The following is a 69361-nucleotide window of genomic DNA, read 5'->3' as shown; positions in this document are numbered from 1 at the left end:
GTAGCTCTGTGTGTGAAACATCACATTCCTTCTGTGAAGCCCATCGTAAATCAATCTTGACAACTAATGCTTTAGACTCAAACTACGTCTTAGTCATTAGGAAATGTTGTTTTAAATTACCATATTGTATTACATATTCATGTTATACTGAAAATTCCATTGATTATTATCATGCATGTTACTTATATTATTATCATTTGAATATAAAAATAAATATCTATTTTTTTTAACAAATTTGTAATTTTAATTACCGGTATATGGTTATACATTTCACTTATAACGATAAACGTTCTTAGGGATCTGAGAATTGAAATCGTGGGCAATTCTCTCTGTTTACAATTATTATCCCATAAATATCCCCACAGTTTGCACATAACAATCTCATTTGTGATTCTACGCATTCTAGCCCTTTTTTCTTGAATTATGGCTTTCATTCTTCCATCCTTCCTTCGGAGTCTTCTTCTCAAGGGATACCGTCGGTGGATGTTCATGTTGCCAATTTAAGAGAGTTGTGGGATCAAACTTGACAAATCCTTCTGCACAATTCTACGCTGGTTAAAAAACACGCTGACAAACGTAGAAGGGCAGCACCGGTGTTTGTTCCAGGCGATAGAGTATGGTTAAGTACTAGAAACATTCGGTTAAAAGTGCCGTCCATGAAGTTTGCTCCTCGATATATTGGACCTTACAGGGTACTGTCTCAAATTAACCCAGTTGCGTATCGTTTAGCGTTGCCTAGTGCCTTACGCATTCCTAATTCATTTCATTTTTCCTTGCTAAAACCATTAATATGTAACAGGTTCTCCTCCACGATCGCCCCTCCCCGCTCAGTTCAGGTGGAGGGTCAGGAGGAGTATGAGGTCAATTCCATCGTTGATTCTCGAATCTCCCGGGGGAAACTGCAATATCTGGTCGATTGGAAGGGTTATGGTCCTGAGGAGAGAAGTTGGGTACCTCAGGAGGAGGTGCATGCTCCCCGTCTCCGCAGGGCGTTTCACTCTCGATTCCCTTCTCGCCCTGGTGTATTCCGCCCGGTGGGCGTATCTGAGAGGGGGGGTACTGTCAGGGTACCGAAAGAGGTAGAGACTTAGCTGTTCCTCCATCCAGACGGCCTGATGGCTCCCTTCCCCACGGTCTATCCGGTCATGCAAGGCCGGCCGCGAGGGAGTGACTGCCTTTTACAGCATCTAGGCAGGAAGTTGTCATCAGGAATCTCCTCTGGAACGACCTGTCACTCAATTGCTGCAGGACCAATCAGGAAGCCTCGGAGGCGTGGTTACTGCTCTGAACAGGGTATTTACCAGAGCTTCGTTCATTAGCTCATTGCCCTGTCGTGGTTCTAGCTTGTTCTAGTCACTCAGTGCTTGTGTATTCTATTATCCCTTTTGGTTTTGACCCGGCTTGTTTACCTTACTCTGCTTATCTCTGTTACCCTTGATTCGGCTTGTCTCTCGCTTACCTGTCTTCTGTTACCCTCGACCTCGGCTTGTCTTTGACCATTCTATACTGTACTACTTACGTTAGTCCGGCCATTCTAAGGTCCGGTATACGTATCTGGCTACTGTTTGTACTCTGCGTGTTGGATCCCTGTCCCGATCCTGACACAGAATCAGCGGAGGAGAGTTCTTTCATTTGTTAGGCAAGTTAACATCATAAAACCCTTCCAAAGTCGGAGCTGGAATGTAAGTTAAGGTACGACCAACAGTAGGTTTGTTTTTACATAGAGAGGTTAGTAGACATGAAAAAATCTAAAGGTTAGAAAAATTGCCATTATGACAAATACAGCTAATAGCAAAAAGTACAAAATCTTCTTAATTAGTAAAGTTAACCATGTTCCTAGCCCAAATGTCCAATCCCAATCCCCAAAGAAGCCAGTATCCTGTTTGATATCCTGTACTAAGTCATGTTAATCTTTTATATGTTTATGGATCATAGTGCCATGGTCCGATAGGTTAAAACAGCACATACCTTCAATAGCTTCACAGCCTAAGTCATGTTTCATTAGTAAGTAGTCAATGGCTGCTCTATTCTCAAGGATTGCCTTATTTTTTGCCTGGTTGTCCATAAGTAGCTCTTCTAGGGCCTGTGAAGTGACATTTAAAGCCTTTGCAAGGGAACAGGCTACAGCATCAATAACTTGGGTAGATATTTATGGGGTCTATGGGTATGTAGGTACTTCCTCAAGAGTAAGGTGGGGGTAGGGACAGCTATAAGACAAGATTCTATGGCGTTTTCAGTACTGAGGAGAGGGTTGAGGCAAAAGGAGGTTAAATTAAAAGCCTTTGCTATCTGCAATTATATATTTCCCTGCTATGCGTTATTATCTTCTGGTCTCAAGTCAGAGTAGCATATCTGAACAGAGCATACAATGGTAAAGGATAAGAACAGCTTCATGTTGGTGGATCAGTCGGAGTGACTTGTTTACAGTGACTGGCATGTATCCACGTTGCTTTTCCTTCTAGTTTCACTGCAGTAGCCATAGTCAGGAGCACTTGGAATGGACCGTCAAAGCGTGGTTCAAGTCCTTTCCTCACGTGCCTCTTTATCACCACCCAATCACCAGGCTGCAGTTTGTGAGTTGCAGAATCAGAGTCTGGATCTGGAATAGAATCAAAGACTTGTTTATGCACCCTGCCTAATCTTTGGTGTAGGGCCTGTACATAGGCAGTCATACTACCATGCTGCATCTGGAGGGTCTGGGGAAAATAGAGGCCTGTCTTTGGGGCACATTCAAACAGTATCTCAAAAGGGGATAGGCCATGTCTAGAATTGGGTCTGAATCTCATAGAAAAGAGTGCTAGGGGAAGGCATTCAGTCCAGCCCTTTACTGTGTCTTGCATTATTTCCCCTGTGAAATGGCTACCTCTGTCACTTTCAATCACTTCAGGTACTCCATATCTACATATAGAAAAATATGTAATAGGTGCTCACTCCAATATTAAATGCAAAGTATTTATGGGAAGTGGTAACCAGTAAAAGGGTTCCCAGCCTTGTGAGAGAAGAGTCAGACAGAAAAAGAAAAGGAACCGCACCCCAAATAGTAATTCAAGGATTTTACAATTATCATGACGGAAAGTCATGATTTTATTAAAGACACGGAGGCGAGTATTATGCTGCACTCTTTCTTTATTTCCCTCAGCAGCAAAGAAACATTATTGAAAAAAAACATTAAAACAGGTCTGCCTTCCAACAGGCAATGTCCGCCTAGCAACATGATCATCCAATCAGCGCCATCCTTTCCCTATAGCTGGCTGAGTGTTGATGACCATTTCCTCTTTCTTTCTTGCGACTCCCGAAGAAACTCAAACTCGGAACAGGAAACCAGAGTAAACCAAACGATTCGTAACAAAGCACGTGATTCCAAGAGGTCTTTTAGCCAGGTCACGCTAAAGAAACAAGAGAAATATGGTAATTTCTTGAAAATTATGGGTTGTCCGCATATATATAGGTCTAAATGTCTGCAAGAACAGTGATAACTTTTCATATCAGTAGTAAGAGGCAACTACCAACCTGAGGACAACAATGGCAATAAAGTCCCATCATTATATAGTGCTCTAGAGTGATGTAGATATGTGATATCATCCCTACCGTCAAGTTGAACTTACCTTGGAAATCTTTTCTCTGAAAACTTACCTCGACCCACCACTGAGCCGTCCGAGGGTGGGTGGGTGGGATAATACTCGCCTCTGTGTCTTTAATAAAATCATGACTTTCCGTCATGATAATTGTAAAATCCTTGAATTTTATTAAAGACCCGGAGGCTCCTATTATGCTATTTCAAAGCTGTGATATCACGGCTTCTGCGAAATGCTGGATTGGTTTGAAATAGAAATTACGGAAAGTAGATTCTGCGGACCAATCAGCCGCCTTTAGTATATCTTCCAAGCGACAACCCGCCATGGAGGCTTTGGAGGCCATGGCACCGCGAACTGAATGAGGAGAGAATATGGAGGTATCAATACCTGCCAAGGACATGAGCCATTTGACCCAGCGGGCCAAGGTAGGAGAGGATACCGGAGCATGCGGTTTACGGAAGGAGATGAAGAGTTGGGGGTTCGACTCAATCCGGAGGGATGCAGTACGAGCTTCGTACGCCCTAAGACATGCTACTGGGCAGAGGAGTGGTGTCGCGGGGAACGCTGGATACAGGACCGATCTGGAGGACGATTTCGTCCTTCGTGAGATGTCAAAGACGACTCCTTCTGGGGTGAAGGATCGGGCATTGACATCCAGAGCTCGAACGTCTGACACTCTTTTGCATGAGACTAGACATAACAGCATAACTAGTTTAGCTGAGATTTGTTTTAAGGATAGAGACTCGTTGTCTGGCCACCTAGTCAGGAAAGTTAGTACCAGGGAGACGTCCCATAGGGAGGAATAGCGAGGTAAGGGTGGCCTTGCGAAGCGGATGCCTCTTAGGAGGCGACATACTAAGGGATGTCGTCCTATTGGAACCCCGTCAATGCCGGTATGGCCGGCTGAGATAGCTGATCGGTAGAGGTTTACCATTCTGTATGCTTTCCCGTTATCATAGAGGGAGGTCAAGAATTGCAGGACAGTTGTCACAGGAGTTGATAGGGGATCCACACCCCGTGCCACGCACCAACCATCCCATGTGCGCCAAGCAGACTTGTAAGACTGTCTCGTGCCGGGTGCCCATGCGCCCTCGAGATGTCGTAGAGTCGATTGCGAAACTCCCTCGATTGACCAGGGTCCCCGGAAATCAGCCATGCCATGAGGCGGAGGCGGCCCTGAAGTATCAGGGGGTGGGGATTCCCTTCGGGGTCCCGGAGGAGAGATTGGGTGTCCGGGAGGAGACGTGGAGGGTCTATGGCCATCTCCAGCAGAGGAGGAAACCAAGGTTGTGCCGGCCATAGGGGGGTTATTAGAACCATGTCGCCCAAGTGGCGCCGTAGGTGGAGGAGGCAACGAGGGATAAGGGCAAATGGAGGGAATGCATAGTTCCTGGTTGTTGACCAGTCTTGTGAGAATGCATTCGTAGCCGCTGCCGTGGGGTCTGGCCTCCAACTGAAGAAGGTCGGAAGTTGGGCGTTCAAGCGAGAGGCAAATAAGTCTATTGCCAGAGGACCCCACAGATCCCAAATGCGTTGGAAGATTTGGGGATCGAGGTGCCAGTCGCTGGAGTCCCGCAGGTGACGGGAGTACCAATCTGCCGTAGTGTTGCATGACCCTGGCAAATATTCCGCCTTGACCGTCATGTTGTGTTGCAGACAGAACTGCCAAAAATCTCGAGCCAAATTCGCTAGAACTTTGGATCTTGTGCCACCGAGGTGGTTGATATAACGGACAGCCGATATGTTGTCCATCTTCAGTAGGATTGAACACTGGGACAGTGTCGGGGAGAGGCTGCGAATCGCAAAGGATCCTGCTAGGAGTTCCAAGCAATTTATGTGGAGCCTGGATTCCGCTTCTGACCAGCGTCCGCCTGTGGAGGTATCTCCGCAGCGTGCGCCCCAACCGTAAGAACTCGCGTCCGATTCGATGACTATATCTGGGGCTGAGCCGAAGATGGCTATGCCGTTCCACGCCTCCATGTGTAGGAGCCACCATTGGAGTTCTTTCTTCGCTTCCGCGTCTAGAGTCAGAGTATCCTCGTATGAGGCACCGCCTCTGAGGTGTGACGCTTGTAAGCGTTGTAGGGCTCTGTAATGAAGGGGGCCCGGAAATATGGCCTGTATGGAGGCCGCTAGAAGCCCAATCACTCTGGCCAGGTGTTTGAGCGATATTTGAGGAAAGGTAAGCACACGTCTTATCTCTTTCTTGATATTTCTCATCTTGGAGGTTGGTAAATGCAATGTTTGCGTTTCTGAGTCCACCAAGAGTCCTAGGAACTCTATTTGTTGAGTGGGGGCCAGGATGGACTTTTCCCAATTGATTATGAAGCCCAAATTCTGTAGCAAGGTTGTGGTCCAACCGAGGTGAGTATGGAGTAATGGTATTGACTGGGATAGCAGCAGGATGTCGTCTAAGTATATGATTAGACGAATCCCCCGACTGCGTAGGAGCGCGATAACGGGCTTCATGAGCTTGGTGAAACACCAAGGTGCGGAAGAGAGACCGAAGGGAAGGCAGCGGAACCGCCATTTTCTTCCCTGCCATATGAATTGCAGGAAGTTTTGGTGTGCTTGCGCAATGGGTACTGTAAGATAAGCGTCTCTTAGGTCGAGTTTGACCATCCAGTCCGCTGGTTGGAGCAAATCCCGTAGGCAATGGATGCCTTCCATCTTGAAGTGATGGTAGGCTACGTAGGTGTTTAAATGTTTGAGGTTGATAACTGGGCGGGATCCGCCCCCTTTTTTGGGGACAATGAATAAATTGCTCACAAATCCCAGGTTATGCATGGGGATTTCTTGGATAGCACCCTTGAGTGCCAAGTCTTGAATTTCCTCGGAAACGAGGGTCGTGTCTATTTGGGAAAAAGCAATCTCCCTGGGTGGGGAGAGCTGAGTGGGCAGGGATACAAAATCTATGAGATATCCTTGGACTGCCCTGAGAATCCAAACATCTGATGTAATTAGGGCCCATACATGGGAAAAATGTGTGAGTCTGCCCCCTATCAATAGATGTGAAGAAAATTGAGAAGGGTAGCTTACCGTAAGGACGTCTTCCGGAAGGAGCGCCTCGTGCACCTCTGGACAACCAAGGTCTACCTCGTTGGGGGAAGAAGGTTGGAGCGGGCCTCTGGTCGTGGAAGGGGGTTCTCCCCATATAGGAGCCTCGGTTCGGGCGCGAACCTCTACTGAGTCTGCCGGCCCCACCAAAAACCTTTGGGTGGAACACCCTTTTTTAGATTAGTTTGTGCCTTGTCCAAGGCTGTGAATGTCTGGACATAAGAGCCCAGGTCTTTTACAAAAGATTCTCCAAAAAGATACCCTTTTGCTTGGGCTCCTGGCTCAGTAATGGCCATATTTACCAGTTTGGGTTCTATTTTAATTAGGATAGATTTCCTGCGCTCAGTAGCCAGGGCCGTATTGGCATTGCCTATAAGGCATATCACTCTTTGAATCCAACCTCTAATAGTGAGGCGATCTAAGGCTTCGTCGTGCGCCAAGGATTCCTCTACGGCTTCGAAAATTTTGGTTGCCGGACCCAAAATATCCAAGACTTTATCTTGACAATTATAGAGGGAGAAGTCTAGACCTTTCTTAGGTTTCCAATTGGTTTTACTTAGAAATTGTATGATTTTAGGGTCCACCTGGGGTGTCTTACAGACTTCGTCTGGTACGGTGGGACGTGGGCATTCGGCCCTTAGTTTGTTACGTGTTGCCTTGTCTAAAGGCTTACGGGCTCGAGATGCGATGTATTGCGCCACATGCTCAGCCGGTGACCATTCCGCAGAGCGGGGGTGCCGTAAATCGTCGGGTTCGAATAACGGTTCACCCTGTGGGTCAAGTATTCTACCCTCTTTGTGTATCTCAGAACTGGGCATGCCAGTGGTAGCCATTTTAGTGGAGGGATCATGCTCCTTATCCATATCGTACTCCGACTCTAAGTCGGATAAGTCATTAGACTGATCTGAGTCTAGGGTGGGTGCACTCTCCTCATCTGAACTGAGCTCTGACTCAGTATTATCAGGCTGGGTTTTAGCCCACTTCCAGTGTCTAGCCGTTTTTGCCCGGCTAGAGGCTCTCTTGCGCGGTGGTTCAATATTCGCGCCATCCATGACAGGTGTTATACTGTCCATCATTAGTTTGGAGGAGTGCTTAACTTTTGCCAGGGCTTTGCGGCCGAGGCGTGGGGGTTGAGAAACAGGTGGTATCGCGACTGACATAGCAGGCGGAGGGACCATGAGTTGGGCCTGTAGTAATGCTTGGGTAAAAGATTTGGAGATAGAAGAGGACATAATGTCCATGGCAGATGCCAAGGCTTTGGATACAGAATTGGAAACAGTAGTATCCATGATGGCCTGGATTTCCTCAGATGCTGGGAAATCCACCTCATCCCCAGGAGTTACAGGGGGAATACCCAAGACAGTGTGAGGGTTAGTTTGTGCCCCTGAGGGGCCAGGCAAGTCATTAGAGGACTGCATATTGCTAGCAAAGAACAGGCAAATAGATATAGCAGAGTATTAGAAGTGGTATTGGCAGGTTAAGTAACCCAGCAAAGGACTTAGAACAATATATCTAGCAATAGGTAGATGAATAGTACTCACTGAGATTAATAATGAATTTTTTTTGGGAGCAGGTAGAAAGGGGGGACCGTCCGCCACAACTCTGGACACCAACTCCGATTCAGGGGACGGAGTGGGCGTGTCACAGACGAAAAGAGCGCGAAAGCGCCGTTTAAAATGGCCGCCGGTGAAAATTCCGGCTGAATTGAGGGTTAAATAGTGCTAAACGTTAGCCGCGAGGCGGCAGAAGAATATGTGCTCAGTTAGTGCCCGGCACATGCTGTACATAGTGGGTGAGTTTTGTGTGCCCTGTGGCAATACTGTCCAAGTGTACTGCTTGTGTTTATGTGTAAATGCAAATAAATACTGACTGTCGGGATCCAGGGGGACACTGAAAAATGTATTTGCCAAGTCAATAACAGTAAATACCTTCTAGGAAGGTGGTGTCTGTGCCAACAAGGTGTGTGGGTTGGGAACATTAGAGGCAATGAGTTCAGTTACTGCATTATTGCTCTCAAATCATGTATCATACGGTAGACCACAGGTTTTTGCTTTTTCTTAATTCTTAATTTTTCTTAATTTGGTACAATGGTGTGTTACAAGGGGAGGTGGTCTGGACACTTACCCCTGCCTGCAGAAACTCTTGCACCGATTGGGAAATAGCATCTTCCTGTGCTGGGCTTAGGGGGTATAGTTTTTGATAGGGAGGTTTGGCTCCGGGCAGGAGATTAACTTTGACTGTGGGCACAGAGAGTCTGCCTGTATCTGTCTTCCCTGTAGCCCATAAGGAATCAGGGATTGAGGACAAGTCAATGGTAGATGCTGGCACATGGCTGGGCATAGTGAGAGTTGCCAGAACATTTGAAAGAGATATCATTTGTTTGTCCTCCAAAGGCACAGACAATGTTACTTTTCCAGTGGGGCTATACTGGATATCACTGCCTAGTAGATTAGCAGGGGCATCAGTATATTTAGCAATTATTCTAGCCCAAATGGGGCCAGCTTTTAGGGCAACAATCTGTTTTAAATCCATCCAAGTACACTGGTAGGTAGCTTGAATGGTGGATAGAGACTGGACTAGGCCCTGGGGAGATAGCGCAGCTAAGCGGGCAAGGGCACATGTAGGAGTGTGGGGATAGATGCATGGGATTGGTTGGGAAAGAGTGTGTGGGTGGGATTATGTTCTGTGTAAGTTAGTGTGGGGGAGGTCTCACCTCAGTGCCACTTGGGATTCGGGCCAGCAAACAGCTTCCTGTCCTCCTGCTCCTGTATGCATGGGCCTGTAGTTTTACACAGCATGAGGGATGGAGTTTGAGGCGATCCTGGCTTCCCTCAGGGCTGCTGCAGTGCTGCAGTGCTGGATGGTGGCCGGCACCTGTGGAGGCAATTTGCACACATTACTGGAGGTATGGCTACCGGTGTGGGCCCCCCCACGGCGTGCCTCCCCCGGGGGCACCCCCTGTGGTCTCCCCTGCTGACTCCCATGCGGTCCCTGCCCCTGGGGGCCGCACCAGCACTGGCAGGCGTTCCCGTCCACCTGGCCCGAGGCATCACCAGGACTGCGTGTCTGGGGCTCCAGACACGTGGCCTGGGTCCAGTGACCGTGATTTGCGGCCTTCCACGGCTGCGCGCGTGGCACAGCCTGCTCCCTCAAGGCCTGAGGTGAGGCCTTCCTCTGCTGCGTGCCCTGCGGCCCGGAGGCCTGGTGCGCAGCCTACCCGGCGGGCTCCACATGCCCGGCCGGTTCCCCTGACTCCCGCCCCGGCCGCCAGCGTTGGAACGCGGTCCGGGGGCGGTGGGAGGCCCTTGAATACTTGCCACGTGCCAGGTCCCCCCTGCGGCCGGCGGGAGTGTGGGGCTGCCGCTGGGGCCCCTGTGGTGAGTGGGCCGCAAGGGCCACACGGGGTACTGTGGTACCGCCGTTGGGTGTGCATGGGGGGTCCCCTTGTGGGTCGGGAGCCTCCTCTGCCAGTATGCTCTTTGCCCTGTCCACTCCCCCTCCCATGCGGTTTCCATGAGTGGGTCCCCTGGGGGGCCCAGCTTCCCACTGACAGGGCCCCCGGGACCCTCTCATCCCTTACTGTCCTCCTCTTGCCCCCTACCCCCTTTTCAGCTCTGTGGGTCCCCTCTCCTTTTCTCCCCCCCTTTCAGCTCTGTAGGGTCCTCCCCTCCTTTCACCTCTGTGGGTCGTCCCCCTCTCCTTTTCTCCCCCCCCCTTCAGCTCTGTGGGTCCCACCCCTCCTCCTTTTCTCCCCCCCTTTCAGCTCTGTGGGTCCCCTCACCCTCTTCCTCCTTTCCTCCCCCCTTCCTCCTTCCTCCCCCCCCCTTTTTCTGCCCTTCCCTCCCCTGGTGCCTATCCTGCTCTATCTGGGCCCCCTCTGTTCTCCCCTGCCCCCTATACCTGGCCTGGCCCCCTTCCACCCCCCCTGCAGGTCACTTACCTTGGCCCAAATAGAAATTAGACGGAGTATCTTACATGCACATAACAGTAACAATTCTTACTGTTTAAATGGTATTCCTATAACAGGGGGAAAAAAAACAAAGGAAACAAATAATGGTGCAATATCGTTGGTACTGATGGGGAAAATTCCGATATTCTCAATAAATTCCCAATGAATTTGAACTCACAAGCAAAGAGCCAATCAATATCCGGCTCAGATCGTCAGCTTTGTGGGATATATGAGGTCCCACTCCCTCCTCTGTATGTGAGAGATCCTCCTTTTGTTGTAATCACAGGCATACAGTTGAGGTAATCAAAGTGCTTTATTCCATAAAGTGCACAAAATTATAAAAAGTTTTAAAATAAGTTAAAAACCTTACAGTTAGTACTGGTGAGTCTTTAAAAGATAGCAAAACGCGTTTCGCCTCTCTGGGAGGCTTCCTCAGTTGCTGGCTTACTGTCCTGTGGATGGTGGTCCTTTTAAGTCCGTTTTTTTCTCCACATTGGGTGTTACTTCCGCGTCCCGATCGTTTCATACGTATTTCCGGTTTGCATTCCATCGTTGGAACGCATAAGGGAGGAGATCGCGGGCTTCCTGTATTTCTCTCTGTTGGAACGCATCCTTGCGTTCCACGTCTCATCTGTCTTCATTCCGACCTTTCTGTGTTCTTTTGGAATGCATACATGCGTTCCCCATGTCATGTCATAGTCCCAGTGTTTTTTTATTCACAATTGTTCTCACATATACAGTAGGGGGGGGGAAAAAGGGGAAAATATAGAAATAATAAGGAACTGAAGGTTGTAAAGATTTAGTGGTTTAAACTTTAATATAACACTTATGTGTGTATCCATCTAATTGCATGCATAAAATATATTATTTAAAGGTAAAATTCATATGATTTTTAAAAATATGTACCATTTTATACACATATGGAGATCCACCTTGTTAAAAATAAAAATATAAATAAAAATATAATTATAAGGTTCTAGTGCCGAATGTATTTATCAGTATGTGCTAAATGTGTATATATGAGAGTACGTAGGAAAGGAGACCATAAACTTAAAGTGCGTAAAATGCTTACTGGATATAGTCCATCATGGTAATATATAGAGATCTTCAATTATTATTTATAAAGTAGGTATAAAATGGTAATACTAAAGATGCATAAAATTACATACTGTGCAAGGTGTTTCACCATAATAAAGGAAAGTCGTATGTGTACAAATGTGCGTTCATATCCCAGGTTTAAAAAAGGGTGAATACTTGATACGGAGGAGAACGGATGTGGGCTACTGAAGATGGGCATATAGTAAAATCTTAGTTTGAAAGAAATAGGAGTTTACAAAAAATATACAGTAAAAAATATCTATATATTAAATATGTATATATTATAGAACAAGTAAAAAGGAGTTTATGTAAAATGGCAAACTTCAAAATCTGAATTAAGACCGTGGGGAGCTAATGTTTTGAAGTTGTAGATGAATTTCATTTCTTCTTTTCCTAATTTTCTTATATAGTCTCCTCCTCTCCAGTCTCTCTTAACTTCTTTTATAGCACAAAATAACAGGCCTTCTGGATTTTGATTATGTATTTGTTTAAAATGTAGCGGAACACTATGGGTTTCCATTCCATTTCTATTTCTTATGTCTTCCGCTATTCTAATTTTTAGGGGTCTAATTGTTCTCCCTACATACAATAAATTGCAAGGGCATTTAAGAATGTATATAATGCCTTTCGTGTGACACGTCAGATGGTCTGTTATTGTATATGGTTGTTTTACTATATTTCCTATATCCGTTAGGTGTCTCTTGTTGCTATTAGTAGTTCTGCATGGGAGGCACATCCCACATCCATAAAAACCCTTAAGATTCTGTATAAAAGGATTTGTTTTTCTGGGGCTTAAATAGCTTTTAACTAAAAAACTCTTAAAATTGCTTGCGCCCCTATATGTGATCCTTGGTTGTGGGGGTAAAATCTTATTTAAAATAGGATCATTTCTAAGAAGGTTCCAGTGTTTTTAATAGCTCTTTGGATTTTTTTATTTTGTCCATTATAGTTACAAATAAATGGTATTTCGTTTTTATTTAATGTTTCTTTTTTGGGTTTATATTTTATGAGTTCGCTTCTTGATTTTCCTTTTACTTCTTCTATATCTCTTTCTAGGGCTAGTATATCGTAGCTTTTTTCCAGAAATTGTTGTTTTATATGGTTTACTAAGTCGTCTAATTGATCTTTATTTCCTTTCCAAATAAAGAAAATGTTGTCTATGAAACGGCAATAGGACACCAAGCTTGCTACCCATCCATGGCCCTGTGTCACATATGATTCTTCCCAGAAGGCCATGAACAAATTTGCGTAGCTGAGAGCAAACTTGGTGCCCATCGTCGTCCCACAGACGTGCAGATACATATCTCCTTCGAACCAAAAAAAATTAGGATACCTTTAAATATAAAATCTATTTGTTCTATTTTAAAATTCTATTTTAATAAAAAATGATTAACTGCTGCTATTCCTTTTTCATGCGGAATTCTACTATAGAGGGAGGTAACATCGCAGGTTACTAGCAGGTTACCTTCTTGCCACTCTGTTTTCTCTAAAATCTGCAAGACATGCATTGTGTCTTTAAGATAAAATGGATTTTTAATGACCAGTGGTTGAAGGAGAACATCTATATATTCTGATATCCTTGTGGATATAGAATCTATACCCGATATAATGGGTCTGCCTGGGGGGTTCGTAATGTTTTTATGTATTTTAGGTAAGTGGTAGAAAACTGGAATCTTAGGGTTTTTAATCCAAAGATATTCTGCTTCCTTTTCATTTAATATTAGTGCTTCTTTTCCTTTATTTACATATTCCTTAAAGGTAATTGTAACATCTTTTAGAGGATTATTTATTAACTTTTTGTACGTTAAAGGGTCTGACAGTATTCTTACCGCTTCCTCTATGTACTGGGTTTTATTAAAAAATACAATACCTCCTCCTTTATCTGCTGGTTTCACTACCAAATCTTGTTTTTAATACTTTTTAGTGTTCTTTTTTCTCTTACTGATAAATTATGTTGGTACTTATTAATCTTTTTTAATTTCCCTACCTCTTCCATGACCATGGTCTCAAAGGTGTTTATCTCGTTAGAAATCAAATGTCTTGGGAAGAAGTCAGATTTTTCTTTTAATGATGTATGGTAATACTCATCAATTGCTTCTTTTGGTTGTTGGTTGGGAATTTATTGGGAATATCGGAATTTTCCCCATCAGTACCAACGATATTGCACCATTATTTGTTTCCTTTGTTTTTTTTCCCCTGTTATAGGAATACCATTTAAACAGTCAGAATTGTTACTGTTATGTGCATGTAAGATACTCCGTCTAATTTCTATTTGGGCCAAGGTAAGTGACCTGCGGGGGGGGGGGGGGGGGGAGGGGGGGCAGGCCAGGTATAGGGGGCAGGGGAGAACAAAGGGGACCCAGATATAGCAGGATAGGCACCAGGGGAGGGAAGGGCAGAAAAAGGGGGGGAGGAGGAAGGGGGGGAGGAAAGGAGGAATGGGGGGGGGACCCACAGAGCTGAAAGGGGGGGAGAAAAGGAGGAGGGGTGGGAGGATGTATCTCCTGTGGGGTGGGACCCACAGAGCTGAAAGGCGGGGGGAGAAAAGGAGAGGGGGACAACCCACAGAGCTGAAAGGGGGGGAGGGAAGGAGGGGGGACCCACAGAGCTGAAAGGGGGGGAGAAAAGGAGGGGGGACCCACAGATCTGAAAGGGGGGGTAGGGGGCAAGAGGAGGACAGTAAGGGATGAGAGGGTACCGGGGGCACTGTCAGTGGGAAGCTGGGCCCCCCAGGGGACCCACTCACGGAAACCACATGGGAGGGGCAGGGGACAGGGGAAAGAGCATACTGGGAGCCTTCCTCACTGGCAGAGGAGGCTCCCGACCCACAAGGGGACCCCCCATGCACCCCCAACGGCGGTACCACGGTACCCTCGCGCGGCCCTTGTGGCCAACTCACCACCGGGGCCCCAGCGGCAGCCCCACACCCCGCCGGCCGTGGGGGGACCTGGCACGTTGCTGGGCGGCCACCCGCCGCCCGGAAGTAATCACGGGCCTCCCACCGCCCCCGGACCGCGTTCCAACGCTGGCGGCCGGGGCGGGAGTCAGGGGAACCGGCCGGGCATGTGGAGCCCGCCAGGTAGGCTGCGCACTAGGCCTCCGGGCCGCAGGGCGCACAGCAGAGGAAGGCCTCACCTCAGGCCTTGAGGGAGCAGGCTGTGCCACGCGCGCAGCCGCGGAAGGCCGCAAATCACGGCCACTGGACCCAAGCCGCGTGTCTGGAGCCCCAGACACGCGGTCCTGGTGATGCCTCAGGCCCAGGCTCCTGCTCCTACAACGGGCCCGAGCAGTGTTGTCAGGAGAGAGCCTGGCAGGCGGACGGGAACACCTGCCAGTGCTGGTGCGGCCCCCAGGAGCAGGGACCGCATGGGAGGCAGCAGGGGAGACCACAGGGGGTGCCCCAGGGGGAGGCAGGCCACGGGGGGGGGCCCACACCGGTAGCCATACCTCCAGTAATGTGTGCAAATTGCCTCCACAGGTGCCGGCCACCATCCAGCTCTGCTGCAGCCCTGAGGGAAGCCAGGATCGCCTCAAACTCCATCCCTCAAGCTGTGTAAAACTGCAGGCCCAGGCAAACAGGAGCAGGAGGACAGGAAGCTCTTTGCTGGCCTGAATCCCAAGTGGCACTGAGGTTAGACCTCCCCCACACTAACTTACACAGAACATAATCCCACCCACACACTCTTTCCCAACCAATCCCATGCATCTATCCCCACACTCCTACATGTGCCCTTGTCCGCTTAGCTGCGCTATCTCCCCAGGGCCTAGTCCAGTCTCTATACACCATTCAAGCTACTTACCAGTTTTCCTTTATGTTTTTTATATTGCTGCTCATTGAAATTGGAATATTGGAGACACTCGCTTCCACATAGATCCTTAAACGGGGATTGTTCCGTCCATGCGAATTATGGTAGAGCTCCTAGTCAGCTCTATCAAATGTGAGTGTATATTGCTTTAATCCATTCCAAAACGTCACCACTTTACCAAATCATATTGCACTATTGTGTTTCATCTCTGTTTTTATCTTTGAGGTTATATGCGAATTATTTGAAAAGTTTTTGTGTACGTACATTATTTTATAATTACTATTTGGGGCGCGGTTCCTTTTCTTTTTCTGTCTGACTCTTCTCTCACAATCCTGGGAACCCTTTTACTGGTTACCACTTCCCATAAATACTTTGCATTTAATATTGGAGTGAGCACGTATTACATATTTTTCTATATGTACATATGGAGTACCTGAAGTGATTGAAAGTGACAGAGGTAGCCATTTCACAGGGGAAATAATGCAAGACATAGTGAAGCGCTGGACTGAATGCCTTCCCCTAGCACTCTTTTCTTTGAGATTCAGACCCAATTCTAGACATGGCCTATCCCCTTTTGAGATACTGTTTGGATGTGCCCCAAAGACAGGCCTCTATTTTCCCCAGACCCTCCAGATGCAGCATGGTAGTATGACTGCCTATGTACAGGCCCTACACCAAAGATTAGGCAGGGTGCATAAACAAGTCTTTGATTCTATTCCAGATCCAGACTCTGATTCTGCAACTCACAAACTGCAGCCTGGTGATTGGGTGGTGATAAAGAGGCACGTGAGGAAAGGACTTGAACCACGCTTTGACGGTCCATTCCAAGTGCTCCTGACTATGACTACTTCAGTGAAACTAGAAGGAAAAGCAACGTGGATACATGCCAGTCACTGTAAACAAGTCACTCCGACTGATCCACCAACATGAAGATGTTCTTATCCTTTACCATTGTATGCTCTGTTCAGATATGCTACTCTGACTTGAGACCAGAAGATAATAATGCATAGCAGGGAAATATATAATTGCAGATAGCAAAGGCTTTTAATTTAACCTCCTTTTGCCTCAACCATCTCCTCAGTACTGAAAACGCCATAGAATCTTGTCTTATAGCTGTCCCTACCCCCATCTCACTCTTGAGAAAGTACCTACATACCCATAGACCCCATAAATATCTACCCAAGTAATTGATGCTGTAGCTTGTTCCCTTGCAAAGGCTTTAAATGTCACTTCACAGGCCCTAGAAGAGCTACTTATGGACAACCAGGCAAAAAATAAGGCAATCCTTGAGAATAGAGCAGCCATTGACTACTTACTAATGAAACATGACTTAGGCTGTGAAGCTATTGAAGGTATGTGCTGTTTTAACCTATCGGACCATGGCACTATGATCCATAAACATATAAAAGATTAAGAAAAAGGTATTATATGTCACATATGGACTTTTGTGTATGAAATTAAGGTATTATCCTATTTTTATACTTCACATTGTTTAAAATATATAGCGCTTCACCTTGTATCCACTATATAAAAGATTAACATGACTTAGTACAGGATATCAAACAGGATATTGGCTTCTTTGAGGATTGGGATTGGACATTTGGGCTAGGAACATTGCTAACTTTACTAATTAAGAAAAAATTGTACTTTTTGCTATTAGCTGTATTTGTCATTATGGCAATTTTTCTAACCTTTAGATTTTTTTCATGTCTACTAACCTCTCTATGTAAAAACAAACCTACTGTTGGTCATACCTTAACTTACATTCCAGCTCCGACTTTGGAAGGGTTTTATGATGTTAACTTGCCTAACAAATGAAAGAACTCTCCTCCGCTGATTCTGGTGGTCTCTCAGTCCAAGGGAACCGTGGTGAAGCAATAAATGAAAGTCCCACAGGCTTTGGCTAGCAGGCCTGGAAATATCTTGGACATTTGGGTGACCCTTGGATCAAAAGAGGGGATTGTGATAGAATTTATCTTGATTCCAGGGCTCAAGTTTATAGGTGTCATATAATGATATCCTATATTAAAATTGGCTAACTTGGACTCAGGAAATGCTTGATGCCTAACACGACACTTAAGACCATTTATGTCTAGTTCCGGGAGCAGGTAGCCCCCACCTGAGATGTCTCTTCTCTAATCTTTGTGTTCTTTTTCTAAACTTATTTGTTATGTGTACATGACGTTCATCCCTATGTCTTATCTGTACACCCTTCCTACAACTGCTCTTGAGTATTTGCACGTAAGCACTTACTTTCTAATGTATAAAACCCAGCTGATGAATAAAACGGCAGAGGCTTATTTTGAATACCAACTGGTGTCTGGTGTCTAATTCTCGCTTCTCCAAGTGCACTTGTAATAATTATTTGGGCTTCCTCTGAATATAACAAAGATCAACATTTGCATCCACAACACTTACAAAAACATAATATTCAGGAATATAATTTTTAATATGTGGGGTAATCGCGTATTGGTCTAAGGATATTATGGCACTAGAAAAAGTGCCGAGGCAGGCTGCAAAATTATTAAAAGGAGTGGAGCATTTAAGTTATGAACAAGGGTTAAAGGACCACTCTAGTGCCAGGAAAACATAGTTGTTTTCCTGGCACTAGAGTACCCTGAGGGTGCCCCCACCCTCAGGGTCCCCCTCGTGCCCGGCTCTGGAAAGGGGATAAGGGGTAAAACTTACCTTTTTCCAGCGCTGGGCAGAGAGATCTCTGCCTCCGATCCTCCTCCGTTCCGCCCCGTCGGCTAAATGCGCACGCGCGGCAAGAGCTGTGCGCGCATTCAGCCGGTCGCATAGGAAAGCATTTACAATGCTTTCCTATGGACGCTTGCGTGCTCTCACTGTGATTTTCACAGTGAGAATCACGCAAGCGCCTCTAGCGGCTGTCAATGAGACAGCCACTAGAGGATTTGGGGGAAGGCTTAACCCATTAATAAACATAGCAATTTCTCTGAAACTGCTATGTTTATAAAAAAAATGGGTTAACCCAAGCTGGACCTGGCACCCAGACCACTTCATTAAGCTGAAGTGGTCTGGGTGCCTAGAGTGGTCCTTTAACAAATTTAAATCTCTTTAGTTTGGAAAAATGGTGGCTCAGAGGGGATATGATAGCATTATACAAATATATTTGGGGCCAATGCAAACCATTATCTTAAAATCTATTCATAAACAGGACTGTACAAAGGACATGAGGTCACACATTTAAATGGAAAGGGAAGAGATGTAGTCTAAGGCAAAGCAAAGGGTTTTTTATAGTAAGAACAATAAGAATGTTGAGTTCTCTACATGAAGAGGTGGTTTTATCAGAGTCTGTAAAAAAGTTTAAACAGCAACTGGATGAGTACTTGCAAAAACATAATATTCAGGGATAAAAAATCTTATATGTGCGGTAATCGTGTATTGATCTAAGTAGTGATCTGACTGCCATTCTGGGGTCAAGAAGGATTTTTTCCCTAGTTAGTTGCAAAATTGGAAAGCACTTTTGCCTTCTTTTGGATATACAGATGAAACAGATCTGAGAATGGCTGAATCTGATGGATGCGTGTCTCTTTTCAACCTATGTACCTATGTAAACTTTATTGCACACTAAATCCTGGCTAACTCACCTTGAAATAGAGAATAGAGTACTGCAGTTTTGCTCCTACAGCATTAAACAATGGCCTTGAACTACCTACCTACCTTGTAAGCTATGCAAAACTGTTTCCATTCTTTTCTTGACCTGGGATCCAAAGGGAACATATGCAGATGGACATGAATCATAAGGTGCTACATCTCCAAATAAGGATCCTAGCAACCTCTATAATAACATAATCATTAGATTTAATTTTCGATAAATGAAGAAACTGAGGCTCCATAAAGGCCCACAAACCTTTTTAACTTACAAATGTTCTTCCATTTGCCTGTACCAGTGTACATGTGTCCAATAGTCCTTTGTTTTTGTATTTCTGTTTCCCCCTACATTATAAGGTGTAAGGACTGTTTTCAATTGTGTATTTTGTATTTTCCATTTACCAGGACTTTTTAAAGCCTCTTATTTATGCTTTCTTCAATAAATCATCACCTTTCATAGAGTTGCCACATGGATTTGTAAGTAACAACGGTAAATATGGTTTGAAAGCTTTTAGTTAGGTTACCATACTCTGATCCTTACCACTCTGTTGTTCCAGAGCAAATGGCACTTAATTAATTCCGTTTCATATCAGACTTGTTGGGGATTACACTTGTGGTACCTCTTTAAATTGATGTTCTTTTCTAGGGTAAATGTTTTACCTTGCTTACTGCTTTAGATCTGGTATGATTTTAAAGTAATATTATGCCCTTTTGTTGATCAGCCATTGACCTCAATGCTTCCATGAGGTAACGTCCCTGTGGTGGCTTCCTCTGCCGCATTGTGAGAGGACAAGATTTGCATCAGGTGGGGGCTGAAATCCAAGGTCCGTGCCCACACATTGCCCCCACAAATGGCCAGTGGAGGGGTTTTATTGAAGGTCGACATGTTATTTCTTTCCCCTGTGTTCACCCATAGTCATCAGGTTGGGGCTATTAATATTACATCCCACTGCCCCCCCCCCAGTCCCAACCAGGGGGCTATTTAATAATGAACCCCACCACCCATGGGCTTTGGATGGAGGTGTATTTAAAGAAGGGGGAGACATGATATTGTCCAACACCCCAGCGCCTCACTCAATGTGGTTACTAATTCAATATCCGTGGAGGTGAACACTGCAACAACAAAAAAATCCATGTTTGCCCTTCAAGGGCTCCACTCTGACTGATATTTTTACTCTGAAAGGCAAGTCTCATCACTTACAGGCATGGCTGGTAGGGGCATAAAACATGGCAGGTGGTGGTGGTTTTAAACCTTCATTTTAGTAAAGTGGGGGTCATATTAACCGCATAGGCTTTTAAAAAAAAAAATTACTGATTAGTTGCCAGCAGAAAAATAGTCAACTGTCAGGCAACTTTCGGGTTGGTTGAAATCTAGGTAAAGTTCAGGCTCATTCAGAGGCTGCTCTGTGAAATCTGGACATTATTAAATACAATGTCCTGCAGTCAGAAAGGTCCCGTACTGCACAAAATGTTTTTGCTCCATTCAGTACGGAGCCTGTCATACTTTAGTAAATAAACGTCTGTGCTGGGAGGTTACGACTGTTGCTGATCTTGAAACCAGATAATGATAAAGTATTGAAGAACACACAGTCGGTACGATTTAATGGAGACCTGGTTTGTTTGTCTTTGTTACAGATACAGATTTGGTGAAAATGAGAGGAGGTGTTAGATGAGGTACAGACATACAAGTGAGAAGCTTTTCTTCCAGAACCAAAATCATTTAAAGGGTGCGAATTTCCATGAGTACACACATCTACTTATTGACAATTCTGAAATATATATATTTTTTTAAATCCATCCTTATACAGTTCACAGCTTCCCTCAACATAATTCTACAAATTGATGAAGATCAGTGTTGTGAACCAATTATTGTTATACAGAGAATTGTGGAACACAACTGCAGAATTAAATGTTGGAGCTTTAATAAAAACAAGGAGTACTTCCAATACTATTTCAAAAAAGGTTTTATTATCTCTTATAGAATCAGTTGAAAACAAATAGTCTCTTTCTTCCAGAATTGCATTAAGGAAAAAAAAAAGCTGAATGCAAATAACTTGTTTGCATGAAACCGTTTTTTCAATAATAAAGTCCTCTTATATATTATCAGTTTCTAGTATCAATTGATCTTCAGGGAAAAATGAATGGCAGTTGGAATTGATTTTCCTTACATGATGTTTGTAGTAATATATATACTTGATTAGTAAATAGCAGTAGTGGTTAAACCAGGGGTGGGGAACCTTCGGCCCTCCAGATGTTTTGGACTACATCTCCCTTGATGCTTTGCCAGCATTATGGCTGTAAGAGCATTATGGGAGATGTAGTCTAAAACATCTGGAGGGCCGAAGGTCCCCCACCCCTGGGTTAAACGTATATGCTGGTTAACAATATTTATATCATTTTTTAGTTAAACTTCCTTAATTAGGAATTATTAACAATAAGGAAGGGAGACAGGAGAAGGGACAGGATAAATGTTGAAGTAAAACTTCCTTAATTGCAGGTTAAAGTAATACTTATACTTGATAAGTGAAATATCCTTAATTGCAGGTTAAAGTAATACTTATACTTGATAAGTGAAATATCCTTAAATGCAGGTTGAAGTAATATTTATACTTGCTGAGTGAAATATCCTTAATTGCCGTTTGTAGTAAGTAGTAAGTAGAATTGAAAAATGAGGAAGGGAGACAGGAGAAGGGACAGGATAAATGATAGAGCGTCCTGCAGAGTGGTAGTTGCCTGGTTATAGAGGGGTGACCTTAGGATAGGGTGGGTTCGGGGTGATCACAAAAGAGGAAAGATAATTAAAACTTCACTTTTAATGTAAATAGTTAAAAAGGGGGGTATACAAACCAATTTTAGTTAAAATAACTGTTGTAAGAAATCCTCAAGTGATATAACAGTCATTTGAATAAAGTGTAACTGTAAGAAATCCTCAAGTGATGCAGTTACACTGCCTGTTAACAGAGTGAAATGCCACTGTGGGAAAAGCAGCTACAAATTAGTAGTGTCAATAATGTATCGATATACCAGTAATGTATCGATATACCAGTATCCGGGCTCAAGGAGTCCCAGTGAGCTGCACTGAAGCTGTTAACAAAGCTGATAACAATATTTAACGAAACTGTAGTCAGGGCCGTCTTTAGCGCGGGGCAAACGGGGCAGCTGCCCCGGGCCCAGTTGCTCCTGGGGGGCCCCAGAGCAGCTGCTCCGTGGGCCCCGCGATTTGCGCAGCCACCCTTGGACCCGGCAGTGCGGCTGCACAGAGCCGCACCAGCCCGCATGCTAAAGACGGCCCCCGGGTGGCCCATCCACAAAGGGCCACCCGGTGGGCATGTGCCAGCAGGGGCCCAGTCGGGCGCTGTTAAGCTTAAACAGCGCGACCGGGCCCCTTCCTGTTCGGCAGCCGGATGGGAGGAAGTGAGTGCCGCGCGTCACTTCCTCCCACCGGAGATTAGAGCCGCACAGGAGGAGAAAGGCAGGGAGGAGGGGAGTTTCAGAGTGGAACTCCCAAATGCCTCAGCCTGCCACTGGACTCCAGGGAAACCACCCTCCAGAAAAGGTAAGGGTGGTTGGAGGGTGGCTAAATGTATGTTAGTATGTTTGTGTGTGTATGTCTGTGTGTGTGTGTGTCAGTATTTCTGTCTGTGTGTGTGTCTGTGTGTATGTCAGTATGCCTATGTGTGTCAGCATGTCTGTGTGTGTATGTGTCTGTATGTGTGTCAATATGTCGGCCAGTATATATTTGTGTGTCAGTGTATGTGTGTGTCAGTATGTATCTGTGAATGTTTTAATATGTCTGTCTGTGTGTGTATGTGTCAATATGTCAGTGATTGGGGGTTGGGCGTAATTGGGGGGTTGGTGGATTGAGAGGGTCGCAGGGCCGAGGGGGCCCAACAAAATTCTTTGCCCAGGGTCCTATTCATATTATAGACGGCCCTGACTGTAGTGTCTGGACTCCAAAACAAGCTTGAGAGTGCCAGTATACTGCAGAAAATAGTATCTCAGAAAAGATGACAGGGTCCTGTGTTAAAGACCGTGAGAAATAGCATCCAGAGGTATGTGCTGTCGGGAGTAACAACAGTATGGTAACTAGGAGGTACAAACTGCAAAATGTTGCCTGGTAGATCTGGTAGATTCTGCAGGAACTGGCTTAATAACCAACAAGCTATGGAATTGAATAGAGCATCATCATAAGGGGAGGAGCTTACTTCTCATGGAGCAAATTCACGGTAATTACATGACAATCAGTTAAAAAAACACATTTTTGTAGGTAATCTCTTATTACGGATATAGCATATGACTTAGCTTTCAATGGTGAAAGATCAGGTTCCCGAAGTTCTCCTCTGGGGAGGGAAGTTTGTCAAGTAGGATGAGGAAGGTCCAGATACTAGCCGTGGTCGAGGAGAGGAGAAGGAGGGTCTGTAGATTTCCAGTCCGGTTCGGTTCACAAGTAAAGGTTGGAGAAAATTTGAGGTTGATAAACAATGTGCTACTTTAGAGGGGGAATAGCACTCTCCCCAATGGAGTTCCTGATGGCTAGAAAGGACTTTGGACGTTCTACATTATATGTTACAAGAGAAAACATCTGTGGTAGAGAATTTCCATTTGTTGACAAAATTGTCAATCAAATGGAAATTCTCTACCACAGATGTTTTCTCTTATAACATATAATGTAGAACGTAACCTGTTTTCCAATTTGTGATTAATTCCACACCGTGTGACTTCAAGAGGAGGATCCACAAGGACTTTCAAACATTTAAAAAGAAGGATCCCTGAGGCTATCATGCAGCTACTGAGGAAGCTCATAGAGTGAAACGCGTTTAGCTGATTATTCTGGACTTTTTATTGGACTATTATTGGATCTTTTTACTTTCTAAGTACCCATTTATTTTGTTTTTAATGCATTATCAATAAATGTTATTTACAATTTTATACTTTAGTCCAAAGTCCTTTCTAGCCATCAGAAACTCCATTGGGGAGAGTGCTATTCCCCCTCTAAAGTAGCACATTGTTTATCAACCTCAGTGTCATGCCTTAACTACCGGTATTTCTTTGTCTCTTCCGGGTTGACGGAGCTTAGCCACACCCCCTTCTCTGACGCGGTCTCCCCACGCTACATAATGCGACCGCGCCAGATACAAGACGCTGGATTATTGAACAGCGTTACCGTGATATCAAACCGGCTAAAGATTTTCTCCAACCTTTACTTGTGAACCGAACCGGACTGGAAATCTACAGACCCTCCTTCTCCTCTCCTCGACCACGGCTAGTATCTGGACCTTCCTCATCCTGCTTGACAAACTTCCCTCTCCGGAGGAGAACTTCGGGAACCTGATCTTTCACCATTGAAAGCTAAGTCAATTGCTATATCCGTAATAAGAGATTACCTGCTCTCAAGCCCGCTAATCCTTCCTGCTACAGCCTGCTCTCAAGTCCGCTAAGCATTCCTGCTACAGCCTGCTCTCAAGCCTGCTTATCTCTAACTCCAAAACGAATCACTCCTGCTACAACTTCATTTCTATTTTTTCTCCGTTTCCGTAAAACTTGCAAACTCCAATGTGCTATACTGCATGTATGCCAGAAGCTGCTTACTCCGTTTAAACAAACAGCGAAGTAATTAAAGATACAGTACCTGTATTATCCATAATTGAATACACAGTTCCTATACTGTCCTCTAGTATCCTAGTCATCAATCTGAGTCCTAAGAGATCTGCAGTTGTGCTCCATTTAAATATATGTAAGCATTACAGAATAATCCAGCCTTTGTAATGGATCCAGCAGATTTCGATTCTAAATTTACTATGCTGAATCAAAGAGTCGATACACTTGCCCAAGGCATGCAAGACCTACAGGTTACAAATGAACGGATTCTTACTTATGTAAGAGACTTACAAACACATACTCCTCATACTGTTATGCACTCAGCTAGCGACCCTGCTGTCTGTAATCCCGAAAAGTTTTCTGGAGATCGATCCAAATACAGGGAGTTTCTTAATTCCTGCAAGTTATGAATTGCTTTAAAACCTAGATCTTATCCCACTGAAAGATCTAAGGTTTGTTCAGTTATCTCCTTTCTAAGAGGTGAACCTATGGACTGGGCCCATTCTTTTTTGGAAAATGATGACCCCATCTTAGACTCATTGGATGAATTTTTTTAAGCCATGTCTCTTCTTTATGAAGATCCCAACAAACAATCTACAGCTGATTTAACCATTAGAACCTTACATCAAAAACATAGACCCGTTGAAGACTACATTGCTGAATTTAAAAGATGGGCAATAGAAACTCAATGGAATGACATAACCCTACGCAACCAGTTCCGAATTGGGTTATCCGAAGCAGTAAAGGATGAACTTTCTAGAACTGAACTCCCTACTACATTAAATGCGCTGATTCAACTATCAATCAGCATCGACAGAAGACTTAGAGAAAGAAAGGCCGAAAAAGCTCTCTCGAGTTCATTATGGAAAAAACCATTCAGTCCTTCAAAAACTCCTGAAAAACCATCATTACAAACAGAACCTATGGAAATAGGGGTAATAAGAAGTCCTCTCACTCTAGAAGAGAAAGCCAGAAGACGACTACTAAACCTCTGCATGTATTGTGCCTCACAAGATCATTTGATCCCAGAGTGCCCTTTATTGAAACGGCCAAAAGGCGGTAAGCATGCTTATACCACTTCTATACTAAGAGGCAACCTCTTCCAGCTTATAAAATTGGTGATCTTGTCTGGCTCTCCTCAAAAAACATGTCCACCAACCGTCCTTCAAAGAAGCTGAGTTCCCTCTTTCTTGGTCCTTTTCGAATATTGTCAATTATCAACCGTAACGTTGTGAAATTGAAGCTTCCACCTACTTTGAAACTTCACCCTGTCTTCCATGTTTCTTTGCTCAAACCTCATCTTCCTGACCCTTTCCATAGAGATGCACTTACTACTCCTGATCCTGTTTTGGTACAAGGTGAAGAGGAATACGAGATCCAAAAGATTCTGGATTCGTGGATCCATCGTGGCTCTCTGCAGTACCTCATTAGATGGAAAGGTTACGGAATTGATGAGGATACTTGGGAAAACTCCTCTGTGATCCATGCAAACAGGTTAATTACCGCATTCCACAAACACTATCCGTCTAAACCATGTTGATAGCACCCTGTGGGCGCTCCTTACAGGGAGGGTACTGTCATGCCTTAACTACCGGTATTTCTTTGTCTCTTCCGGGTTGACGGAGCTTAGCCACACCCCCTTCTCTGACGCGGTCTCCCCACGCTACATAATGCGACCGCGCCAGATACAAGACGCTGGATTATTGAACAGCGTTACCGCGATATCAAACCGGCTAAAGATTTTCTCCAACCTTTACTTGTGAACCGAACCGGACTGGAAATCTACAGACCCTCCTTCTCCTCTCCTCGACCACGGCTAGTATCTGGACCTTCCTCATCCTGCTTGACAAACTTCCCTCCCCGGAGGAGAACTTCGGGAACCTGATCTTTCACCATTGAAAGCTAAGTCAATTGCTATATCCTTAATAAGAGATTACCTGCTCTCAAGCCCGCTAATCCTTCCTGCTACAGCCTGCTCTCAAGTCCGCTAAGCATTCCTGCTACAGCCTGCTCTCAAGCCTGCTTATCTCTAACTCCAAAACGAATCACTCCTGCTACAACTTCATTTCTATTTTTTCTCCGTTTCCGTAAAACTTGCAAACTCCAATGTGCTATACTGCATGTATGCCAGAAGCTGCTTACTCCATTTAAACAAACAGCGAAGTAATTAAAGATACAGTACCTGTATTATCCATAATTGAATACACAGTTCCTATACTGTCCTCTAGTATCCTAGTCATCAATCTGAGTCCTAAGAGATCTGCAGTTGGGCTCCATTTAAATATATGTAAGCATTACACTCAGAGCCGGGATTTCAGGGCTCTGCAGAAGGTGAGCACAACTATTTATATCTCAAAATACCATTATAGTATGTGCAATTCTACACATTTGTTTTTCTGCTTTTCTTCTCATTGTATACTCCTGGAGGGACACTACCTGGGATAAAGGGGTGCGTTGCTGCCCTAAAAGCATAAAGGATCCTTTTACGGAGCCAATACCATATATGCTCCTGTCCATGTGAGTGGTTTTAGTCATTACTTACTACCAATTATCCATTTTTGGAACATCTGCACTATATTTTTGTTTTTCTTGTTTTTGTTTCCTTTTATATGTACATTCAAGTTTTTCAAGACTGTCACTGTACCAAAGGGTTGAGTAAACCCTCTACTGTTTAGAGCGCTCCACTTGTTTGGTATAATTTGTATACCTTATTTCTGTATGATTGCGATATCATATCTGTAAAGAAAGGAGGAATCAAACAAAATAGCAAAATTCATGAGCATACTATCTACACCAAAGGGATCTAATAATTATGTAAATGTTATTTAATATTTATTAAAATCAATACATTTACAAATTCTAACTATTTTAGATTATTTTATTTTATCAGAGATTATCTGAGATGACAGTTCTTGGGGATACATTAGCAATGAAAGATAGCCTTTACATTTATTTTGTTTTACAAACTGAAAGGTAGTTCTGATTATTTAAAGGTGACTAAATTACCCCATTTAATTAACATTATAACTCGTGTTAACCTTTTTTTTATATATAATGCTATGTGATAAAGTATAAAACCTGCAAAATTAAGTAAAATTAAAAAGCTTCTGTTGCTTGTCACTTTTTCATTGTATGAAATATTTTAATGTTTTTTTTAGAACTTACTAGAACCTTCTTTATTAATTTAATTAAAGTACTCACCCAGCTAATGTATCATCAGGGTTCCACTTATCATGTAGCACAACCTTGAACACAGAGATCATCTGCTTAGTGCCTTCATACACAGTGAAGTCATGTTCTCCGAGAACCACACGGTGGTTTATATCCCTGCACAAATGGGAAAAAAGTAAGTAAAGTATTTTTCAAGGTAATTGTCTATAGCATGATTATGTAAACTTGTTTAAAGTGACTACGTAAAGGAGATATCCCAAATCTGGTCCCTACATTGAAGGAAGAGTTGTGTGGAGCTTGTGTGGTTGCTTTCGGGTACAACACTGCAAATTGTGATGTTTATTCCTTGGGGTTTTTTCATAGCATATTGTTCACAACACAAAAGGGAACTCATAATTATCCACTATCAAACTATTTTTAGATGGGATTTTATTGATAAAATCTGAGTCAAAAAACAAACTATAAAAACTTTCTAAATGTAGGACGTGAATAATGGTTTGTGCTTGTTACAGAAGTCTAATTTAAGTCTTGGTTGTTTCTACGTACTGCTCACAGGTAATGGAGACATTGATAGAATTTTAACGAAGAACTCAAGACACGTGTTAAACTTCACTTTAATGGCCTTACAGCGAGTTAACTAAAAACGTAAGTGTTTTTTTTATTTCCATAGAGATCCCTTCCCTTTTGTCGGATTATGTACGATATTGCCATATCAGAGAAATGTTAATGTTTGCATCTGTCTGATAACATGTCTGTAATGACTGTCAGGTGGACAACTATTACAGGCTCTTTCATACAACCCAGCTTGATGATGTCAAATGCTCTTAATACTTTTGGAAGGGGGCAGTAAACTATACAATAACACTCTAACATTCGTTTTCCCTTAATTGTAAACCGGTGAGATTCGATTTGATTTCTTGCTGATTTCTTCACATTTGGCACTTTGGATTTAGGTCATAGATTTGCTCTAGATTTGTCTTCATAAACATTTCTCTTGCATGGCTATTCTCGAAAGTGAGAACTATTGGAAATGCAAAGTGAATTTAAAATTTTAGACTAAAATAGCCGAACCGGAACCGGACTTGGAGAATTTTTCCTATTCAGCTATTTTTGCCTTAAATGTGAATTTCATGTTCAATCCCCTTTGCATTCCTGACAATTCTCACCTTAGCAATTAATCCTTAAAGTGTTCTAGAAATCGTGACTACAAACCAGCAAGCAGTTAACCAGTAGACAGTTATGTACCTTATCTTTTTTCTGCTTAGGTTGAAGCTGCTTTGAACATTCTAGTTGTTATATGATGTCTACACTTGAATTATTAGATTACTGCAGCCTAGATATTGCTGCATCAAACCAAATGGATGCAATGATAGTTCTACTCTTGGGTTCCATTACAAATTCCATTTATAATGATTTTTAAAGTTTAGTGTTCCTTATTGTAGAGTGAAGTATGTTACAGTGGGCCTCCTTCACTACAAAGCAGTTGCTGTAATAACAGTATTACAATTATAAAAGAAAAACTATTTTTAAAAAAACAAAAAACTTATTACAGACTTGTCTCCAGAATCCAGTTCCTGGAGCATTGCAAGTGTCAGTTCCGGATGCTGGATACCTCAGCTGGATGAAATTTTGTACACTTTTGATTAAACTTATTAAAGTTCGCTGTACATTTGGTTGGCACAACCTGCATCAAAGTTGCTCTTTGAATAGTTGGACAAGTTGCTCTTATTTCATTGTCTGTTTTATTTAGATATAGAAAGTGTTTCAATTGCCTATTTTAACTTTATTATAAATTTGACAGCACTATTGCTTGACCTGTAACTTAAGAGAATGTTTTGTACATGTTTATTTTATAGCACTGTACATTATTCTGCATTCTGTATTTAGGTTTACACTATTAGTGTGGTAGATCCAAATATCAATCAGTGTCAAGAACCATGTCCCAAAATATTCCAACTGTTCCAACCCTTTAGCCTCAGCAGCACTTTTCCATCTCCAAAAGATGGTACAACATGCATTTCTTTAAAAAACAAAGCTGACCATGCAGGGAATGGAATATAGTAAAAGACACATGTATTGTCCACTTAAAGCCTTCAGTATATGTTTTACTAATACAAATAGACAAAAAAAAAGTAATGCCCTCAAACTCCTCTACTCTTGGGCGGCAGCAACGACCATGGTACACATTGGCCCCAATACATGAAGTAAAAACCAAAGAAAAAAAGTGTAGGTTTGCCTTTTTGTGGCAGTTGCCATTCCTCTCGTGGCCTTTGGAGAAACTAAATAAGCTCCATTTGTTTAAATATGCATAGGGATTTGGGAAGAGCACAGCTAACCTTTTTTTCTTAATGTTTTACTTTATGTTTTACTAATACCATATTGATATTAAGACATCCATTCTTTTAGACACAGTTACCTGTCTACACAGTGAGCAGCGGTCAACACACGGTTTTGTCGGATCAAGGTACCTCCGCAGGAGTGAAGCCATTCACCATTTATTTAAAACTGGATTGATACCTGGGGAAAGAAAAATTATAACAGACGAAAAATATATACATATATATTATGCATTCGTCTGTAAATTCATATATCTATCTATATATATATATAATACCAAGAGGGCTGCACTGACCTGAGCACCCATACGTTATAGGAGTGCTGCTGGGGCCAATCCATGAGGTGCTCTCACTCATTCACTAAACAGCAATTTCAAAACAGAATTTTATCGTTTTTAGTTTTTTTAAACACCTAACCCAGATATAAATAATAGGGGTTTAGTTGCAGTATATTACCATACATTGCAAAAGTCTGCCAGCATGTCAATGGCCAATGTGTGTTGATAAGCCAGTCACTTGATGCTTCTAGTTTACAGCATCATTCTTTATATATACACACATAGCATGCAGCTAATGTGGCTTCCCATTCTTTATATTAGTTAAGTAACAACTAAACCTCTTAATCGTATCACAATGCCTTGTGAATATATCCATGCAAATTGTTTTCCGGTACAATGATATTTCATCTCATGCGACAGTTCAAAATACTTGAAACTCCAAAGTATTAAATGTATCTTTGTATTTTTTAAAATGTCTTTAAAACAGCACTGTCATGCCTACTGCAAGATGAGTATCTGATAATGATAGAATCTTTATGAAATACTCATATTGGCTGTGTTGGAATTTTACTGAAATTCCAATACTGACAAAGGATATTTTGATCCTATGCCTGACACTGCTTGACACTGGGCAATGCTACCACCTTCGAGTAGTGTAATTTTCCTGGCTGCATGAAAAATTACACTGCTTGATGGGCATTAATGGTTTTGAGGGATCCTCCATATACCTCAATGCTGTACTCTCGTGTAATCGCAACCTGGCAGATGAAGCGCCAGCAGCCCGAAGAGAATCGGCCGAAAGAGGATGATAGTGCCCACAAGGAATAGGTACAGGTAAGTAATTCAATTTCTCACCTTTGCCTGCCCCCTGGCTATCGGACCCCAAGAGGCAATTTCACTGTCTGGGGTCTTTGCAAATTATGCAGATTTCAAAGACAGTAACAGATCCACTTTAAGAAGTTAAAATTCAACCGCAATACCTGTGTTTACTGCAAGCTTTATGTTTTGGGGGGCAAATCAGGGTTATATAAAAATAATATATAAAGTATTTATGCCCCAAAAAAACGCATTCATTTAATTTACTAATAAAAAATATGAAGTTTTTATTAACTGAGATTTTATGGAGGTGAACACTTACCTGCCAGGGCCATGAACTTCTGGTAGCATCAGTTCCTCCTACCACGTCCACACGGGTATTGCTGTTCTTCAAAGACTAGATGACATCAGCGCAATGTCCTAAGAGAGTAGGAACAGGAAATGTTATCGTCATCTGCATTTAAAACTAACTGTACCTAAAGAATATTCAAGGACGGATCTGTTTTATACTGATACATAATACATTTCTATGCAGATCATAAAATTTTCTCAATTAAATTCAAACAAACAAAGAAAGACAGTCACATTTAATTACTGGAAAGTTTCTGACCACTAATTCTCAACTGTCAATTATTCTAACCTATAGTTTGGTTGTTTACTCTCTGTATTATATAACCCAGGGTAGTTTAATGTATGACATGGTATCATTTTATGCAGTACGTATGCTGTAGTCATAGATAGATCCCATGTTCTTGTGAAACTGTTGCTAGAAGGCTAGCAAAGTACCTTGGGATTTGTAATTTTACAAAAGTTGTGGATTTATATTTTTAAACATTGCCTATAAAACTGTAGCAAGCTAACCTGGAATAAACTCATTCTGAGTGTAAGCTATTGAATGATTAGTGGCTGGCAGTATTAGACTTTGGACTGATTATCAGTCGGATGTAATGTTTTACTCTGTCATTCGTCTGCCATTTCCTATCAACATTCGTTTCTATCAGCTTACCTTCTGCACTGTCAACTATATTATCCCTTCTCTTTCTTGTTTGCCATACCACATTTTATCTACCTGTATCTGTAAAAAGATGGATGACATGCTTGGGTGTTTTGAAACAACAAGCTTTCAGGGACCGCTGCTTCACTTCTAAAGAACGTCTACGTTTCTTTAGAAGCAATTTCCTTTTTCTTTGTAGCTTTCTCCTCTTTCCCTTCTGTAGTCTGTGTTCACTTTCTACTTGCTTTCTTTACCCATTTCTCCTCACACTACCACCAGATTAAAGTGTAATAACACTGCAGTTGTTTGTATTGTAGCTCTAATATTGATTAGGCTGGAATGGGTATCATGGGAAACATAATAAACATATGGGGCTATATAGTATCTTCGTGCTTCCTTTAGGATTACATTTAAAATTCTGATCCTCACTTGTTTCTCACCATCAAAAATACATTTTTGTGCAAACATAAATTAATTCTCTGCTTTGCCAGTGACCTTCCCTTTCTTCTCTTGACTCGTGGCACTGTCATCTTCAACTCCTTTACAAGATTTCTGTGGGGCTGCCTTAATTCTTAAGGATTGCCCTGTCTTGTCCTAATATACCTTCACCCATTCAGTATTTTATTAAGAATTCACTAAAAACCTAAAAAGAAACAAATTATTACCGTGTTATTCACCGGCTTTCCCTTGCATTGTCCAATCCACCACAAGACTTGTGTTACCACAGTATGTTTACCCACTATTCTACTTCTTACTATCCATCCTCTATGCATGTCAAATAATTATACAATGAGAGAGCCTCAGCAGCAACCTTTTAATGTATGCATGTCCAGGTGGTTTTATATAATTTATATAAACATGGATATGTTAAGTTAGATACAGATTATATTTTTTCTTTCTGGTTAGTTTACACTTTAATATATCTGCAATCAAACCCCATTTCCTAATAGAATGTAAGCTCTTCTTCTTGAAGGACAGTGTCGTTTTGTTGCAATGTTTTGTAAATGTCTAAAGCACATCAGAATATGTAGCCACATTATATAAAATGAATTATATCAATCACTTACCACAGAGAACAACAGATAAAAGTACAATGAGCCTCAACATGTTCACTAGAGCCACTAGTTAAAGCGTGCAGAAATGCTGCTGTGTGTTCTCTCTCTATACACCATACACCTTCAAGGGACTGCATTCATTACGTAACCATACAATAGTGGGAATAGTTACAGATGTTACAAGTTTAACAGGTGGCAGTATATCTACTACGTGTTCTCAATTACTGTTACATTTTCCTTCAGGGTTTTTGTAAATATAGCTATTTCAAGAATACTCAAGTAGGAAACAATTAAGCAACGTCCTGATACATAACTAGAAACTGCTAAAATAGACTTTTTTTTTAAATCTAGCTGACATTTTTCATATCATTGTGTTGTACAAGAATAACAGTATATTTGTTTGAGTCTGCAAGAATCACACCACATTTGGATTTTATTTTCCCTTCTAGCTTTCTCAGGCTACCAGCTATTTCATTTACTATTCATTAAGTGGATTTTTGAATATTTTGGCACAATGACACATAGGTTCATTATACATGTGACAAAATGGCTTTTGTCACTGGGTTTGCATGTGACAAACTGCCCTGCCCCCCTGTCTCTTGGAGGAGCCGGATTGCTAGCCTCTTACCCTGGGATGCTGGCCCTTTAAGTTATGGAGTCTTAAGGCACTTGGGACAGAGCCCTTTGTCCATGGATCACACCGTTTGCCTTATTTGCTTGGATTTTACATTTCCCCTGGTACATTCGTATGTTGGTTCGTGCAGTTTAACTTCCAGTACAGCCAGGATAATGCTGTTCGTACAGACGAACAAACTGCCGAATGGCCGACCACCCTATCTGTGGAGTGTGCTGCTTATTTACCACCCAGACCTTGCGGTTAACCGCAAGGTACTTGATGAAAGGCATGGGGATCCGTGTTCGTCTACCGAACACGTGGCAATCGCCATTTTGGAGTGTTGACCGCGCAGCGGTAAACGTCGACGATACCCTGGAACTAATTTTGGCTACTTATTTTGCCGAACACCGCTGCTACCTCTTCAGGCCCTCGTTCATACGGGTGAAAACACATGAATGCCGGAGATACTACTTCATTCGTGCGTGGATGTATGCGAAAGTGACCGACCCCAGATAGCTACAGTATGGAACTTGTGGTCGGCTACAAACACGCGAACAGCCGGTGAAAGCCAAACTTCAGTCAACGTTTTTGAGAACTGTGTTCGTGGGATCGGAGCGCTATTCACCTAGAATATACACTCAGATCCAAGCTATCTGGGGATATGTGGGACTTAAAGATTATGTTCGGTTAAATATGAGTTATTGATTTTAATACAGTTTTGTTAAAAGGTAAAAAGCACATGTTTTTCCTCTACTTGGAGATAATTAGGTTCTCTGCAACCACTTAAGTTAATTTTCTCCAGGATAGAGAGGAGGGGTTACACTGTTACTGTGGGTGTGTTTAATAATTGTACTGTACACTGATTGGTGTTGTATATTTTGTCACAGTTTTCCACAAGGTCTCCTGTGGGAGTTCCCTTGCTGGAAGACCATCATAAAAGGGCTGAGTTTGGCCATCAATAAACAGATCGTTTTACCCCTTCATGAAGTCTCGACTCATGTTTGGGGGATTGGGAGCTGTAATCACTACTTCACTCTTTTCAGCTTGGATTTCGGGAGACGCTACAAGGATCAGCGCTGCATGGATAGCAGGATCCTTTACAATACATATGACATTTTGTATTATATACATATACAAATGTAGACACAAGGGCAGAGTGTGGATATCGACGTGCAAACACATCTGATACTTCTCCTCCATTCACAATGGCACTGAAACTGCCTTTTCTCAAACAGATAAACCCAACAGTTACCAGGTCCCTCACTTTAATTAGAGGTCAAAATCAAGGTCCCTCAGTGGCATCTTTTTATCAGTCCATGTCTCAGTCTGCCCCCCTTCTAAGGTGATATACGCAGCCCCAACATTAATCCTGTCACGGCATAATACCCCAGCACGCAGAGTTTAGAATAGCATGGGACAAGACAAGGATATAAAGTATTACTTGGCCTTAGAATGGCTGGACTAAACGTCAGACAGAGATAAAACATAATCAGAGACGAGCCGAGGTCAGGGTAACAGAGAGACAGCGAAAACAAGAACTAGCCAGAGTCAGGTACACAGTAATCAGTCAGACGGGGAAACAAGACAGGAAAGGGTAAAAAATAAACTCAGAGTAAGGAACAAAGCCAAGGTCAATACAAGAAAAAACAGAAGAGATTGCACAAAAGTGCACTGGAACAGAAACCAGGATAGGGCAAAGTGGATTGGGCTAGGGAAGTTTAAATATCCTTTAATTAACATTTGTTTGGTTCACGCCAGGCCAAGTCCCCAAAACGTGCGTGTGTGTGTGGCCGAATAATGTGGTTCAATTGGAGCCTGAACCCATTTGTGGCTCCCACTGCCCCTTTAACAGAGCTTGTGACTTGAGCTGCGCTCCTAGTGCAAGGCGGGTCACATGAACGCTCACTGCGGTCAGTGCACACGGCCAGCTCAGAAGAGAAGATCAAGCCGCACGTGGCTTGTGTGGAGGCAGAAGTGCTCAAGCCGCACATAGCTAGAGCTGAGGACAATAATTGTTGAAATAATGGCTTAGTCGACTTGCATATAGATTTGTGGTTCATTATTTTTACACATATTCACTTGAATGTTGATATATTTCATTAGATCATTTATCAAACCACTTGTTTTCTATCCCATTTATCCACCTCAAGAGCTTACTACCATTCACGATCATTATTTGGTTTGAATCAGTACTCAGTGTTTAGGTTATCAACAGGAGCTCTGTTTTTGTCAGTGTAACGCACCCCTCATTGTCGTGTCTGTCTCACATAGTTGATCATGTGATACAGTCTACCAATCCACATTATAAAAGGTGGTCTAAGATCGCCTCCGTGCATAGTTTAGGGCATGGACCGGGATCACCCCCCGGTCCAGTGGGGGGGGGAAACAGGACCGGGTCCGCCGATGTGCCATGTGCGCTTCGGGCTCCGGTGGGCAGGATAGTGGAGCGGCGGCCGTCCACTCCACTCACCGCCAGGTTGGTACCCGCTGGATGCTGCAGGGGATCCCTCCTCCGGGGGACTGGAACTCCGGGAGCGAGCCTCTCCCCGGCCCCGGTTGCCCGTGTACTGTGCAGGTCGAAGTTGTTGGTCGCTGATTGCAGCTAATTTCACGATTTATGGTATAAGTTAGGCATATTGTGCAGGAGCTGTGCTTTCCTGCGACCGCTCGGCTCGGCAGCCCGGCCCCGCCCCCGATACTTTGTTCTTATATGTCAATGATTTATTGACGTCAACAAATAATCAAATTTGTGTACCTTTTTAGATTGATTGTGCTACATACATATTTAGGTTTGGATGAATATATTATATACAATTGTTTTCATGTAAAGAATAAAGGTTACATTTTATCCTGCATCTATCCACTTCTGTTTTTGCTCTATTTAATAAATGGTTTGAACCCCTTTAATGTGAGAAATCCTCCTATTCATAACTCGTCTAATATTATTTTGTTCCTCACTGAAATTCCGGCCCTCTGAATCATGTGGCAGAACCTCAGTGACTGCATAGCATTACTGCAGCTAGACTGACCAGGCATTTGTCTTGAGCAGCACTTTTAGGGGGCAGCAAAAAAGCTACCCCCAAAGGCCCTGGCAGATGCCTGGTCAGCCTCTTGTCCTGGGGGGCTCAAGAAGTAGCCGGCTGGCCACCCCTGAGACCTCCCAAGGCTGGCATCTGTCCTGTTTGCACGCGGGCAGCGAGGGAGCACTCGCTTCTGAGCTCTTCCTGCGCAGCTCCCTCGCACGCACATCAGTGATGCCGGAGCCGGAATATGACATCACTGTGGTCCTGGCATCACTGAGAGGCGTGCAAGGGAGCTGAGCAGGAGGATCAGAGCTCCCTCGCCGCCCTCCTCCACCATTTGAATGGCTGAGCCTTTCTGCCAGTGCCTGCCTGCCAGCCCCATTGGACCCCAGGGAAGAATTAACCCCAGCTACCAAAGGTAAGGAGGCTGGATTAATTTAACATTACAAAATATTGTGAGTGTGTGTCTGTTTGTGTATTTGTCTGTCCCTTAGTGTATATGTGTTTCTGTCAGTGTGTATCTGTCAATGAGAGTATGTGTGACTATCAGTGTGTGTATGCGTGTTTCGGTGTGTATGAGTGTGTCAGTGTGTGTATGTCTGGTAGCGAATGTGTATATCTGTCAGCTAGTGTATGTGTCTGTCAGTAAATGTGTGTGCCTGACACTGAGTGGTGTGTGTCTGACACTGAGTGTATATGTGTCTGTCAGTGAGTGTGTATGTGTGTTTGCCAGTGTTTATCTGTCAGTAAGTATATATGTGTCTCAGTGTGTGTGGGTCTCTGACACTGAGTGAGTGTGCATCTGTCAGTGAATGTGCATGTGTGTCTTGTCAGTGAGTGTGTTTGTGTCAGTTAGTGTGTATGTGTGTCTGTCAGTGAATGTGTGTTTCAGTGAAAGTGTGTTGGTTAAACAATGACTGAGGGCTAGTGTCTGTCAGGAAGAGAAATTTAGAAGGGGGGGGGGGGGGAGTGAGTTTTGTCAAGCTTAGGGCAGCACAAAACCAGAATACACCAGCGTGTGTAGCGAGGAGACTGAGGGGATAGCGGGCAGAGCAGACTGAGTAAATTCCGAATCACTCATTTTTTCACCTCACACCTCTTCACTCATTGAGACTCGTGCTACGTTAGATCACTATGGCTAAAGAGGCTGCGCGGGGAGGTCCCGCAAAGTAATTCAAATTACTGTTACACTGAGCGTTACAGTTATGGACTTCACTGCACCATTGGGGCAAAGGGTATTTAAGAGGACATTGGAGTCTATTTTGCAGTTGTGTGTAAGATGGAGAGGCATACCAGGCAGAGATAGGAAGTATGATATTCACAGGGACAACGGAGTAAAGAAATATGGGATAGAGGGGTACACCAGTAGTGGGAAGAATATGAGAGAGGAGAAAACACAAATGGCTTGTCTGTGTGTGCCTGTGTATGCCTGGAGGTGCGTGTATGTGCCTGTGTGTACATGTCTGTGTATGCCTACATTTTAAAATTAGTTTTAATTAGACATAAGTTAATTTATCCTATTTTAATTTATCCTTTAATCTTATTATATATTTATATCTTGTTTTTCTTTGTTCACTAATACATACATGCTAATTATGATACTAATGATATGAATTATGTATCATCTATTAACCTACTAAATTGTGGGGATATTTATGGGATAATAATTTGTAAACAGAGAGAATTGCCCACGATTTTCAATTCTCAGATCCAAAAATAGTTATCATTTTAAGTGAAATGTAAACCATATAATTAAGTCACAGATTTGTTATAAAAATAGATAATATTTATTTTTATATTCAAATGATAATAATAATCAATGGAAATTTCAGTATAACATTAATATGCAATACAATATGGTAATATAAACAAACATCTCCTAATGGTATAGAATCTATAGCATTAGATGTCAAGATTGATTTACGACCCTTTCACAGAGAAGGAATGTGAGAGTTTCACATTGAGCTGCAGCATAGAGCAATCAAACTTAGCTGGCATAAGTAACCCTTTCAATGCTGGCTAGACCTCTTCTAGGGATTTAAGATCTACTCCTATGTAATTTTAAATAAAAATAATATTTAAAAAGTCAGTAACCACTTCCTTGATTCCATCAAATTAAGAGAAAATCTTACTATGTTACATAAGCTGATATTTTAATTAATTTGTCTAAATAGATATTTTATCTTATTTTAGAGCCAATCAATACAGCTGGATAAATGGTCATGATATGCTAACGTGATATTAATCACACAAATACATTAATGGCTATATAATCCCAGCTGCAGATGGGATGCTATAACCATATATATATTCTTTAATAATTAAGATTTCTAAATATGAAATCTAATCATGATTTATCCAGTCATATATCATGCTATTAATTTTAATTAATTTTAATTAATTAATGGAAGCCAGTATATTTACCAGTTAAGTAGATATTTTCTCATCAGATATTCTCAGGTAGCTTATTTGTCATGGGTCTCTTTCTCTGCATGGAGTGTAAGAGTTTCTTGGTTACTCTGATCGCCCGATTCTGCCTGGATCTCTCTCCTCAATCTTGAATGTGTTTGAATCTCCCCCTCTCTTCCCTTGTCTTAACTTTTTAAAGGGGAAATTCCTCTAAGTGAGAACCAATAGCAGACCAGGGGTGTGGTTTCTTTCCAGGTAACTATTTTAGTATTTGGACTCTAGATGGCAGTCTTGTCCCACTAAACATACCTATCCAGGAAAAAGTTAACTTTTCCTGGTGGCTATTTTTGACGTCATTTACGTTATCTATATGGTGGCTATAACTTATTTTATGCAAAAGGGTAATAAGCGCTCTCTTCTCAAGGGTGAGCAGCAGTTCACCAACAAGGTGTTCCCTCTACCTTGTGATAAATGGACAGATAAAATAGAAAGGTGAACAGCGCTAGAGATCAGAAATTGTACATACGTTTAGTAGAAATACTGGCCAGCGGAGTAACTTAAAAAAAAAGGAGAAACAAAGATACAAATAATGGTACAGTATGTATGAACGATATAATTCCACAAGAACAAATGGGTTATATTCACACTCACACTTTGAGGAGCTATATCAGCTCGGTGTTAAGAGCTTGGACGGAATAATCCCCGTCTATGGATTTCTTGAGGTTCCAGATCGTTGGTGAGTTTATAGGTGTAAGTATTCGTTATATGAAAAACAAGAGTAAAATACGCCACATGGTCTAGTACGTAAATATAAAATATTGTAGTAAGAGTAGATGATCCTACTTACATATACTAGAGCAACGACCTGCTCTAGTTTGGAGAATTTCAGGTGGAATAATCCCCACCTCGGGATATAGTGGACCCAGGTATAGCAGCAAAGCAGTATTAAATAGGAAGGAGGACAAAAAAAAATGACTGGATAGTTTAAAAATTATATATACTTTAATACAATAAGTAAAAAGTGAATAATACACTATAAAACCAGTCCTGTATAAAAGTCCAAAATTCTTCCTCACTTGACGCGTTTCGCCGAAGCTTTCTCAAAAGTGAATGCTTGCTGCTTGGGGTCCTTGAGATTATATACCTTCTCTGATGATGAAAATCGATTCTGCTGTGCATATTTCCTCATTTCCTGTTTTCAGCAAGATAGCATAGACAGGAAGTTCTCCGGACGCCATCTTGGATGTGGGCAATTTGTGGGAAAGTTCAAAAATAGGAATCAAAGGTATACAATAACATAATAACATATTGGATCAGCTAGAAACTTGAATAATTACAGATATGGGCACACATAGGGTATATGATAGTGGAAATCGATTCTATTATGTGTATTTCCTCATTTCCGGTTTCCAGCAAGATAGCATAGACAGGAAGTTCTCCGGACGCCATTTTATCCTTTCAGATCAAAGGGTCTTTCTGAAATTTCTTCAGACTATGCGTCTCCATTTTCTGTAGTAATTCCTAATATGACACATTGTGAACTAAGTTTCAACTTAGACTATAATGGGACGTTGTTAGGTATAGTATGTAAAATTTAATTATTTAATCTCCTCTGTCACCTATGTCTGGGTTTAGAATTTATTTATATTCCATTAGTACCTAGACAGTCTCTTATCACTTGGTTTGTTTATACAAGACATTCTTAGCTCTGGCTAAGCGGTCAGTTTTAGAGAAAGGATAGAAATTCTGTGTCTCTTTGTTAACTTGAGAATAACAAAATGGAGTCTGGTCTGTTCAAATTGACTTCAGAGTATACACTTTGTATTTCTATCATAGCACAAAATGTCTGCCGATATAAATACCCTGACAAAATAACCTAAAGTAATTATTCCTATCACAAAACCTACAAACCATTTTCAAAAAATATGGGCCAACAATTCTATCCAGAAAAACACATAGAGGGAACCATCTGCAATTCAATTAAAAAAGGGGTGAAAAAACAGATATAAGCATAACAAAAAATGTTGCCAAACCAAGGATTCAGATGGATTGTAAGCTTGTAATCTTTTCCATCCTTAAAATGTGTTTCGTGGACACAGATGATGTCAGAATTATAGGACTTAGCTTCTTTAAATATTAATATTCTCGTATGCATGGTGTTCAGACCTCTCACATTAAATGGCAAAAACCTTAAAACCATGATTCATACCATAAACCTTAAATAATAAAGAGAAAAAATTCTTAGTAATGTGAGAGTCCGAACCTCCGTGCTCCAAGAAAGATATAAGCAAGTCCAGCAATATTATTAAAATGGAATCAAACTTCTGACATATGTGTACAAAGCTATTATATGCATGAGCTTGTCTGAATGTTAAAGAACACGTTAAACTAAATCTGTCAAACATTGTACAAGTTATAACATTAAATTGTGTTATGAGAAATTTTTTGCATGTCTCAAAGAAATGGATTGACGTAAAAATTAAAATTTAAAAAAGGGTATAAAAAACTTGGGTATATACCCCTATGAGGGGAGAAAAAAAGAACATTCTTAAAGAAAAGGGCCATGAGGGAGAATAGAAAAAAATTCTCCATCTCTGCGTTTTAGGCCGAGGTTGGGGGAAGAGAAGCCCACCGCCCCCTTCTTTCAATACATCCCGATCGCTCTTAGAAATGAGCGATCGGACAGCTTTAATATTAAGCCGCTCGCGGCTTTCTCTGCACGCAGCACTGCTCGCGAGATGAGGATCCATGTGCCCCGAGCGCTCTGAGCACTCAGAGAGAATGGGGCTGCCCCTTGGGCTGACATAAGCGCTCTCAGTTGTTTTTCACTTCTGCATGATGTAAAGGTTTTCTCAAAGCAATAATGATGATAAAGAGGAGTATTTAAAAAAATATATATATATTTTGGAACATTATTGTCCCAATGTCCCAGGAGCTCCTCTAGATGGTGGCCATTGAGGATGGTGGCCAAGACACGCCCTATTTTATTTATTCTGTTTGCCTGGCATCCTGCTTTACATCCCAGTGAGGATCCTACCAAATAATCCAGGTGTAGATCATACCACCTGCGCGTTGTCCATTGAGTGGTTAGCCTGCTCAATAAAATGTAAGTTTAATCTTTTTATTCTCCTGGCTCAATATATACAGAGAGCACTATTCTTTGTTTTGTTTTTTCTTTTGGGTTGTACTTCTGCTATACTGCTGAGATATCTGACAACCACGTAAGCTCACATATCCTAGAAGTAGGGATTATACCACTCTACACTTTCTATACTAGAGCTGGATTTTAGCTCTGGTAAATGTGAGTACATTTATATATGATAAAGAAAGTAGATTTTTTTTGTTCTTTTTTCATATATATGCCTACATGAACTGAAAGTCATCTCTGACCCAAGATCGTTAACACAAGAAGAACATTTAGTCCAGTCACCTGACATGTTCCCTTGCAAGTTGCAATTTATAATTTTGGACAGTATTGTGGACATTGTTATTTGGTGATTTTTTTTATCCAAGTTACTTGGTATTTCTGGTACCCTACCTATATTTTTATGAGTCTTATATAACGTTCTTAATATATTATCTGTTTCTATTCTATTTTTATACATCTGTAGGAGCACAATATAACATTGGCGCTACCTTCTCCTTTTCTCCTTTTACTATCTATTTCCCTGTGGAGACTAGGAGGGAGTTCCACGGACTTAGGTGAGCTGCATGTTTTCTGTTTGTCGTGGCCTGATTAGCGCTGATCCATTGTCTTTTTCCTTTGTATTTTTCCACATGGGCAATTTTCCACGTGGGCTTTTTTCTGTAAGGGCATTCTTCTTGTGCATATTTGTGACACCATTTTTTTTTCCAGTGGGCATTTTTCATGTGGGTTTTTTTTTATGTGGGCTTTTTTCATAGATTTGTGTGTTTGTAATAAATGCTGGTTCCTGGTCTTGATGTGTCGGAGGACTTGCTGCTGCTGGTAACATATCTTGTATGGACTTTGTGCTGCTGTAGAGGAGGAAGTTGACTATTTATCTTGCCTCTCTTCCTCTCTCACTCTTGCAATGCAGCTATTTTGCATTTAAGTTCTTTATATCTGTGCTCTGCCAATATTCCACATGCTGCCTATGTGATATTACAACTCTGATAAATTCCAACATTAGCTGTGACTGTGTGTATTTGTGAGTGGGTGTGTATTTATGAGCCTGCCTGTTGCTGAGTGAGTTTGATTGTGCATGCAATTGCGTGCGAATGCTTGTAGGTTGCATGATTGTATCCATCTAGGTGAAAGCAGAAATTCTATGGGAGGCCTGGGGCGTAATTGGGAGATACACTCACTATGGGAGACACTGGCAGATTCACTGTGGATATAAACAGATATACTGGGGACATGCAGAGATGCACTGGGGATATAGGGAGATACAGTGGGGACATAGTAAGATGCACTGGTGGGGTATGGAAGATTTGCTGTGAAACGTGTAGATATGCTGGGAAACACAGGGAAATATATTGGGGAATATGAGGAAATCCACCAGGGATATAGGACGATACATTGGGACAGGAGGACATGTTTCGGGGTCCATGGGTAGTTTTACTGGGGGGCATGGGAAGATGAACTAGGGATAAGAGGGTATGCACTGTGGATATGGGGAGATTTAATGAAGATATGGGGAGATACACTGGGTGACATGGAGAGATTTAGTGGAGAGTATGTGAAGACTTTAGGAGGTGGGATTTTGGTAGGGAGTGGAAGTGAATCACTGCATCCAAAGCAGCACAATGTCCTGGACTGGCCCTGCAGGAGCAGGTGAGATAACACTTAGCATTTACATTGTTAAGTAAATACATGGTGAGAATTGAAAGTGCCTTCCTCTGGTTTATGAACAAGGTAGTTTCAGTAATTTGTGTGTATGTTAGAGAATCAGTATAGAGTATAACCAGTTAGAGTACAGTCTAAGTTTGTGGGAGTGTGGAAGTTTTTCATGGCCAAAGTAGCCCCTTCATTAATAGATCAGATAATAAAAAAAATCTTTATACTGCAATTTGCTAATGCTCCTGTATAAAATGTTTTTTTTAATACGAATTGAGATTGTGATCCCCTGTACATAAGGCAAATTCTTCATTAACGTCATCTAGATATAGATTTAGAAAGAAAAAGAGGGCCATCTTAAGAGGCACACAAAGAGCCTTGACCCTTACTTGAACATATTCACTTAATGTTTATCATGAAAGAAGACATAAAGCCAGACATTATGGAAGCATCTTTATTAGAATGTTTGTTACAGAAAGAGAATCCCAAAAGTATTTTTAAAACACACGGTATTGTTGTCTTTGCACATGTTTCCTGCAAATGTTTCTGATGGTTTAGACATTCTGGAAGAAAAGACAAACATAACTGTCAGAATAAAACTAGTAATTTATGTATTGCTGATATCTTCAATAGTTAATCCTACTGGTTTAAGAAAGATCGATTAGTAATGTACAATAACTATATACAGCAGTATTTAGTAAAATTATTTAGGAGACAGAGTGATTGATCTAATGCAGAAGGAGCAGAAATGAATTGTAATTTATCTTAATGGAACAATAACTCACAGCATTGATCCAGGAGATGTAAGCAGATACTCTGGTGAAGACAGAGGGTTTGAGGTAGGTGTTGCAACCAAGGGAGGAACCAAAACTGACGATACCATGGACTTGGTAAACTCCATTGACGGAACAGTTGAGAGGTCCACCAGAATCTCCCTATAGTTGATAAAAACAAAATAAAAATTAGATAGAGATCTTTAATATCAATATTATTGTATTCTTAGTACATATTAGAATAATATTAAAAGTAAATTTGCACTTGTTTAGCATAATAATTATTAAATAATAAAATAATAATCAGATAATCAGGACAAGTCAGAGCAACAACTATATAAACAGAACATCAACAACAATATAGGAGGTAATATGATGGAATCATCAGTCTAAAATAAAGTGCACTGGGAAGAGATATAAGAGACGTATAAACTGTATACTCCTTAAGATCCCAGATATGAATGGTAACTGAGCCCTGTAGAACTCAAAGCCCAGATAAACTGTTATTCAATGACTTCTAATACAAGAACACAGTATGTATGTGAATCCATATAATAGTGCAAACTAGTTCCACAAAATAAATACCCACACAGTAGTAGTATATTTAAAGATGTTTCTCAAATTGCATTTTAGAGGGATTAGTCAACAGATTGCCGTAGCTGTACATTAACCGTGTAATTTTACCAACAGCTACTGTGAAAAAACAGGTACATCATAATAGCAGTTGCACTGTTCTATCAGCCAGCCAGAGATGCCCTTATTTAATAAAGCTACCAGCCAACATAGTTCCATCTATTAATAAGTAAAATAAAAATCAAGTAATCTTACATTGCATGAAGAACGGACACCGTCACCGCCGGCGCACACCATGGTGGTCTTGACTGTGCTTCCCCAGTAAGAGCTGCTGGAGCAGGTTGAGTGAGCTACAACAGGCAGAGGGGCCTGCTGGAGGATTGAGGGAGAAGATCCACCGGCTGTGGGAAACGTTAATGTTATTGTTGCACTCAATGCTATTTCTCATGAAAGGAGACAAATGTGGCATAACATCAGTAAAGAAAGTGGGAACATCTGAGTTTGGAAGAAAACCTTTAGTGATTTCCCTGGAATCAATACTCACATTTTTCTATATATTTTCTTATATGTTGACAATTAATCAACTAATTATTTTTTGTGGCAAGTCATGGCGTAGGAAAGATTTTTTTTTTTTTACATAAAACAACTTACTGGAAGTTCTTCCCCAGCCAGTAACAACACAGGCGAAATTGTTGGCTAGGACAGTTCCATCAGCGGGCAGGGTAGCCACCTTCACAGAGGTGTTCAGAGTGGCACTGGATGCCAGATGAAGGACTGCAATATCATATCTAAAAAAAACAGGAACAGAGTCGAAATCAACTGGTTTATTTAGGAAATTGTATGTACGTGTTTTCAAGTGTATGTAGACATGGCTATATTTTTATCCAAGGGAAAAAAAAAGAAAGATCCAGGCACCCCAGGGCTCAGCTGGACAATTTTATTGGAACAAAGTTACAGCAAAATAGCTGTTTTGCCTAGCTGAGCCTTGGAGTGCCTGATTCGTTCTTTAAAAAAAAAAAAAAAAAATATTTAACCTCATTGGGATTGAACTAACCCCTGGTCAAGTTGCACCCTGCTACAGCTCAATTAAGTAAGTGCACTTCTTACAAATCTGGTTGGTACAATATTTGGTTATATTTATAGACATGTTTAAGACTCTTTAGATATGTCTTTATTAAGGTCAGTGCTGCCCTTTACTTTTGTAAAACTAGTAATATTTACTATATATAATATATAATTCAGTAAATATTTGAAATACATCATGCTTACTTCTCTGACTAGCAATTTATTATGGCAATAAATATTTGTTTTCGGTTCAGTGTAAGAGAATTTTATCACAATAATCATGTTTCTTTTTCATTCTTTTTTGTGCATTTTTGGAACAATTTAAAGACTTCCATTTTAATTATTCCAAAATTTCAGCCGTTTGCTACGTTGTTAGTTTTGTAAGTAACTTTTTTTTTTATATATATGTATGTACAACTTTGTGTTTTATATTTTGACTATATAAACGTCTTACCCAGCTGCTACATTGTTGGTGTTCCAGCTTGCATGTTTTACAATTCTGGACACAGAGATTGACTGTTCGGTGCCTTCATTTGTGCTCAAGTTGTGGTCTCCCAAGACAACACGGAAGGTACGAGCGCTGTAAATTTGGGACAAAAATATGAAAATAATTGTAAATATTTTATTCGCATTATGACAACCAGTGTAAGTGATATAACAACACTAAGCAGGATGGTTTGTTGTGGTTACATTGAATTTGCAATCTAAAGGGCAACTTAAGCAGCATATGGAAACAAAAACTGCTATCTCAGGTGAATTGTAGATTGATTTTCTTAAAGTTACACTTTGAAACTATTTTTAATATAATAATGCTTTCATATTGTATGGGAATATATTCTATTTCAATGAAGTATACGTAAAAAAAAAAAAAAAAAAGGGAGGGAGGGAGGGAGGGAGAGAGAGAGAAAAAAACTCATCCCTACCTTTAGTATGTGATAAGATCCTTCAGCAATATACATGCACCTTGGGTCAGACAGTGTCTGAGAATTGATATTTACTCTTTATGGTCTTACCTGTTTCACTCTCTGTGAAAACTGGGAATATTTTTTAGAAGGCGGTGTGCAATAGATTACTTTGTTTTGTGTAGGTGCGGGGTGGCTGTAAGAGTTGTAGCTGCCTGTGTGTCACATGTGTGGCTGTGTGTGAGTATCTATGTGTGAGTATATGAGAGTGATATGTTTGGGTGATGTGTATGGCACTGCGTGGTGTGTGGTAGCTGTGAGTGATGTGTGTGGGTGCCTGTGAGTGAATAGTATTGCTGTGTGGGTAACTGTGCAGGCTGTATGGGCAGATGAGTGTGCTATAAGTGTGTATGCTGGGATGGGGAGTCATAAGAATGGGGAAAAAAATGAAGGTGTGGAAGTATCTCCCTGCTGTCCAGAGGTATTCATTTACTTATCAGGGCCTGATGGGAAGTTGGGAGTGGTGTGATGTCACATGCCCCCCGCCGATTTCCAATGTCCGCTCATTGAAGACCCTGGAGAGCACCTTCCTCTAATGCTGCACTATACCACCAATGGTAAGCAGCAGCAGTAATGGTAATACCACCACTATACCACCAATGGTAAGCAGCAGCAATGGTAATACCACCACTATACCACCAATGGTAAGCAGCAGCAATGGTAATACCACCACTATACCACCAATGGTAATCAGCAGCAGTGGTAATACCACCAATCAATGGTAAGCAACAGCAATGTGTGTTGGGTGGCTGAATATCTATTCAACATTAAATAATACAGATATGTCTGATCTTATACATATACGATCTGCATTATGTTAAAATAAATAAATAGGCTTCAGGGCTGGACTGACTTCTTGGGTGCTATAAAATGTTCATGGGCAAACCCAACACAACCTGTGAACATGCTTTTGCTCCATGCACAGAAGCAAGGAAGACCATAGAGACTAACAGTGAGTTTTAAAACATTGATTAAAGAACTGCGCACAAATAAAAATATAGTTTTACATTTTTAACTGTATTCTTATGTGTGCATAGTTCCTTAATCAGTATTATGTATATATGTTGGTGTTCCAGGTGTGCCCCTAACTCCCTTTATGGTTTTACTATGTAAGTTTTCAAACACTGTCTGACACAAGGTGCATGTATATGGAAGGAACCTGTCATATACTAGAGGTAGGGATGAGCTATTCTTATTTATTTATGTATTTATTTATTTGTCTATTTATTTATATATTTGATTCTTTATTTCATCATATACTTAATGTTAAACTAATCTATTTCATTTCAATACTTGATGAAAGGATATTATATTAATACATAGTTTAGTGGTCACAATTGTCCTTTCACTTCTATCAGTTGGTTTGGACGTCATTGTTAGGAAAGCAAAGCAACTAGCTTTCAAGTGAACTATACATTCAAACAATACAACATTTTGCTCCTCATCCTTTTAAGGTAAAGCTGCTACAAAGGATGGCTTTAAGAACTAAAGGTATAAGGGTATTACAGCTGAGCTTGGCATCACTACATTGCAAAAATAAAGTGATAAAAGCATAAATACCCTAGAACAGGGGTAGGCAACTTTCAACACTCCAGATGTTGTGGGCAACATCTCCCATGATGCTTTGCCTACATTGCGGCTGTTAGAGCATTATGGACATGTAGTTCACAACACCTGGAGTGCCAAAGGTTGTCTAATTCTACCCTAAAATGACAATGTTCTCACTTTTCCACTGTTATGAGGTTATAACCTTGCCTAGTAGTGACATCACTGCATTAGAGTTAAAATAATGTTGCGGTGAGAAATTATATTATTAAAGTACAGCTATAAGGATATAAACATGGAGAGATAGAAACTTCTATGTCTGACACCTAACTGCTTTACAGTTTTAATATTCTTAGTTTGCGTTGCAAAACAAAAAAAAGATGCCTGTTCAGGGATTATATTAATACTTTGATAGAAAATACAAGAGTGTTACTGTGGTGAATATTGTATGTTAATATAGTTTTGCATTTTAATATAACATGTATAGGGGCGAGGCCTGACAGACGATCAGGATGGTCGCATGTTGTTGGAGCTCCTCAAAGATATTAACCTACTCAGTGCTAAAACCGACAAAACTACTCTATATCTGGGAAAAATCCTGCATGCAATTTTGGGGAGTACGCTAGAGCCTCTCCATGACTACTTTACCTGTAACCGGCGATTTTGGCCCATGCTCGACTCTCCTACGGCCAGCGATCACCCTAGAGGTTTAGGAGACGGCTGATCCCTAGCCTTGAATTGGAGCCTGCTTGCTTAGGGTCCTGTTCCACCCACCCCCTTTGGACCGGCGGGGGTTATCCCGGTCTCCACTGGTGTTGGGGTCACATCAACATACAGCTTGCAGCTGAACCAGAGGGTTGTGACCTGTTTCCCAAGATGGCTACCACGATGAGCCCTACAGCTGGAGACACGTTCCTGCGGTCACCCTCACTGACGGGCTCTCTCCTCCTAAATTTTGACTGCATCTATGCTGCCTTTTGGGCTAAACTTGCTGAAAGGGAACTTACCCCCAAGATGTCGGGTATACAAGCAAGCACTCCCACAACACATCCTGCCTTTCCTTTACCCGCTATACCAGTATCACAAGACCCGCCGAAAGCAGAAGCAAGCTACTGCAAGGTGTCCTGAATTCGTCCTGTGGGTGATAGCACTATGCTACACACGAGCTTGTACTGACTGGGGGAACCCATATGAGATCGCCGATGGCAGTGGAAAAAGGGACTTAACGTCACTAGGCATAGGCTGACTGGTCTATACAGCTTGCAGTCGGGCTGCTTCCCTCCTGACCACTTATACCATGTTGTCTGCAATGTCTCAACTGCTATAAGTGCTCATAGTTCCCCAAATGTTTTCTTATAGCATAGTTAAGTTTTACAATACCCAGTGGTCCTAGTATTTAGTATCTTGTATCTCTCTACAGTTCTATGCTTTAGTTTGTCTTCCCCTCCTTTTGCTGCATATGAAAGATGTTTCCACTTATTACCCACAAAATGTGCATTGTATTCAACATTTCATGTCACGTTTCTACCTTTTGCAATTGCTTTTGTACTTTGTGAAATGTCTACATACCTGTGTCTGTTAAACTATGCACTACCAAAATAAAGAATATAAAAACAAAAAATAAACACTTGTATGAACCACAAATTGATTTATATATTTGGACTATATACATACGCGTCTACACAGTGAGCAGCAGTGAGGACACGGTTAGCACGAATCAGAGAACCTCCACAGGTGTGGTACCAGCTGCTTCCAGACTGATACTGAAGGGAAACCTAGAGAAAAAGACCAAACATTTTAACATTTCTCATATTTTTCTATTGTACTTCTTTTGAAACAAATGCTTGCGATAGGACAGCCCTGAAATACTAAGTATTTCTAAAAATACCAGGTGCACAAGGGGTGGGTGGAGGTGTCACCAGAGGATGCTAATGCATTTCAAGCCTCATGGACACTTATTTTGAGTTAATTTGACATTTTCTGGTTAATTACTGAAAAGTCAGAGTTTAGTGAATAACCTTATCAGTGTAACTGTGTTTATTTCAGACTGAAGGCTTTGTTACTAGACAGAGAATTGTAACAAACTGAAAGGGAAATGCACATTTTGTACCCACATAATCCACACTGGAAAAAGTATCCAATTTAACCTGCATTTTCCACCTGGAATTTCAAGTCACTTCAATTCTCTATTTTATGAATAAATTGAGTAATTGAGCTAATTGAGTAACTTAGATACATAGAATCATGGACATGTAAAGCATGTATTAATATTATTACATGTTATTAATGTTAACACATATTAAATATGAGCAGTAAATCCAATACATTTTGCTAGAATAAGAACTTCTATTTTTTTTAAATATAAACTTTTTTTTTTATAAAAATCAGTTTTTCTTGGGAATTAACCCTTACCTGCCAGGGCCATGCATTTTTGGCAGCATTGCTTCCTCCTACCACACGGGTATTCATATCCTCCAAATACTGGGTGTCATCAGCGCAATGTCCTATGGGATGGAAGGATTTGATAAATATTACTTTGAATGTCTTTAAATTGACTAAGTACTTGAGGCATATTCCAGTGATCTCCCTACAGCAACCAAAATTAATAATAATTATAAATTACTGTGAAGTCTTGAATATTACAACTTTAAAAACTTACTATGTGCAACCTATTAGGTAATTATATAACTGTTGATGAGTAAAGACATTCTGAATAAGACAATAAAATGTGGTAGCTGTACAAAAAACAGTAGAAAATAACTAAATCAATATGTTTATAGCTAGATACCAAAAAGATAGCGGTGAGACCAGACATGATCAAACTCGCCACAGTGCAAGTGTAATATCTCAAGAGGAACCTGCCTATCTCAGGTTTGTCTTTGAAAAGTCCATACTGGGCACAGAAACTCGATAAAATCAAGTTTCCACAAAATTCCCAGAGTTCCCAGCTTGACATACAAATTAACATACAAAGGCTAGGATAGAACAACATGTTAGCTCATGCAATTCACACTAATACATTCATGTTTGAAGACTTGTGATTTTAACCTACTCTAATATATATATGTAAAAAAGATAAAAGAACTATAAATATGATAAGCACATTGCAAAGCCATATCTAGGGTTACTACATAAAGTCACTGTTCAAACAATCGAGATGTAAATAGTCTAAGTGCTCTGCATGGGCTATCACATTTTTGACGAGAAGATGAGTATATTTATATTTTAGTCTCTGATTTATGTCTTATTCCTGCTTCACCTTGTTACTTGTCTATTTAAGTCAATATTCTTCAAATCGCATAATAGTTTTCCAGATTCTTCAATTTCAATTTCATTCCATTTTCAGACTGGGAAATATGTTAAAATATCTTAACATTTTGGTAAACCGAGTCCACGCAGACTTGGCTTTAAGATTTGTTGGTGTTTTGCTTTTAAACTTTTTTTTCTCACAACATTTGTTAAAGGACATACTTAATTTAGCTTAAAATCTTGCTGTAGCTGGAAATAAAGGAAATATTCTTATAATTCCTAGCCATTTCTATGGTTGACCAGCAGTGACAGCTGGTAAAGTTTAGAAATATCCAGACACTAGATTTTAGGAGAGAACTTATCCTGCCCCTTGACTTTATTAAGCTCCACTTTTTTAATTCCGTGCCCTCCACTGTTGGCAATGAGAGGTTATGCCCTTTTAACGCCATAGAGCAGTAGATTTACATACTTGGGAAACAATAACTGCTTTAAAGTGTCCTAACTATATCCCAAAATGCTGTTACCCAATAAAAGCCCTAGAAGATGATGTAAAATGCAGAATTTTCTATTAGGAACTGAGACCCAGTAAAAAAAACAATGGCTGATGTCATCATCTTATTAGAGCAGACTTAACATGTCTACATGCACTATAAGCAGATAATCGGGGATTTAAAATAAAAAAACTCCGCAAAATCTAGATCTAGAAATAATAGTGAGAGTGGTGTTATTATATTATTCACTAAAGTAGCAGAGAAGCTGCCCATGGCATACTTTGAAAACACAAGTAAATATGTCAACGGTCAGTATACATAGTATATGAGCAGTAAATGAGATTAAGTCCCAGATTCTGTGGAAGTGACACGTGAGAAAGATTTGCACAGGATCGATAGGTAAAGTTTATGGATTGTGGATTGAAGCGGCATGGTTTCTAATAATAGTGGTTAGAAAATAATAATTACCGCAAAGGACGAGTGCTGCAAGTACAAGGAGCCTCAACATGTTCACCGGATGCTGGATACAAATCCTACAGAAGTTCTACTCCAGGCTCCCTCTATATATATCAAGAAATGTTGCCCATGTATGATCTAATTATCCACTTGTGGGAATAATTACAGATGTTACATGTTCAACAGGTGCCAATATGTTTTTTTAACTTCTTGGTAAAACAATTATTGTTACTTATCCCTCAAGGACTTGCAGCAAACAAGTAAATAATCCAGTTATTTAAAGAATATTTGAATGGAAAAATATAAAGCAATGTTTTATGATATATGACTAGAGTCTGGTAAAATGTAGTCTACCTATTTCATTATATGTATTTGACAGTATGAATTACTGCAGTATGAATTATTGCATTGCATCACATCTCCAATCAAGCTTATATATGCAATCTTTAGAAAAAACTCTCAAGTGGGACTAGTATATCTTATGTGTTGCACTATCTAAATAAATAAATATGTTAAACTATAAAATTACAAGCACTGCTTGAAGCGCACTATATTGTGAACATATCTACACACACACACACATTATTAGTGATGTCCCGAATGGTTTGCTGGCGAATAGTTCCTGGCGAACATAGCTTGTTCGCGTTCGCCACAGATGGCGAACATATGCGATGTTCGGTCCGCACCCTTTTCGGCATCATTGAGTAAACTTTGACCCTGTAGCTCACAGTCAGCAGACACATTCCAGCCAATCAGCAGCAGACCCTCCCACCTCCTAGACAGCATACAATATAGATTAATTCTGAAGCTGCATTCTTTTTTTTCTTTTTTTTTTGTATTATTTTTTCTTTTTTTGTGTTTGTGTTTATTATACATTATCCTCCATAGCCAGTAACCTGTGTTTATTATACATTATCCCCCATAGTCAGTAACCTGTGTTTATTATACATTAAACCCCCATAGCCAGTAACCTGTGTATATTATCCATTATCCTCCCATAGCCAGTAACCTGTGTTTATTATACATTATCCTCCCATAGCCAGTAACCTGTGTTTATTATACATTATCCTCCCCATAGCCAGTAACCTGTGTTTATTATACATTATCCTCCCATAGCCAGTAACCTGTGTTTACTATACATTATCCTCCCATAGCCAGTAACCTGTGTTTATTATACATTATCCTCCCATAGCCAGTAACCTGTGTTTATTATACATTATCCCCCTATAGCCAGTAACCTGTGTTTAACCCCTTAAGGACCAAACCTCTAAAATAAAAGGGAATCATGACATGTCACACATGTCATGTGTCCTTAAGGGGTTAATATACATTATCCCCCCCATAGCCAGTAACCTGTGTTTATTATACATTATCCTCCCCATAGCCAGTAACCTGTGTTTATTAATTATTATCCCCCATAGCCAGTAACCTGTGTTTATTAATTATTATCCTCCCATAGCCAGTAACCTGTGTTTATTATACATTATCCCCCCACAACCAGTAACCTGTGTTTATTATACATTATCCCCCCTAGCCAGTAACTTGTGTTTATTATACATTACCCCTCATAGCCAGTAACCTGTGTTTATTATACATTATCCCTCCCATAGCCAGTAACCTGTGTTTATTAATTATTATCCCCCCATAGCCAGTAACCTGTGTTTATTAATTATTATCCTCCCATAGTCAGTAACCTGTGTTTATTATACATTATCCCCCCACAACCAGTAACCTGTGTTTATTATACATTATCCCCCATAGCCAGTAACCTGTATTTATTATACATTACCCCCCATAGCCAGTAACCTGTGTTTATTATACATTATCCCTCCCATAACCAGTAATCTGTGTTTATTATACATTATCCCTCCCATAGCCAGTAACCTGTGTTTATTATACATTATCCCCCATAGCCAGTAACCTGTGTTTATTATACATTATCCCTCCCATAGCCAGTAACCTGTGTTTATTATACATGACCCCCCCCATAGCCAGTAACCTGTGTTTATTATACATTATCCTCCCATAGCCAGTAACCTGTGTTTATTATACATTCTCCCCCCATAGCCAGTAACCTGTGCTTATTATACATTATCCTCCCATAGCCAGTAACCTGTGTTTATTATACATTATCCCTCCCATAGCCAGATCCTGTGTTCAGGGGCGGACTGACCGGTCGGGCACTTCGGACATGGTCCGAGGGCCCGGCCGGGAGGGGGGCCCACCATCAGGGGGCCCGCCCGCCCCTTTAAATGCTGCAGCCGCCTGAGCGCTCTCTTAAGAGCCTCAGGCGGCTGCAGCTTCTCACCTCCCCTCCCCTGTAGCGTGGCCGAGCTGCTCTCCGGTCCGCGGTGCCCGGCCGGAGTGATAGGAAGGTGCACACTGTGCACCTTCCTGTCAGTCCGACCGAGTACAGGAAACAGAAACTCCTGTTCCGCGTGGAACAGGAGTTTCTGTTTCCTGTACCCGGCCGGACTGACAGGAAGGTGCACACTCAGTGTGCACCTTCCTATCACTCCGGCCGGGCACCGCGGACCGGAGAGCAGCTCGGCCACGCTACAGGGGAGGGGTGGGTAAGAACAGAGAGGGAGGGGGGTATGAACAGAGAGGGAGGGGGGGAATGAACAGAGAGGGAGGGGGGGAAATGAACAGTGAGGGGGGAATGAACAGAGAGGGAGGGGGGGAAATGAACAGAGAGGGAGGGGGGAATGAACAGAGAGGGAGGGGGGAATGAACAGAGAGGGGGGAATGAACAGAGAGGGGGCTAAGAAGAGGGAGGGGGTAAGAAGAGGGAGGGGGTAAGAAGAGGGGGGGTTAGGAGAAGAGAGGGAGGGGGTAGGAAGAGAGAGGGAGGGGAGGGGGTAGGAAGAGAGAGGGAGGGGGGGTAAGAAGAGAGGAAGGGGGAGTAAGAAGGGGTAAGAAGAGGGGGAGGGGGAGTAAGAAGGGGGTAAGAAGAGGTGAAGGGGGAATAAAAAGAGGAAGGGGGGGGAGTAAGAAGAGGGGGAGAGGGGTAAGAAGGGAGGGGGAGTAAGAAGAGGGGGAGGGGGGTAAGAAGGGAGGGGGGAGTAAGAAGGGGTAAGAAGAGGGGGAGGGGGAGTAAAAAGAGGAAGGGGAGTAAGAAGAGGGAGGAGTAAGAAGAGGTGGGAGTAAGAAGAGGGGGAGGGGGGAGTAAGAAGAGGGGGAGAGTAAGAAGGTGGGTAAGAAGAGAGTGAGGGGGGAGTAAGAAGGGGGTAAGAAGAGGGGGGAGTAATAAGGGGGTAAGAAGAGGGGGAGGGGGGAGTAAGAAGAGGGGAGGGGGGAGTAAAAAGAGGAAGGGGGAGTAAGAAGAGGGGGGAGGGGGTAAGAAGAGGGGGAGGGGGAATAAAAAGAGGAAGGGGGAGTAAGAATAGGGGGGGAGTAAGAAGGGAGGGGGGAGTAAGAAGGGGGTAAGAAGAGGGGGAGGGGGGAGTAAAAAGAGGAAGGGGGGAGTAAGAAGAGGGGGGAGTAAGAAGAGGGAGGAGTAAGAAGAGGTGGGAGTAAGAAGAGGGGGAGGGGGGAGTAAGAAGAGGGGGAGAGTAAGAAGGGGGTAAGAAGAGAGTGAGGGGAGAGTAAGAAGAGGGGTAAGAAGGGGGTAAGAAGAGGGGGGAGGGGTAAGAAGAGGGGAGGGGGAGGGGGAGGGGGGGAGTAAGAGGAGGGCAATTGCCCCCCCCCTGTCTGCAGGCACCGTGCGGGCAGCCGGCAGGGGAGGGAGGAAGAGAGGACCCGGGAGCTCAGCCTGCAGCTCCTCTGGGTCCTTCTTGCGCGAGCACAGATCGTTGCCACGGTTACCACGGCAACGTTACGGCTCTTGCGAGAGTAAACTCTAGCCCTGGAGCTACGGGCTAGAGTTCACTCTCAACACTGTGATCCCACTGTGATTCCTGGTGGTCGCAGTGGTGAGAGTGAACTCTAGCCCCATAAACACACTGCCCCCACACACCATACACATTCACACACTGCCCCTATACACCCACACACCATACACATTCACACACTGCCCCCATACACCCACACACACCATACACATTTACACACATTGCCTCACACACACACACACATACACTGCCCACCCATACACACACAGCCCCCCATACTAACATTGCCACACACATACACAGCCCCCTCATACACACATTTCCCCACACCCTACACATTCACACACTACACCCCCTCACACACACTGCACCTTTTACACACACTGCACCCCTTACACATTGCACCAGTGCTCCTATACCCTACTACAGCCTCATATCCCAGCAGACCCCAGGTAAGTTGTCAAACTGTTCTTAAACGGTTTGACTACTTACTCTGAAAGGGGGGTCCGGCCCTCCTGGCACCATAACGACTATACAGAGCAGTAGTGGTTATTGTGCATGGATTATTTCTTTAAATAATCTACAAGTGCCCCAGTAGCCAGCAAGCCAGCCAGCCCACAGGCCGGCCAGCCAGCCAGCCAGCCCACAGGCCACCAGTTAGGCTTACAGCCAGCAAGCCCACAGCCTGCCAGCCGCAGCCAGGAGGCCAACAGCCTGCCAGCCGCAGCCAGCAAGCCCACAGCCTGCCGGCAGTAGCCAGCAAGCCCACAGCCTGCCAGCCGCAGCCAGTAAGCCCACAGCCTTCCAGCAAGCCCACAGACTGCCAGCCAGCAACAGTAATTAAGGTAAGAGGAGCTAACTTGGCCTAGGTATCAGCGAGCTATGTTGTGTTGCTATATTGTGAATAGGAACCAGAGTGTTGGAGAGACCCCCCCTCCAGGCCCCATTAGACTCCATTGTAGTCTCTAATGGGACCTAGAAGAAATTCTTTCTAACACACTCTCTAAAGGACACTGAGATAGCCTCTGCTAGAATGCTCCCCCCTCCATGGCCCATTAGCCCTCAATTGTAGTCTCTACAGGGGCCTGGAGGCGACTGTTTCCAGCAGGGACACTGAGATGGCCTCTGTTAGAAAGACCCCCTTCCAAGCCTATTAGACTCCATTGTAGTCTCTAATAGGGTTTGGAGGGGATGCTTTCTAACACACTCTCTAAAGGACACTGAGATAGCCTCTGCTAGAAAGACCCCCCTCCATGGCCCATTAGCCCTCAATCGTAGTCTCTACGGGGGCCTCGAAGGGATTATTGCACTTTTGTTCCTTGTGTCTAAAGATTGTGTAGGGTGTGGCTGGAGGCGGTGCATGGAGGCGGGACATGGGTGGCGCTTGCTGCGGAGTATGGGTGGGGCCTGTAAGGGGGCCCTTGATTTATTGTGCCCGGGGGCCCTGAGGGTTCTCAGTCCACCCCTGCCTGTGTTTATTATACATTATCCTCCCATAGCCAGTAACCTGTGCTTATTATACATTATCCTCCCATAGCCAGTAACCTGTGTTTATTATACATTATCCCCCCATAGCCAGTAACCTGTGTTTATTATACATTATCCCCCATAGTCATTTATCGTTGGACCTAGGCAGCATTATGTCTTAGGCCGGCCCAGAGAGTGAGTGAGTGAATAATATAATATATATGTTCAGAAACATATTAGTAATATATGTAAATCGGGTTCATGCAAAGAGGGTGAAAAGTTATTAAAGAAAAACACACTTATTGCATCAAATTTACAAAGCCAAACTTTTAAAAGCTTTCCTCATCTCGGGATGAGGAATATATCGGTTGTAGACTGAGGATTTCCATCTGCCCAATATTTTAATAATATGCACTGGAGTGTCAGTGTTGAAGGAGACCGAAGCTGCCCCTATTCTAAATGAAAGACCCGAGACATGGATACAACCCTATCTTAGGAGTAGTGTTCTGATGTAGAAGATGAATTTAGCCGTAGTCAGAGGGATTCAGTGAGAGTAGTGGTGAAATGTGTGTGGCATGACTGAGTGTGGGTAAGTAAGAGTCAAGTATTTTAACTGGGCACTAGTTCTAGGTGGGATAAAGTGGTATAGCGGATGGATGAGTAGTTTGGTTCGTTTTAGAGGTTTGTAGAGAAAGTATATAGTGATCATGATTTTTAGCGATATCCAATATTTTTAAGGTGATCTCAAACAAACATAAAATGCTATATAAAATTTGTGGGAATATCGAATAGTCGTGTACAGTAAATCAGAGAGGGCTCAGAATATCGAACCATCGATCGGTAACCTGGATGAAGTAGGGGGTCTATCTGTTTTATTAAATACGCGGTAATATGCTTTTAATGGGATAGGACGTTAGGAAAGGTGTGTGATTGGGATAAGTGGTTGTGGCTGTATTTACCTTATCCTAGGACCAACCTGGCTCCTAAGCTTGAGCCGCGCGTGGCTGGATCACTCCTGCCTCCACACGAGCCGCATGCGGCTTGATCTCCTCTTCTGACTTAGCCGCGTGCACTGACCGCAGTGATTGGTCACGTGGCCCGCCTGGCACTAGGAGCACGGCTCGAGTCACGAGCTCGCTCTTAAAGGGGCAGTGGGAGCCAAAAGTTGATTCAGGCTCCCATTGGCCCACGTCATTCCAGCACCCCCACACACGAACGTTTTGGGGGTGTAGGCATGACGTGGGCCAATCAAATGTTAAAGGATATTTAAACTTCCCTAGCCCTATCCACTTTGTCCTATCGTGGTTTCTGTGTTAGTACCCTTTAGTGCGTTCCTTGATCTATTTTGTTTATTTTGGTATTGACCATGGCTTTGTTCTTGACTCTGAATTTATCTTTAACCCTTTCCTGTCTTGTTTGCCCGTGTGACTGATTACCATCTACCTGACTCTGGCTTGTTCTCGTTTTCATAGTCTCTCTGTTACCATGACCTCGTCTCGTTTCTGATTACGCTTTATCTCTGTCTGACGTTTAGTCTGGCCATTCTAAGTCCAGGTAATAAGTTGTATCCTAGTCTTGTCCCTTGCTATCCTAAACTCTGCGTGTTGGGGTATTACATCATGACATTATGATAGGAACATGGGCCCTTCAGGTTTAGGACAGCAAATGGCCTCCTATGAGGCCAGATTTTAAGAACAGGATCACCGTATGGACCATATTGCCCAGGCCCATCAGACACTTTTGTCCAGAAATGCTTATTTGGCCCCTGAGACACTGGTATGCGTACCATCTCAACCCGTACCTCCCATTCCAGAGGCATCTATCCTGACTAGGGATGTCCCGAATAGTTCGCTGGCGAATAGTTCCCGGTGAACATAGCTTGTTCGCATTCGCCACGGAAGGCGAACATATGCGATGTTCGGTCCGCCCCCTATTCGTCATCATTGAGTAAACTTTGACCCTGTACCTCACAGTCAGCAGACACATTCCAGCCAATCAGCAGCAGACCCTCCCTCCCAGACCCTCTCACCTCCTGGACAACATCCATTTTAGATTCATTCGGAAGCTGCATTCTTTTTTTTGTATTATTTTTTTTTTTTTTTAGACAGAAGTGTGTTATATTTGAGCATGCTAGGCTGAACGTGCGTATATCATGGCTAGTTGCACTGAGGGTATGAGTATATAGCAGTACATTGTTGTGAAAGATGGCTGTCATGTTTATTATACATGTTATCAACTGTGTATTTATATCAGCAGCTCCACCACTAGTTATAAATCAAGTGTGAGTCGCCCCATTAATATTATTATTATTATTATTGCCATTTATATAGCGCCAACAGATTCCGTAGCGCTTTACAATATTATGAGAGGGGATTTAACTATAAATAGGACAATTACAAATAAACTTACAGGAACAATAGGTTGAAGAGGACCCTGCTCAATCGAGCTTACATTCTATAGGAGGTGGGGTGTAAAACACATTAGGACAGGAATTTGCAATCAAATAAGGTGGGCTGCCCTTTAGGAGAGGGCAAGAGACAGGTATGTGAGGTAGGGGTTAGTCTTGGAGGCCATAAGCTTTCCTAAAGAGATGGGTTTTAAGGCACTTCTTAAAAGATGCAAGACTAGGGGATTGTCTGATGGCGGTAGGCAGGCTATTCCATAGGAAGGGAGCCGCCCGCGAGAAGTCCTGCAAGCGCGAGTTGGCCATACGGGTGCGGACAATGGACAGGAGGTGATCACGGGCAGAGCGGAGAGACCACGAAAAGGGACATAACTATGGATCTATGAGGAGATATAAGAGGGGCTAGAGTTGTTCAGTGCTTTATAGGTGTGAGGTAGTACCTTGAATTGACTCCTATAGCATACAGGAAGCCAATGTAAGGACTGGCAGAGAGGTGAGGTGTGAGAGAAACGACTGGAGAGGAAAATCAGTCTAGCAGCAGCGTTCATTACGGACTGTAGGGGTGCAGTACGGCTTTTGGGAAGACCAATCAGGAGAGGGTTACAATAATCCATGCGGGAAATTACTAGAGCATGGACAAGCTCCTTGGTAGTATCTGGTGCAAGAAAGGGGCGGATGCGGGCTATGTTTTTAAGATGGAATCTACATGATTTGGCAACATGCTGGATGTGAGGCTCAAAGGTGAGACCAGAGTCAAGTATGACGCCAAGACAGTGCGCTTGAAAGGACGGACTGATGTTGGTACCACAAACTTGAAGGGAGAGCGAAAGAGGAGGATCGGTATTAGGAGGAGGAAAAACAAGGAGCTCAGTTTTTGAGAGATTGAGTTTCAGAAAGCGGGAGGACATCCAGTCAGAGATGGAAGAAAGGCAAGCAGTGACACGTTGCAGGATGGCAGGGGAGAGGTCCGGGGAGGAGAGATATAGCTGGGTGTCATCAGCATACAGGTGGTAGTGGAATCCAAAAGAGGTAATAAGTTTGCCAAGAGAGGCAGTATAAAGAGAAAATAGAAGGGGACCAAGGACGGAGCCTTGGGGGACTCCAACCAAGACAGGGCGAGGGGAGGAGGTATCATTAGAAAAAGAGACACTGAATGAGCGTTGGGAGAGATAAGAGGAAAACGACGAGAGGACAGAGTCACAGAGACCAAGCGATTGAAGAGTTTGAAGAAGGAGAGCATGATCAACGGTGTCAAAGGCCGCTGAGAGGTCAAGAAGAATTAGTATGGAGTAGTGGCCTTTGGATTTAGCTGCGATTAGGTTGTTAGTAACTTTGATAAGGGCAGTCTCTGTAGAGTGGAGAGGGCGGAAGCCAGATTGAAGGGGGTCAAGGAGAGAGTTGGAATTGAGGAAATGAGACACACGGGTAAAGACAAGTCTTTCCAGAAGCTTTGAGGAAAAAGGGAGCAGGGATATGCGACGGTAGTTAGAGAGGGTGGATGGGTCGAGGGATGGTTTTTTTAGTATAGGTACTACAGTGGCATGTTTAAGGTCAGCAGGGACGATGCCAGAAGAGAGCGAGCAGTTGAAGATGTGTGTTAGAGAAGGCATGAGACAAGTGGAGAGAGATCTGATAAGGTGAGATGGGACAGGATCGAGCGGGCAAGTGGTGGGGCAAGAGGAGCAAAGAAGAGCAGCCACCTCTTGGTCAGTAGCTTGGGAGAATGTCTGAAGGCTAGGAAAGGCATGATCTATGTGTGATTGAGAAACAGAAAGGCAAGGAGGGGAGAATTCTTTCCTTAGCTGTTCAATCTTGTCAGTGAAGTAACATGCAAAGTTATCAGCAGTAAGGTTAGTTTTGGGGGTGGCCACAGCAGGGCGAAGAAGAGAATTAAAGGTGTCAAAGAGACGCCTGGGGTTGCGGGAACGTGAACTAATGAGAGAGGAAAAATAGGACTGTTAGGCAAGGGCAAGGGCTGCACTGTATGAACACAATATGAATCTATAATGGAGAAAGTCTGATTGGGTACGAGACTTCCTCCAGGAGCATTCAGCACAACGGGAGCATCTTTGCAGGTAGTGCGTTGATTTAGTATGCCATGGTTGGGGGCGGGTCCTCCTTGAGGTGCTTGTTTGGAGTGGTGCTGCAGTGTTCAAGGCAGATGTAAGAGTAGAGTTATATATGGAGATGGCCAGTGAAGGACAGGAGAGGGAAGGGATGGACAGCAGTTGTGAATCATTGTCAGCTGACAACTGTAGGAGATCAAGAGAATTAAGGTCCCTCCTGAGTTGAGGGGGGTTAGGCTGAGGTTGTTGGGTGAGGGGGTACGCGAGAGCAAATGATAAGAGGTGGTGATCAGAGAGTGGATATGGAGTGTTGCAGATATTAGATACTGTACATGCATAAGTGAAGATTAGGTCAAGGGTATTGCCAGCTACATGGGTGGGAGAATTTGCCCACTGCGATAGCCCGAGGGAGGAAGTAATTAAGAGTAGTTTAGTGGCTGCAGAGGTCAAAGGTGGGTTTATAGGAATATTGAAGTCCCCGAGAATTAGGGATGGAATGTTAGAAGAGAGGAAATAGGGTAGCCAGGCAGCAAAGTGGTCAAGGAAGAGAAGAGGGGAACCAGGGGGACGGTAAATAACAGCAATGTTAGCAGAGAAGGGTTTGAAAAGGCGAATTGAGTGTATTTCAAATGACGGGAAAGAGAGGGAAGGGGGGGTGGGAAGAGGTTTAAAAGAGCAGTGAGGGGAGAGGAGAAACCCAACACCACCACCTTTACATTCAGAGTTTCTTGGGTTGTGGGTAAGTTGGAGACCACCGAAGGACAAAGATGCAGGGGTGGCAGTGTCAGAGGGGGAGAGCCAGGTTTCTGTTAAGGCTAGTAAATCTATTGAACGAGCGATGAAGAAGTCATGGACAGCAGTGGATTTAGTTATATTGCAAACAGAGCGTGCGTTCCAGAGGGCAGTATTGAAGGAGGATTTAGAGGAACATGAGATGGGTATGAGATTAGTGTGGATCCTTGGGTTAGTATGTGCTGAGTTTGTTGAGAGGGGACCGGGGTTTGGAGAGACATCACCAGCTGCTAGGAGCAGAAGGATAGAAAGGAAGTGAAGGTGGGAGTAGGATTTGAAAGTTTTGTAGGAGGGTATGTATGTAGAGGATTTGGTAGGAGTTGGTGGAGATAGGCTGGAAAGGTATGTGCATGGAATGAATAGAGAGGGGAGGGGAGTAAGGTGGAAGTAATGATGATGGTGTTGCCAGGGACAGGTGAGTGAAAGGATAGTGAATAACATAATACATGAAAGGTTAAGGTAAAGGCATGTAAGGAACTACGACAATAAACTCTTTAGGAGGTGAAATAATGACATGTTTAAACGCTTGCTACTTTACGATTAGTTAAGTGCAGAGAGCAGTTCATGTGATCAATGGCAGGGTGTGGAGGATCGGCTATAGTGGGACATGAATGGCAGGCTGCTGTTTACTGCTTGTGCTCATCCGATCCCTTCTGGGTGCCAGGTGCAGACCCTGGAAGTCCCTCATACTTGGAACAACAAAGGCAAGTCTCTGGCTGAGTGCCGGGTTCGCGGCTTGAGGTGTTGGAAGCTTGTATTGTCGGGTGGTCGGATCTGTCCCGGTGGTGCTTTACGTCCGGTGCGGGATGTTGGTGGCTTAAGGTGGAGGTGAGTGCTTGACGTGGGGCAGGTTCTGCTTTTCTGTTTGTGCCTCCGGTCCCGTCTTCGACGCCTTTTGCGTTGGTGGCTTTTAATGGGGACTGCTTCGCTTAGCTGTGGTGGAGCTTGTTGGGGCTGTGGTGGAGCTTGTTGGGGCTTCCTGCTCGTTATTTGCTTCCAAAATTGATTAAAGAGTCTGTCCAGCTTAGACTCAATATCCTTCCATGCTTTGCTGGTACCAGGAGGACATGCGGCTGCCGCCATATTGGGAGAGTCGCAGATGAGTATGTCAGCCTGGGCGGCTGTGCTCTGTGCGTCCATTAGCTCCAGACAGCCTCTCAGGGGTGGACCGGGATAACCCCCACCGGTCCGAGGGGGGGGGAGGGGATAACGGAGCTCCTGCCGGGAAGTAGCTGCTCCTGGGCATCCCAGGATCGGGAGATCGGCCGCCTCTCCCGCCTGGTGAGCACCAGGCCACACTTGCCACGCGGAGGTAAGTAAGACTCTGTCGAGTTGCTGACTGCTATTAAGCATGTCGGGTCGGTCAGGTAGGAGCAACATTGCTGGGTCATCCCCTTCTGGGGTGAAATTTGCTTGTTGATAGCTGCTTAAAGTGAGATATTGAGGGAGCTCACACGAAGTGCTCTTTCCTCCATGACAGCTAGGCCACGCCCGCCCGGAAGCTGCATTCTTAGTGAAAGGAGGGACAGTGTAGCTGCTGCTGATTTAATAGGGAAATCCATAACTAGGCTAGTGTTTTCAGTGTCCACTACAGTCCTGAAGGACTCATCTGATCTCTGCTGTAAGGACAGCACCCCAAAAAACCCTTTTTAGGGCTAGAACATCAGTTGTTGTTTTTTTTCCTGTGTAATCTAATTGCAGTTGCCTGCCTGCCAGCGTGTGTGTCAGGCTCACAGCGTATACTGTGCCCACTTGCCCAGTGCCACCACTCATATCTGGTGTCACAACAGCTTGCATTTAAAAAAAAGAAATTTGACTGTGAAATAATAGCAGTCAGTTTCCTTCACACGTGTGCGTTTCAGGACCTGCCGGGGCACCGTGTCACAACAGTGCAACTCATATCTGGTGTAACAGTAGTGTACATTTTTTTAAAAAAATACAGGGGGCTTGTTTTCACCTTTCGGGGACCCTTGGTGTTGTACGTGGCTGGGTGGAGGAAGAGACCTTCAATGACATAAGTGAGGACAAGGAACGGGACATGGTATCTAACCTTGTGCAAATGGGGAGTTTGCGGTTGTGCAAATGGACTGTTTGCGGTTGTTTGCGGTGCGTTAAACGGGGAGTTTGGTCTGTCACTGTGAAGCGGGCGTAACCCTTACACTACCTGATCGATACAACATCATACCTGATGTTTTAAAGCACGTTATTCCAAACAATTTAGGAATGTTAGGTGTTTCATGCCCTTTATGGATTAAAACCAGACTCTGCACCAACTATGTAATTTTCCATGGGAGTTTTGCCATGGATCCCCCTCCGGCATGCCACAGTCCAGGTGTTAGTCCCCTTGAAACAACTTTTCCATCACTATTGTGGCCAGAAAGAGTCCCTGCGGGTTTTAAAATTCGCCTGCCTATTGAAGTCTATGGCGGTTCGCCCGGTTCTCCCGTTCGCGAACATTTGCGGAAGTTTTATGTTCGCGACATCACTACACATTATGCATGAGAAAATTATCATGTATTAAGATCTGCTACTTCGATTACTTTAGTACTCCTTAAGGTCATGTATGTTTGTTGCAATCTGCATTTTGAGTGTAGGATAACTGGGCAAGTGCACACGATGACGGAGTAACATAACACAGCGCTTCACTGCTCCACACCCAACTGCAGAGGTGGCAGGCTGCAACGTAATGGTTACACTGAAAAAGGAACGCTATAAGGGCAACTTAGGTTCACATTCACAAAACCCCCACATGCTGTGAGGATCTTATTCTGGCAACTAAGTTTTATGTTCGTTTATTTCTGTTCCTGTAAATCCAGTACCTGTTTCTCGCCTCTAGTGGCCTCCCTAGTCACTAGTCACCTCAGTCTCACACCTGCATAGCATGAAGCAAGTATGCTATAAAAGGCCACACCTGATAAACCAAGTGGCCTTTACATTGAAGTTAATGTTCTTACTGAAAGACTTGAGATCCTGGCTCCTGTGAAACAACCTGTGATTTCATTGGTTCCAAACCCGATCTACTAACAACCCTGCTTCGTACCATCCTGGAATGCCTGCAACTCTGCTTTATCCTACCAACCAGGTTTACTTTCAACCCTGCTCCATACCAACCTGGATTGCCAGCAACTCTGCTTTATCCTGCCAACCTGGTTCAACCATGGTCCATACCCACCTGGATTGCTTCCAATCTGCTTTATCCTGCCAACCTGGTTTATACAAACCTGCATAACCCCTATCTGGACATTGCTGCTTACTCTTATTTACAAGGTGTTATTTTCCTATCCTGAAACCTTATTGTTCTTTATACCGGTCTTATTATTCTTCCTATACTGTTATCTCTAGCTTTCTTATTATTTGCAAAACTGTTTATTATCTCTATAGGGCAATGATGGTGAACATTTTTGAGCCGAGTGCCCAAAACCGCAATACATGCCAATTTTTTTTTCCTCAAAGTGCCAAAACGCCCATTAAACCTGAATACTGATGTTTAAATTTAGAAAAAACAATTCATACAGTTGTCCAAACTAATTAACAACTTTGGTTTTAAAAGACGAACAATACAGAGAGTTCAATGATACAAATTTTAAATAAGGATATAAATAGATAAATGCAAGCTTATATTTATTAGTATCTCCAACAAATGCAATACATACACAGACAGACTGCTGAATACATACACAGACAGTCTGCTGAATACACATTAGTGATGTACTGAACTGTTCGCCGGCGAATAGTTCCTGGCGAACATAGCGTGTTCGCGTTCGCCATGGTCATCACATTCATAATCATTGAGTAAACTTTGACCCTGTGCCTCACAGTCAGCAGACACATTCCAGCAAATTAGCAGCAGACCCTCCCTTCCAGACCCTCCCACCTCCTGTACAGCATCCATTTTAGATTCATTCTGAAGCTGCATTCTTAGATAGAGGAGGGAAAGTGTAGCTGCTGCTCATTTGATAGGGAAATTGATAGGTAGGCTAGGGTATTCAGTGTCCACTACTGTCCTGTAGGACTCACTTGATCTCTGCTGTAAGGACAGCATCCTAAAAAAGCCTTTTTAGGGCTAGAACATCAGTCTGCTTTTTTTTTCTTTTTTTTTTTTTTCTGTGTAATGTAATTGCAGTTGCCTGCCTGCCAGCTTCTGTGTTAGGCTCACAGTGGATACTGTGCCCACTTGCCCAGTGCCATCACTCATATCTGGTGTCACAATAGCTTAATCTTGCATTTAAAACAACATTTTTTTTTAACTGTAATAGATTGAATAGCAGTAGTGATGTACCGAACTGTTCGCTGGCGAATAGTTCCTGGCGAACATAGCGTGTTCGCGTTCGCCATGGCGGGCGAACACATGCGCGGTTCGATCGACCCCTCTTCGTCATCATTGAGTAAACTTTGACCCTGTGCCTCATGGTCAGCAGACACATTCCAGCAAATTAGAAGCAGACCCTCCCTTCCAGACCCTCCCACCTCCTGTACAGCATCCATTTTAGATTCATTCTGAAGCTGCATTCTTAGATAGAGGAGGGAAAGTGTAGCTGCTGCTCATTTGCTAGGGAAATTGATAGCTAGGCTAGGGTATTCAGTGTCCACTACAGTCCTGAAGGACTCATCTGATCTCTGCTGTAAGGACAGCACCCCAAAAAGCCCTTTTTAGGGCTAGAACATCAGTCTGCTTTTTTTTTTGTGTGTAATGTAATTGCAGTTGCCTGCCTGCCAGCTTCTGTGTAAGGCTCACAGTGGATACTGTGCCCACTTACCCAGTGCCACCACTCATATCTGGTGTCACAATAGCTTAAGCTTGCATTTAAAAACAAAAAAATTATTTCACTATAATAGATTGAATAGCAGTTAGTTGTCTGCCAGCTTCTGTGTCAGGCTCACAGTGGATACTGTGCCCACTTGCCCAGTGCCACCACTCGTATATGGTGTCACAATAGCTGAAGCTTGCATTTAAAAACAAAAACATTTTTTCACTGTAATAGATTGAAGAGCAGTTAGTTGTCTGCCAGCTTCTGTGTCAGGCTCACAGTGGATACTGTGCCCACTTGCCCAGTGCCACCACTCATATCTGGTGTCACAATAGCTTAAGCTTGCATTTAAAAACAAAAAAATTTTTTTCACTGTAATAGATTGAATAGCAGTTACTAGTCTGCCAGCATCTGTGTCAGGCTCACAGTGGATACTGTGCCCACTTGCCCAGTGCCACCACTCATATCTGGTGTCACAATAGCTTAAGCTTGCACATAAAAACTACTTATTTTTTTTCACTGTAATAGATTGAATAGCAGTTAGTTGTCTGACAGCTTCTGTGTCAGGCTCACAGTTGATACTGTGCCCACGTGCCCAGTGACACCACTCATATCTGGTGTCACAATAGTTTAAGCTTGCATTTAAAAACAAAACATTTATTTTCACTGTAATAGATTGAATAGCAGTTAGTTGTCTGCCAGCTTCTGTGTCAGGCTCACAGTGGATACTGTGCCCACTTGCC

The 69361-nt window shown here is 42.7% G+C and overlaps 1 protein-coding gene across 1 annotated transcript; it reads right to left on the bottom strand.

Moving 5' to 3' along the window:
- Positions 1-44634: 44634 nt before the first annotated feature.
- On the bottom strand, positions 44635-53381 carry LOC134569076 (chymotrypsin-like elastase family member 1). The gene is made up of 8 exons (XM_063427947.1): positions 53321-53381; positions 51525-51616; positions 50787-50887; positions 47060-47185; positions 46192-46328; positions 45796-45941; positions 44980-45129; positions 44635-44757 (listed from the first exon to the last, which is right to left on the bottom strand). Exons 1-8 carry the CDS (start codon positions 53358-53360, stop codon positions 44749-44751), a joined length of 801 nt encoding a protein of 266 aa, XP_063284017.1. The 5' UTR covers positions 53361-53381; the 3' UTR covers positions 44635-44748.
- Positions 53382-69361: the final 15980 nt, after the last annotated feature.

The sequence above is a fragment of the Pelobates fuscus genome, chromosome 1 (assembly GCF_036172605.1).
Source record: "Pelobates fuscus isolate aPelFus1 chromosome 1, aPelFus1.pri, whole genome shotgun sequence".
Taxonomy (NCBI): domain Eukaryota; kingdom Metazoa; phylum Chordata; class Amphibia; order Anura; family Pelobatidae; genus Pelobates; species Pelobates fuscus.
Note: the sequence above shows the minus strand (reverse complement) of the source record. Positions and strands in the feature narration are given on the sequence as shown.

Bases quoted from the DNA above. Each gene is read 5' to 3' on its own strand.
- LOC134569076 (XM_063427947.1), bottom strand. From the start codon at position 53,360: ATGTTGAGGCTCCTTGTACTTGCAGCACTCGTCCTTTGCG. The intron at 51,617-53,320 runs GTAATTATTATT...TCCATCCCATAG, and splicing joins TGCAGCACTCGTCCTTTGCG to GACATTGCGCTGATGACACC. The intron at 47,186-50,786 runs GTATGTATATAG...CCAAATTTACAG, and splicing joins GCTGCTCACTGTGTAGACGC to CGCTCGTACCTTCCGTGTTG.